This window comes from Camelus bactrianus, chromosome 30 (assembly GCF_048773025.1).
Source record: "Camelus bactrianus isolate YW-2024 breed Bactrian camel chromosome 30, ASM4877302v1, whole genome shotgun sequence".
In the NCBI taxonomy this organism is placed as follows: Eukaryota; Metazoa; Chordata; class Mammalia; order Artiodactyla; family Camelidae; genus Camelus; species Camelus bactrianus.
In genome coordinates this window covers 16,668,470-16,740,047 of record NC_133568.1, presented here as the reverse complement: position 1 = coordinate 16,740,047, position 71,578 = coordinate 16,668,470, and the positions used below count along the sequence as shown (strand labels likewise).

Here is a 71,578-nt window from a genome sequence, read left to right as displayed (position 1 = left end):
GAGGGTCTGAGATGAGGATCTGGAGGATCCCCATACAACTTTCGGCTTCACTATAGAAGAGGACACATTTCTTTCCTTATCTTTTAAAAAGAAGACACATTTTGTTTGCAAACTGAATCTTCATTTAAAAGGATAAGGCACTTTTATTTTTTTTCCTTCCCATGTTCTGGTCTCTGAACAGAACTTTGGCTCCTACAAAGTTGTTCTGCAAAGTTCTCAAGATCTGTTTCCCAGCATCAGCGTTTTGCCTGGCTAAGCTCGATACACACACGTAGGTGTTTATTTTTTTTACAGAAATAAAATCTCAGTAGTAATGAGCATGGGAGCCCCTCCTGTTCAGTGCCCTAACTATTTGAATCATATTTCTCAGCAATTCAGAAATTAGTCTGACCTTTGCTCAACGTCGTGTGTGCCAGGTATTCAGGGCTGTTTGGGACAATCTGTGTAGTGTGGGAGCTGACATTTGCGCTGCAGAATGTGACCTGCTTTGTGGGACCAACCTTTCATCTATCTGACAAGTCCTCGTCTTTCTTATTGGCGGTCAGCTCTACTGCCTCTTGGCCCGTTTCTGAGGGGGGTTCTGGTGGCCAAGGAGAAAGCCCTTGGCCTTTGATGGCCCTCACACATCTGTCCAGAGCAGGCTTCGCCACTGGGCAAACCTTTGGAAAGGAAAGTGCTTGATTTTCAATTGATGGTGGAGTGTTGACCGTCGTGCACGTGAGTGTGTGTGTGTGTGTGCACACGTGTGTGTGTGTTTGTATGGGGGCAAGAGGAGGGGGAGGAAGCCAATTTATAAATCACATGTTGCAAATCCTTTCACTCTGAGCCAGCTGTAAACTCATTTCTTTGCTCTTCTCAAGCTCTGATTTATGTGCTGGGATCGGGGGTTTGCGTCCCTCCTTCCGGCTCTAAGTTTGGATTTAGCCGGCTGCCCCATAAAAATGTTTGGTGATTTGCATGCCCTGGGCTGATGGAGGTGCATTCTTCATATGCCCATTTTTAGATGGATGGTCTCTGTGGGCCTCTGCCCTTTTGTTTTCTGGGGTTCAGAGGTTACATCAAAAACCTCCCTGCCTGCTGCCTGATGTGACCTTTGAACTCCAAAGGGCACAAGATCAGGAGGCCGTAAAATCAGGCACAAACACTAAAGGTGTCATTCTGATTGTCCTCTGAGGACAGGAGTGTAGGGCTGGGTCACGTGATTCTGGGTGGAGGGACGACTGAGAGAGCAAAAAAAGCAGGGAACGCTGAACATCTGAATCTCAATCCATGGGCAGGAAGGATGTAAAAGAGCCTCGGGGGATGGCGTTACGCAAATTGCTAAAAATGTCAGCTGCATCTTTCTCCGCCATTTCTGGTGGGACAGCCCCGAGACCATCCAGTGCGCCAAATCTGCAGCCTGCTGGGCGTAAGATGTTGGCTTTTAATTGTGACACCACAATCAGGCTCACTGTCCTGTACGCTGCCTGCCCGGCCGGCATGGAGGCAGCAGGAAGCTGTCGGGAGAGGGTCTGCGTGCTGGCATTTGGTGCTCAAACTCTCAGGAAGGACACAGCAAAGCGAGGCTGAAATCTGAGAGCTGCAGCCTGCACGGCTCGGAAGGAACAGTTCTATATTAGCTATTGGCTTTTTTTTTTTCCCCTCAAAGGGGAAGAAGCACTGGTCCAGTGTCAAACCTCCCAAGAGTCTATCATTAGAAAGTGGACAAATCTATTTGGAACAATGATGCAGATCTCCTGGTGGCTGGCTAGCACTGCGGGGCAAACCAAAACAAACAGGCAAGGGAAGGGCAGTGGGGCCCCGCAGAGTCCATGTTCCTGGACACCAAATACACTATCCAGAATACTCTAAAACCATAAACGGGCTTCTGCTTATTTTTGCAGAGGTGTCCAAGGTCTCTCAAAAAATGCATGTGAGGCTCATTTGCATCCCTGGTGGCAGGGAAACCTTCCACAGCAGCAGAAAGGAGCAGGAAGGTTCCGGGCCTGGCTCGAAACCTACAGCTGCAACTCAGCTGCCGTTGTGGGAAAAAGCCCCTAAAGGGGATGAGAAGTAGGGGAGGGAAGCCGGGGGACAGCGACCCCAGGACCAAGACACCCCGGGGGCATCTGTCCTCAAATGTTGTTCTCCTACCCAAACTGAGAGGAGGGAAGGGACATTTTTGAAAGGAGAAGAGAGGTATGGAAATCTGAGCTCTGCTCTTGAGGGCACAGAGAGGGACGCATCTGGCCGGAAACTCTGACCGGAGGCTGTGGGTTCCAAGGCCTTAGAGGGCCAGGAAGATGTCTGAGAATTTTAGGCTGAATACTTGAGAGTCAGGAATGAAGGGTCCAGGAGAGGGACATGGGGAGCCTGGGCCTGACAAGAGCCCCAGGGGGAGGATGGCTGTCACAAGGGCTGCTGGTTCATCTCAAGTTGGGGAGGGATTTGCAAATGTGGGGAAAGAATGCAGGAAGGACAATTTCTCTGGAATGACTAGGATTTATACTTACTCTAGGCCCTGGGCATTCAGGAATTAGCTCCTGGGAGGAGCTGAGCTGCTGGAACAAAACTCTTGTCTGTCTCTACCTCTTAGAGTGGATATTTTGAAGGTGGGGCACAGTTCCTGTGTGGATTGACTGAGTTTTGAGGGTTTGATGTACCAATGTCTCTGAAAGGTGGCATCTTCCCAGGTCTGAGACCCAGTCTCCTGTCTTGTCTGATCACCTGCCTCGTCTCTTGGCATCTGCTCTGTGAAAGGTCAGACCTGGGTTCTTGTCCTTTCTTGGATCTGGACCAGTGGCAGTTTAAGCCCCCAAGTGACTCTGGTTTGCTCATCGGAGAAGGAAGTCACCCTGGAGGGGGAAGGGTGTAAATCCCAAGACTATAGGGGAGTAATGAACAGAGGACAATTTAGATTGGGGAGAGCTGCGGGAGCAGGGTAAGTAGAGGGCTGAGGACAGCTTCTGGGGGGCCTGTTTTTCACAGTGGGGTAGGGGAAGATGCTCCTTCAAGTTGCCTTGGTCTGTGGGCCTGCCGTGTGCTACTTGCCTTCTCCACTTCTTTGAAGCCCACCTTTCCCCTAAAAGACCTGGTTAAATACCTCCACCTCCAGGAAGTCTTCCTGGACCAGCCAGCGCGGAGTGGGCTTTCGTTTCTGATCACTTGGAGTACCATTCATTCAGTATGTGTTATGCTGGGTTTCCTATTGTCAATTAAATAGACTGCACATGGGCATGTGTATTTCTGTGTGTTTATCTACATCGACATCGAAAGTCCTTCCGCAGCTTAATTAAAGTCTCCTCCAGAGCAGGACATTTGTCTTTCCTCTCATTCATCCCCCTCTCTAAAAATATTTCTTGGTTAATTGATGTATTGACTTCTCGGGTACACCACACATCTTCCTGTGATGGGCATTCCTATTATTAGAAGCTGAGCAGGAGAATGCTGACTGCAAATCCTCCCCAGGCTCCCTACCGCAATACTCCATGGACGTGCAGAATATCCACACAAACGACAGCAGTGCCACGTCGCTTCCACGCCGCGGTGCTTTTGGAGGGCCTAGGGCGTAAGAGTTCGGTTTTGGTGGGTGTAGAGGGTGAATCAGGCCGGACAGGTAAGGCTGTGACACCTGGGCCCCACCCTCAGAGATGCTGATGTAAGTGTCCTGACCTGAGAATCTGGCATTAAGTACGTCTTACAAGCTCCCCAGATGGCTCTACTTGTAGCCAGGGTTGGGGGCTGCTGCTCTGTGTGGTGAAGACCATCTCCTGGCCCCTGTGCTTACCCATCACAATTTGCACCTGCTCGGATCTGCAGTCTCTGAATCTCAATTCCAAATTAATGGCAGAGGACATTTGATTGGCCAAGCTTGGGACTAGGGTCCACTTTAGTCCAATGGGCCATGGTAGGGTGGGGTTGGGTTGCGAGGGATGAAGACACAAATTATCAACCTGGCTATTGCTACTCCTTTAAATTTGGAGTCTATTTCCAAAGAGTGGGAGGTTGTGAGCTGGACAGACATCCCCAGAGATGACTAATACAGCTCCTATGCCAATATGGTATCAAACTCTCCTGCAACTATTTTGAGGTCTGTGAGCTCTTCAAGGATGGAAACCCTATGTATTAATCAATTGGGGAAACCTTATGTATTAATCATGTTTTTAATTTTCTATATTGTATGATGCTTTGACATCTTAGGGCCTTACAGACCATGGAGAGACTGCCCCTTCCACAGCGAGCTAATTCCTGGAGCTAGCAAACAGCCGTCTTCAAGCATGCCTTTGATATGCACACCAACTGATCCCAGGTCCATCCACCCCATTCGCCTCCTTTCATCAGGTTTTGGAGGTCCAGGACATTATCCCCCTGTCCTAAATCACCCCAGGATTGGGCACCGGACAATGAGGGCAACCCAGATTCTGCAGTTCTTCAAACTATCCAATCCCAAGCTTCCTTAGCTTCTTACCTTGCCTCACCCATTCCTTCTCATGAAAACCACCAACAGAGACACTTGTCCTTTCTTTCCTCACTCCTTCTGCCTCCTGACCACCCCTGGTGTGCCCTGTACACTGTGGCATGGTGTGCACCGTCCTCTTGGGAAATTGTAAGTAAAAACTATCTTCTTGGTTTTTTTCCTTTTTTTTTTTTTTTTTGGTTTAACATTTGTATTCACTCATATGACAACCATGCAGAGCATCTTACATAATACTTTTGGCATCCCAAAAAATTCCTTTGTACTCCTTCAAAGTCAATACCCACATACCCAGAGGTAACCCCAATTCTGACTTGTATAAGTTTTACATATTCTTGAACCTCATATAAATGGAACTGTTTTGTCTCTGGCTTCCTATACTCAACATATGTCTGCAATTCATCCATGTTGCAAGTATTTGTTGCTTATTCCTTTTTTTATTGCTGTGTAGTGTTCCATCGCATCGGTATAAAATATATAGGACTGGCTTGATGAAAGACAAACTGTCTTTTCAGTAGTTATCTCCTGATCTCTTGGCCTCAATGTGTATGAATTAAAATCAAAATCTTTGGTACATTTTAAAACACCCCAACAACTGGCACAGTTCCTGCCACATAGAAGATGAATGAGAAATATTTGTTGAATTGAATGGATTAACTTGGATGGATGCATGGATAGATGAGAGACCCCTGAGAATTTCGTGGGGCACAGGTGTGACATTGTATGTCTGATCCAGCCCTGGTGATGGATGCCTGTGCCTCTTCTCTTGTGCTCCCTCCTCTGTCATAAGAAGAACCATAGGTTATTACAGTGGAAAAACAGAATGGAGGGACCAAGTGACTCCCTGGAAAACAGCAATCAGACTGAAGACCCAGGACAGAAGAAAAGGTGTGAGTTCAGAGTCCGTGAGCTTGTGGGAGTGCTTCTTGGTGTTTGCAAATAGAGATGATGAATGAGTTTGTTCTGACATTTGTCACCGTGCCAGCCTTTCTCTACCCTTCTCCTCACATTCTCTCTCCAAGATAGAAGATGCTTGGCACCAAAGAACTCTTTTCCCTTCCGGTCAAAACTGGGGAAACTGACAAACTCGATGCTGGTTCATTAGAGCCCTCGATGAATTATGGGACGTAGAGGGCAATCGTGACTGGAGCACAGTTAATGAACCCAGGACCTCCAGTGATGGATGGATGGATGGAAATGAACATTAATCTACTCTCACTCTCTCCGATGATGTCATTTTTAACCAACCGTGAACATCACCCAGAAGCCAACCCGGAGCCAGAGCAGTGACAATGGGGGTGGGGTTGCCGAGGAGAAATGTGCACCAGATTTCAGGATCCTGACAGTTGGGCCTGCGATGAGTTCATTTAAATGCTCCGTTTAGCTCTTGAATTAAAACAAGACAGGGCTAAAACTTTAATCAATCCAGTGCAGCCGCCACACTCAGGCATGAGCAGGGAATAGAATGAAGGTCACAGGAGAAGTCCAGGAGAGAGAATCTGACAGTCTGTGCAGATGAATGGGGTTATGCCAAGTGGCCTTTGAGATGAAAAGGAGGCCCAGGCCGGCAGTTCATTTAGAACAGGAGTGGCAATCTGTCTATAGCTGGTGCCAGATTCCTGATCCCTGTTTTTCTAGAGCATGCAGGGGGGGGTGTGTGTGTGTGTATGTGTGTGTGCGTGCGCGCACGTGTGTGTGTTCATTTACCTGAGTGGAAAAATACATAAGAAACTGCTAAAGAACCTAAACAAAATCCCTCTTCCATCATGTTCACCTAATTAGAGACTTATTTACAGTAGTTAGCAACTAATTTCTAGGGAAGGTTAAGTCATATTTTGATGTTCTTGATATTTCTTTGCATAATCTGATTGCTTTAATCTAAATTCCTGAGCTCAAGTGAGGGGTGGGGATTTTGAAGCCAGTGCTTATATGTGACAGGCAGGGCTGTGGCAGCGTGAATATAAATAGCTAATAAGTTGCAAAGCAGGGGACAAGGGTGCACTGGGACCCAAATACTAGCTTCTCCTCTGGACTTTGCTTGGCATCTTGCAGGCACACCTCCGCAAGGTGCAGGGGAGGCCAACTGTCTTCTGTGTGCTTACAAGAGGCCCAGGGATGGGGGAGGACAGTGGACATGGTAGGAAGCCAGGAGGATGCTGGGGAGACCTTGGGGACACATCTGCTGTCACTGCATGTCAGTCATATCTGGTGTGACTGCAGCCCAGACGTTCCCCCTTGTGACACCCCACCCTCATTGCCTTGGCCCTTCATAGCCTGGAACTTGGACACTACCCTGGGAAAAGGGGAGAGAAGCCTTGTATTAAGTATGGCTGCCTCCATCCTGTCTGCCCAGATAGCCTGATTGTGGCCTGTCTCCCTGCTACCTCTTTGACTTTGTCTCTCCTACCATCTCTCCATCTCTCTCTCTTTCTGCTGTAGCCACTCTGGCCTCCTTGTAGATCCATCTATGACAAGACATACTTCTGCCTCAGGGCCTTTGCACTTGCTGTTCTCACTTCCTAGCAAATACTATGCCCAAATATGCTCATGGTTTCTTCCCACATCACTGTGTAAATGCTTCCTTTTCAGAGAGGCCTTCCCTGACACCTTATTGAAAATAACACCCCCATCCATCATGCTCAGTCTTGTTTTATTTGTCTGCAGAGCACTCATCACCACTGACAATATATAATAAATGCCCCCCATATATATATACATGCATTTGTCTGTTTACTGTCTCCTTCCCACCGTTAGGATGTCGGCTCCATGAGAGCAATGACTAGGTCTATTTATAACCGTGGTGCTCAGAACTGTGCCTTCCTGAATGAATGGGCGAATCCACACAAGCTTCTGCCCTGCTGCTTGGGCACACGCAGAGCACGGGGACTGGGTGTCACCCTGCCCCTTGGGGCTTCTGTCCCACACCTCTGCCTTCCGGACTCGCCATTTAAGCCCTCCCTTCCTTCTTTATTTCTCAGCTCCCTCAGCCCGGAGAAACTTTATCTAGCCTGGGGCAGAGCTGTCTGGCTCTGACTGATCACGTATTCTTCCAAATCTATTATTTATGCCTGAGTCCTTCAGGCCTGAGGCTTCTTATGCTCAAAAGCCAGGCTTTGAAACACATAAAGCTTCCTTCCCCCCCTTAAAACTCTAGTCTCTGCTGTGAGTCTCCAAAAGCCTATTTTGTAACGTAGAAGTGAGAGCTTGATTCCTTTTACTGCATTTTGCAATGTCATCACTTTCCTAATGCAGGACTTGTGAATGTCCCTGTGGCTGCCTGTATCGGAGGGCAGGCCAAAGGGTAAGGAATAAGGTAAGCTTGGAAGAGCAAAATATTATCGGCCACAAACTGCAATAGAGGAGCTCCCACTGAGTGTTGCATGCGCAAAAGACCTCAGGAGCATCTCTTTAAAGCACTTTCTGCTTGGTGCTAAGGAATTAACAAACAGAACTAAAAACAGTAAAGCCCAGTGTTGCTGGGGATGTGGGGAAACAGGATGCATTGCTGATGCTGCACTCATTTTGCTCCAGGATTTCTAGAGAGCAGGCTGGCACGGGTGTAACAAGAGCTACGAAAGAGTTAAATCCCTGGTAATGCATCGGTATGACCCCTGGTCATCCCAGTTGGGGAATCATTCCATCTGGGGAAAATACTCAGTAAGTATAAGCCAGAAAGAACAAATGAAAAATATCATTTCTTCAAAGATAATCATGGTGTTATTTAGCAGCCATGTCAACACTCGGGATAGGACAGTGGTCAGACAGGCTACGATGTGCTGAGGTGATGGGATAGGAGCTCTGTCTTTGGGGTCAGGGCAGAAGAACTTTGCTTTCACCAACAACCCCAAGCCTTGATGGCTTCTCACAGTAGAAGTTTATTCCTTGCCCACATCACAGTCCAACGGGGGTCGGTTGGGGAGAGGAGTTTCTCTACTCCGTACAGACACCCAGGGACCCAGGGTGAGCCAGTCAGTGGCTCCACCGTTTCCCCTCTGCATCTCACAGGAGGATGAGGGAACAGAGGACAGCACGGCAGACATGGTGCACCAGATCTGGAGGGCTGGAGGCAACATTACTTCTTACCCACATCCCAGTGGCCAGAACTCAGTCAGCCGGCCGCACCTACATGCAAGGAGGGCTGCGGGATGTATCACTACATGCCCAGGCTGAAAGGGTTTGGCGAACACATAGCAATGACCGCCACGTTGTTAAAATGCTGTGCACATTGACTATGTGGACATGTGGGAATTTACGTGTTAGATAATATTACACAGAAAAAGCAGAACACAGAGGCACTAATTAGGACTAATGACTAATAACTACATAATTGCAACTAAGTATATTCACCAACTCAGGAGTGATTTTAGAGTATAGTGAGCTTTTTAGTTGTTGAGGGTCTTTTTTTTTTTCCTCCTGTGATAGGGTGGGGAGAACAGGGGACGTGGACTCATGTGACTGGAAGCTGAGTTCTGTTATGCTGTTTACCTTTGTGAGACTTTTACATTAAAACCACAGATGTTTTTCCCAATTTTTTTTTCTGGCTAGAAAATAAATGCCTTTCATTGGAGAAAATTAGAAATACATTTTTAAAAGTTTGTAATCACTTTTTAACTCACTGCCAACCACTGTGGACATTGCTTTCCAGTCTTTTCCCCATGCCATGTTTATATATTTGAGATCTTACACTGTATACCATTTTGCAGTCAGCATTTCTTCACCTAATGCTCTCTCATAAATATTTCCCCTGCTGCTAAAATGATTCAAAAACATTAATACCTTTATAATATTGCATTCTGTAGATACGCTGCAATTTAAACTACTCTCTTACTGGGGGATACTGTTTCCATATTTTATGGAAATTATAAATTACTCTGTAAAGAATGTCTTTTACGTGCATCTTGGCCCACATTTCTGATCACCTTTTAGGATAGAATCCTTCCTTAAAGAGGAATTACCAGGTCAGAGAACAGGATTATTTTCAAGGTTCTTGACACGTGTCGCCAAACTGCCTTCCAGAAAGGTCACAGAATTGGTATTCCTCTCACCTCGCCTCTGCAGCGTCTGGTGCTATCAATCTTTCTGTATTTTACTAATTTGATAAGCATGAAGCTGTATCTGATGACTTTGCGGTTAATTTCTTTGATTCCCTTTTGTGGCTGAGCAGCTTTTTGTATGTGTATTAGCAGGTGGATGTATTTTCTCTTTTGTAAATCATCCATTCATAACGTTCACCCACTTTTCTATTTCTTTTCCTTATTGATTTGTATGGATGCCTTATATAGTAAGAATATTAACCTTTTGCCTTGTCATGTATATGGCTAATATTTTTTCCAGTTTATTGTTGGCTTTGCTTTTATTCATTTTTTTTTAAACTAGATATTTAAAATTTTTGTGTGGTGTCATCTGTTACTCTTTTCCCTTGTGATTTCCCACATTGTTTTAGGCTTGGAGAACTCTTTCAATTTGGGGACCAGATAAATATTTACCTATATTTTCTTAGTCTTTTTTCTTTTGTAATTGGGGGGTGAGATAATGTTAACATATCTGCAGTTTATTTTATTTTGTGATGTGAAGTGAAATTTAGCTGTTTCCCACCACCAAGAGAGCCAATTTTTCTAAAATCACATTTGAATAATTTACTTCTTTTTCACTGATTTGTAATACCTCCTTTATTAGCCATGAGGCTCCTATCAAAGTGCAGATTTTAGAATCTGTACAGTGGAAATAATAATCTGTGACTCAGTACCCAGATTGTTGTGCAAACAGCAGAAACGTAGGGATGGGAATGGGTTTGAGAGGAGAAGGCTGGGGGAAGAAAAGGAGTAATAGAGAAACAGCTGAGCTTTTTTGCGGTAATTTATTTCATTGTAGATACTATTAGACAAAAGTGATTTTCAAATGATTACATGGTGCAAGTGTTTAATCAGCTCTGGGCTGGTACACTCCTGATCAACTTGGTCTGTGAGTTTTCTGGAACTTTTGTCTCCCTGGGTTTTGACAGACCCCCCATGAATGGACAATGACTTTCACTCTTACTTTCCTATGCATTCGCCCATGTCCAACCCAGTCACGCAAATCCCAGCCACCTTCCTGCACTCCGGACTTTTCTTCTATTTCAAAACAAAACAAAGCCATATGACTCTGTGTTCAGAAAGCTGTGAGTCCAGGCAGAGGATTATTAAGTGCATTTTCTTCTTCATGGAGAACAATGGTGAAAGATCTAATATCCACCGGCCATGGGTAATTTTTTTTCTGTCATCTTTAAGGATGATGCACAATGTGTGAATACGGCCCACAACGGAGGCCTAATTACGATTCTCCAGTGAGCGCGCTGCATTTTGGAGGAAGTCTTAAACGAGCACTTAAGCGGTAATGCCTCTGAGTACACCACTGTGGATCTGGAGGAGAGCTTTGATTCCTGCACCAGGAGCAGACGACTCCCGGCGCTGCTCCCACAAGCACTTTTATCACCAGGTTATTAGACCATTATGGTGTACGACTGTCTTTTACCGCCTCTGATTTTTTTCTGTTGTCAGACGTGAGGAAAGTGATGTGTAATATGATCTCAAATGCTTTTGTTTGTTTTAATCTGCTGTTTTAATATATTATGGCTTCCTGCCATTCCCCTTTTCCAGCAGGGCCCTAGGGCGCCTTGGAGACAGTGGGAACCTGGAACATGCCGAGCACTTTAGGACTTTGGTGCAAAGTGTGGGATGCGCGCTCCTGGCGGGTGGGGTCTTAGAGCCAGAACGGACCCTGGAGGTCACTGGGAAGCGGGGTGGTCTGTGGACTGGGCCAGTGGAAATGTCCCCCCCAACAGATTTCTTACAAGCTGCAAGTTCCAGCAGGTGCTTGCACAGATTTAGGATCCAAAGCCTTCCTGGGATTGAAGTTAAGGTCACTTTCAAGAACCCAGCTTGACAGTGTTAAAGCAGACACATCTCCAGGAAGCTCTTCACAATGAGACTTCCGTGGTTTGGGGTATATAGTATGTGATGGTGACACCCAAGCCTGAGACACTCTAGTCATGGCTCTGTCACTAACTGGGCAAGCTCCTTTCCCTCTCAGGGCCACTACACAGCCCTTAAAAAGGTTTCCACTTATGATCTTTGGAGAGGAAAATTGGGCTCTGTTTAAACTTCCACTGAGATAGATCATTATTGAACAGTGTTAAAAAAATATATATAATTTGGCCAATAGAAGGTCTGCCATGAAAATCAAATTCAAAAGTTAAACCTGTGTTCATTATTTCATGGGAAAAAATGGCTTTAGGAGAGGAGGAATATTTCCCTTAAAGATAAGTGGTCTTTTGGTTCAAGATGGCAGACGAACACAAAAATCCTGGTGAAATGACAGTGAGGAATAAGTCTATCACAGTATGAGAATGGAAGCGGTAAGGCCAGGTGTATCCACAGCCCAGAGATTCTAATTTCTGTAAGAGATTCAATGAATGAACCCAAACAGAGCCATACACAGGAAGGAACTGAGCTGTCTGGAGAAGACTAGGGCCCCTCCTGTGCACGCTGGTACCAAACAATACAACTCTTTAAAAATCTCGGCAGTGGGTTGGGGAGGGGGTATAAGGTGCTGCCAGGTCTCAAGAACCGAGTTCACCATCAGCCACCACCACTGCCCTGATTCAGGCAAGAGGCCAGGTGATGTGTGGAAAGGCACATCTTCTCAGAGGAAACCCATCATGGCTTCCAATACTAGTCAACCGAGCATTTCATTCATAAATATGAACAGACAATCCAAGCTCAGCAGACAATAAAGAAAACAAGCAGCACGCGAGGGAAGACTAACACAAACAGAACCCAAGGGAAAAAGATTCCTCGGCAACGGAGAGATTGTTTTAAAAATCTGATTAGAATCCCCAGAGAGATCCAAGACCTTACACCCAGAAAGCAGGAACAGGTTGCTATGAAAAGAGATCTCCAGAAAACCAAAAAGAAGGATTGGAAATTAAAGGTATGACTGCTAACATAGAAAATGTCATAAAATGACTGAAGATGAATTTGATGAAATCTCTTATGGCACAGAGCAAAATGATGAAAAGAGGAACAATACGAGAGGGGAATTAAGAGGCAAAATCATCAGTCCAGAAGATCCAGCATTCAAGTAACGAGAGGTGCAGAAAGAAGGGATGGAAGGGAGAAAAAATGATGACATAAATTGTAGTAGTGTTGGTCTACCGAAGAAAGAAAAACACAAATGTTTCTGAGCAGGAAAGTGAAAAAAATACCTGTATCTTTAGGTGAAGCAATACGCCACAAAAACAAAGAGATTACAGACCTGCGCTGTCCAACAGAGTAGCCAGCTGTCACTTTGGGCACCTGGAATGTAGCTAGTCCGGACTGAGATGTGTTATGAGTGTAAAATACACTCTAGATTTCAAAGATTTAGTATGAGAAAAACAATGTGAACGATCTAAATAATAACTTTTAAAATGTTGAAATTCTGTTTTGGATTTATTGAGTTAAATAAAAATACACTATAAAATTAATTTCACCTGTTTTTTACTTTTTACAGTGGCTGCCGGAAAATTTTAAAATTACATATGTAGCACATATTATATTTCTATTGTACAGTGCTGTTCAGGAGCACGCAGAGAGAATGAGGGAAAGATTACTAATAGAGTTTTATAGGCATAAGAGTTCTTATTGAAACATTGGACGACAGAAGATAACCGTCTTGAAATTTCTGAGGGTAGGGGAAAGACCTTAAATCTAGAATTTAATGTCCAGCCAAGTTAAGTATGAAGGTAAAAGGAACACTTTTCCAGACATGCTGGATTCGGAATGAATTCAGAATCTTTATCTAACAAGCGATCTTTCTTTTTAAAAAATCATTTGATGATATAGTCTATTAAGAGTACGGGAGAGAGAAACAGCTCATGGTCCAAGAAACAGTGGTGGATTTCTAGGTATGAAATGAAAGAACTCTTGAGATGACACCTCGGCAGTACACCGAAAAACAGCTCAAATTAAAACACCAAGTCAAAAGACTGTAAAAGCAATTTCTCCAAGAATAGAAAGAGGATCATTTAGGAGGCAGGACAATTCAGGGGCTGGGAGCTCTAAACCTAGTAAGAAGACTTTGTTTTTTTCTCCTCTCAACAAGAATAAAGAAGCCCAACTAGAAATGCCAAGAAAACCGCTGAAAAAGTAAAAGTTTTGGTTCAAATACGAAACCCGCAAAACTGTGGCCTGAGCAGTTGATGGAATATAAGAGAATCCATTTGACCTTCAGCCTTGGGATATTCCTCTTTGAGAGAATCAGTGGCAAATGACCGTATTTCATTTTCAACGGATCTAATCACCCTACTTCCGCAGTGACTAATAGCTGTATGTAATCACATTTACATAATGATAATTAAGTGGTTGCTAGTTTCAGTTTTTGTAATCAAAACAGAAAACCCAATTTTAGTTACAGAATAGAATGTGCATGTAACAAATGACGCTGTAAAATAAAGCTACAGCTGGCAGGATTCACTGTTGAGAGCGGGAGGGAAGGGCAAACGCAGGGCTGCAACGTTCCTCGTTTTGCTTTGCGATGAGATGAGAGATGTGCAAAGATGAAAAAACAGAGGATTAGGTATATCCTTTAAAAGTATGAAGGAAACTCACAGAAAAACAACCAACACTAATATAAGTAGCAAAACAAGAGAGAGAGAGGTGAGTGGGGATGTGAGTTAAATTCCTTCTTTATCAAAGAGAATGGAAGTCACTTGACATTTTCTACTGCAGGTAAATTTAGAAATTGAGATCTAAGCACATTGTTTACAATTATGGTGGTAACTTATCAGAAGGATTAAAAACATGTTTAAAAGAGGTTTCCTCTGAAGTGTGGGACTTGGGTAGAGGAGGTGATAACAGTTTTTATTTAATGCTCGGATATGCTGTTTGGATTTTTAAACTGTGTACACATCATTTTGTTTCTGAAAATATGTTTATACAGAATTGGTGTTAGTAGGTATAAAGAAAGCCCTAATTAAAGAGTCGTTCTTCCCTGCTGGTGACACTTGCTAGCTAGGGTCTTTAGCTAATGATGCGTCTACTTGTCCTTTGGGGGGTCCCTACTCTGCGGCTGAGTTCCTTTTCCTTGCGTTGACACACTCCATCATTCTAAATCAACATGTGCACTTAACAGTGCTATTTAAGCCTTAATAAATATTGTATCAACATTCACGGGAGATGGTATGAAGAGAGATGGGAGCTGAAGAGACAGGGATTTTTCTTATCAGGGCTGTTGTGTACAAATCTGTCAAAGAGATGCACATAAGAAGGAAAAATTTTTCACAGAGAATTTGGAAAACTGGATGGAGAAACCCACAGTGCCCTTACACACTTCCTCAGGAATAAGAGAAAAGCCCAGAGCTCTCTAGACGGTTCAGGGCTCACCCTCCTGGCCCCAGGTAAACCTGCCTTAATCCATCTCTTCCGCTTGGTTTGTAACCGCTGCATGGTCACTCCAGAGGCCATGGGGTCTGGGTGCTCCTCAGAGCCTTCCCACGGGAAGGAAAGCCCTGCCCTTCTACACCAGCTGGCGCTGGGACCTGCCCTAGCCAGGGAGCGACGTGCTCCACCAGAAGCTAGCTTTCCCCAGCTCAAACCGGGGATCTGGGTCCCCCTTCCCAACACTCCCACTCTGCTTTTGCCGATTTTCTGCCGACAAGAGGGCTGCTAACGCTTGACTCTTTCCTGACCTCGCTTCTCTTGCTTTGTCGGGTGGCTCCAGTCTCCAATCTCCCCCAGGCCTGACCCTTTCGATTCCCACTGTTTCCCATTTGCTTCGAAATCTCATGTCCCCCTGAGCGAAGACAAGAGGGTGATGCAAAGGGAAATGGGACTCAGCCCTGCTTCCGAGCAGCTCACAGGGCGGTGAGGAAGATGGGGAGTCGTGGGGTAGGACCTAGTCTGGTAGGGACAAGGGCTACAGGGACTTGCAGAGCAGAGACCTCTAACTCAGACGTGTCTTAAAAGGTACATAGGAGTTCATAGTGAAAAGGTGTTTCAGAAAGAGGAAAGAGCATGGACAGAGGGCAGTAGGCAAAAGAGTAGAAGGAGCCTTTTAGGTACCTGCGACTAGCGCTCTAAGATTAGGTTCTAAGGTGAGAAGCTAGATGGAAATGCCAGGTTCATTTTGCCTGACGCACAGCAAGCCAAAATGCTGAGGCCCCGAGATTTGCAGCCAACAGAGAGTTTACTTGCAAGGCAGCTAAGCAAAAAGACGAGAGAATAAGCCCCAGATCAGCGTCCCCGGAGCAAGAGGCTGGGGGCTATTTATAGGATAGCGAATAAAGAAGCAGGGCAGTCTGAGGCGTAGGGAGCAGCGGGGAAAGGTAACTGGAAAAAAGTGTGATAATCGGTGTTCTGCGCAGGTGTAACTCAGCTGTCAAAAGGGCAATGGGCGGATACTTGCGCATGCCCGGTGGGAGGGCTGGGGGTCCTATCCTGTCTCATCCAGCTCAGCTCTAACTGGACACAGCTGACTCCAAGTTCCTGGAAAACAGCTCAGTCAAACATCTTGCTGTTTAGGCTGCGTGCTGCTTGGAGGGCGTGCAAGTGAAGGTAGGTGAAATGGATTTGACTAATTATCTGTGGTTTCAGTAACAGGTGAGGCTGGAGACGTGGGTAGATTTCAGATGGAGAAAAGCCTTAAAAGACATGCTAAAGACTTCGGACTTCATCCTGTGTTGGAGAACCACTGACATTGTTTAAGTAAGGGGGGGACACAACCAGATGAATGACTTAGAAAAAGTGAGCTGGCTGCAATGTAGGCAATGAGCTGGAGGGAGACAGTCCTGGAGGCAAGAAGATTAGTCAAGACACGTTTTAAAGGTCCAGTAATGAAATGATGGGTGTGAGGCCTTGAAGCAGGGCAGTGAGACAGAGAAGGGGGCAGATCTGAGAGATGTTGAGCAAATGGAATTGTCACCAACTAGGTAAGGGAGAAAAGGGACCCAAGGATGACTACCAGTTTCCAGACTGGGCAACTGAGTGCCCATTCACTAGGATGGAGGACACGATGAGGGCTTAATTTGCAGGAAAATGAGGGGTCGAGTGTTTAGTAGATTTTCTTAGTTTCAGATGCCTATGGAATATCTAATATGCAATTAAATATGACACCCAGGAGAAAGACTTGGGCTGTAAGTAAAGTTTTGAGAGTCACCAGCATTTGGGTCAGATCGGCCAGGAAGACTCTTGAAGAAGATAGAACACTGGGGGCTTCTAATGGTTGGTCTGAGGAAGATGAGGTCTGGGAAGAGACTGAGCAGCAGTGGTCAGGGATGCAGGAAGGCCCAGGAGGGAGATGGTGTTTGGGGAGCCAAAGAGGAGAACGTTTCAAAAGGGAGAACATGGTTAAGTGTCAGGTGCTGCTTAAAGGAACAGAGGATTGAAGGGGTCCACTGGATCTACCAAGCAGGAAATCTTCAGATTTCTTGGCAGGGCATTTTTTCAGGAGGGTGGTCCAGGTGGACCTCAGATTGCAATGGGTAAAGGAGTGAATGAGTCTTAAGGCAGGGGTGACTGTGGAAGTAAACTTGTTTCAAATGTCTTGATATGCAGAGAAGGAGAGGAAGAGGGTGATAAAGGGAGGTACAGATAAACTGCATACTTTGTGTGTGCTTTTGGTCGCTAACATAGATGCTGGGCCCAAAAGAGAGTGCTGATAATTATTTGTGAAAGGAATAAGAAGATGGTCTACTTGTCTTGAGAATAAATACCCAGTAAATGCTGGGCTGGTGGACTTACACCAACAGGGAAGCTCCGGAGTGGGCATTTGTGATTCTCGCTATAGCAAATCATTGAACACAGTCATTGAAATTCAAGTGCGGTGCCAGCGCATTTGAAAGAGGTCTGATAAAAATGCAAAGTGTATGCTGTCTCCAGTGACTTCAGTTAAGTAAAACATAAGCCTAGAGGGGAAAATGAACTTTTTCCTAAAATTTCACACGGGGAGAAAGCAGAAAGTTTCCCGAGTTTCTGAGAAATGACTAATGTTTCCAAAATGAAGTTTGATTGGGAAGGCGAGAAGCCAAAGGAGGTTGTGAGAGATAGTGAGGCAGATGGGATACGCAGGTTACTTCATCAGGCTCGGAGGGAGCGATGGAAATGCAAATCTAAAGCCCAAGCTGGATCCCCTGGTTGAATAGAAACACCCGAAGGCAGAATCAATTTTACAGCTAGATGATGACTGCATCTTCTGCAGGTTGAAAGCACAGAGGGCTCACTTTCAAAGTTCTCAGGAAATGACAGGCACATGGATTAAAAATCATTGCTTTTGCCAACCCACCGACCCTGCTCTTTCCTCCCACCCTTCCTGCTCTGGATCCAGCTTTGCAAGCCCCGGCACTAAGTAGCTTGTGACTGTACCCTGGCTTAGGAGGTAGGAGAGGCCAAGAGGTCTAGGGCTAGTGGAGAGCAGGCCAGGATGGGGCTCTCAGCATGAGGGCATGGAGCAGGGGCCTCTGGAGAGGGCCTGAAGAGGCAAGAGAAAGGGCATCAAAGGTAAATTTCATCTGCTTCTGAATTTTGCTGAGGGCCTGCTCTGAGTACACACGTGAGAGTGCATGTGTGTGTTATTGATCTAATGACTGCTCGCCCCCCATCTATATTGAGGATTAAAGCATATTTCGGGAACAGTGTACCAAACTGCTAAGATTGGAACTTTCCTGGGAACACTGGGTCTGTTGTATCACGAGATGCAGAGAGACAGGTAACTTTTCACAAAGATACGGCTGCTTTTCCCGGGTCTATGCTCAGGAAGCCCTGAGGGTGGAAGGGAAGCAGGTTTGCAGCTTTGGGACCACAGACAGGCTCTTAGCCCTCAGTTTCGAATTGCGCTGAGCTGGAGATTCTGCAAAGATGGAAAACTAGGGACAGGGAATTGGGGACAGGGAAGGTACCCCACTCCTTAAGTGTGGGCTGCATGTAGGGTTTTCCTTCCGAAGAGTAACTTTGTAGTGGAGAAAACTGACAAACACTGACCTCAGCCAGGTGATGAACTTGTATAGTTCACGTCTTACGCTGAACCCAGGTGTGGTGGTTGGTGTATGTTCATTTTTCATTACTGAACATGGAACCCAGTACCTGTCAGAGAGCAGGTGGATTCCTGTGGGGCACCCAGTGGGGTCCCTGCACTCAGTTCAGTTGCCTAAGGACACCTGAGAGTAAAAACTGGGTAACCTAGTAGCTACCCCTAGTTTAGAGGGGAAAAGCTCACTAGAAAGTAATGTGGTGATTTTGCAAGATCCACCCCCCCCCACACCTATAATTTTTTTTAAATGGAAGTACTGGGAATTGAACCCAGGACCTCGTTCATGCTAAGTACGCACTCTACCACTGAACTATACCTACATCCCCCTGCTTTTTTTTTTTTTTTTTTAACCTGAAGGAGCTGTTCATTCTAAAGAAGATTTTGTCCCTACCCACCTCTGAGAATATTTAGCTCTCAAAAGCACTGCCATCGGGAGCATAATCCCCTCCCGGGGCTCTCTGCTGTCTGGCCAGTGCCTCAGACATCCCTACACAACCTTCGTGATGCTTAGTTCTGTCTGCTTAATAGGTGGGCTCATTGCGCACCACTTGCTAATGCTGAAGGAAGAGGGCATTGGAGACGACCTACTTCAGGGCCGAATGCCGTTGCATCTTCTTTAAACGTTGCTTTTAAACACTCATTGCTAATATCTCACGGATAGGCATGTGTTACTGTGTCTGTATCATGGCGCAGACCCTGTGTGAGCTGACTCCAGGGTGGCCGAATGACCAGAGAAGCATGAACAACACCACGGAGGGGCACCGACACCTCCCCGAAGAGCCTGGGCTCTGACGCGCTGCTGCTTCTCTAGGTCATTCCTCTTGATTTATGCTTGAAAATTCACGAGCAAAGGAAATTCTCCCAGGGCAGAAGTCTATCCCTGGGTCCTCCCATCTCCTCTGTCTATTTGCTTCCCCTACTTTAAGACATTTTATCCGAGGCCCACAGGCCTGGTAAATTACTTCCTGGTGAGGAAGATGGTCTGCTGCCATGAGTTCATCCCGAATGTGGTGGTGATTTAATATGCTAATCTTAGCACAGTTTAGGTACATTTTCAAAGAGGATATGCACATGAAAGAGGTAGGCCTTAAGGGAAAAGTAAATAAACACAGTGAGTCTTTTAGATTTCTTCCCCTTTCCTTCCTCCTTCCCCGAGTGAATGTCTGGTATTTTGGGGAGAATGGAGTGAGGGGAGGCCTCTAAGTCAGTGTCTTAGGCTAGGGTCCCTGGGAGGCAGACTCAGACGCCAAGATCCACATGCAGGTTCATTGGAAAGTGCTCTTGGGAGCAGCCCCTGAGCAGAGAGGAAATCAGGACTGAGCAGAGGGAAATGTTGGCTGGCAGTTTGGGGGGTAAATTCAACTCAGGAGGATTATATTAGGAAGCCCATTTGGTCACAAATCCAATTCATGTCCTCTAATTCAGTTCTACCCATAACGCAGATTTTAAAAAAAGACTTTAATTTTTGTCTTAATTAGTTCTGAACTCAAGAAGACAGGAGAGTTATTTATATGGCCTCCTGAAAATCCATCCCAAGTGCTGAAGGTGAAGGCGATAACGACAGTGACAATGATAATGAAGACATTGAGGACCACGTGAAGCTCAAATAAGGTTACTCAAAACTAATTCTGTTAGCAGATGTATTTGCAGCCACTAGATAGTATGGATACCAGCTACTTTCTTTGTGGTTTCAATTCTGCAGCTCTTAGTATCCTTTAAAAATTCATTTTTGTGGGCACTTTGAGGACGCGCAGCCAACAGTGAAATCTTACCTACACGTCTGCGTGCGCCTCTGTGGCCGGGGAAGTCCTCCGTCACAGGTTGCCAGCTCCATGGAGTTCCACGCACATGTCCTGGGTGGAGTGCAGCAAGACTTGCAGATGTGAGCAAATGCTGAGCCGTAACCTACAGCGTCACAGCTGGGAACGCACTCTGGAGATGCTGGAGGGACATTTGAGCTGTTTGTCTTCACTTCCACCCACCTATGCCGCTTAGCGATCAGGACTTCCTGTTGAAAGAACACAGGAGTCGGAGTCCCAAGCTGTGAGTACTAGTCTACGCTCTGCCATTAACCCAAGAAAGCTCTACGCTGATAAAAGCTTAACCCTGGAGTCTGCTGCCTCCTGCAGCAAGTTACTCGATCTCTCAACGCCAGGTCCTTTATCTGCAACGTGGAGATAAGTCTAGGACTTGCCTCATGAGGTAGTTGGGAGAACAAGATGAGATAAACCATGTAAAGCGTTTAGCACAATGCCTAGCACACGGTGAACATCCATCCATGCAAGCTGTTGTTACAGGATGAGCATGAAACTCTTTGTACTTAATTATTCAGTGGGAATAACAGTGATACCTGCACTCCTGGCTGCGGGAAAAGTGCGACGAATAAATAAATGAATAGGAAAGTATTTTTTAAATGGCCATGTTAAGTATCAGTATTTATATTGAGATTAACAAATGCTCTCCAACCTTTTCTAACATAGGATGTGGATGAAACATGAACTGTTGTTGTAATGACCATGACCTACTTTAACAGGCCCGAGCACAGACAGTGTGGGGTATTGTGTGTGTCGGTTTGTTGAAGCTTCAGTCTAGGGGCAGTAAGTTGTCCTCATTAAGAGAGTTCAGTCCAGGGTGGTCAGCGAACATCGTCTCTCTGTGAATCTGGGCTGGACCTGTTATGGTTTTCTTTGGTCAGCAGGGGACAGCAGAAGCAATTATGCCTGTTCCATGCCTTGGCCTCAAGGGTGGTCCGAACAAAGGCCATCCTATATCAGCCAATCCCCAGCCATCTAGGGAGCCAACTGCAGATGCATGACTGACCCCAGCCAAGACCGGAACCACCCAGCTGAGACGAGTGCAAACTGACAGCCAACAGAACTGGGAGCTACAACGTGGTCATTTCTTTTAAGTCACTATGTTTTAGAGTGGTTTGTTACACAGCAAAAGCAGATACATATGTGTCTGAGGACCACCCCTATCAAATCTGATTGCTCTGGGATGGACCTAAGTATCCATATATTTTAAAAAGCTCTCCGGGTAATTTTACTGTATATTCAGAATTGGACACCACTAGTCTGGATAAAGACACTTAGTGCTTTACAGACTGGGCAATAGGTGAGTTTTCGCTTAGACCAAAGCTTCACCTAATGGAATTCCTTTGAGCTTGGATATATTTAAGTTTAAAATGACTAAAAGAACTCTTTAACTTGCTAAGTTATAGAAAATAATAAGCCAAGATATGACCTATACTGCTCTGAACATTGGGGTGCATGTATCTTTCCGAATTAGACTTCCCTCTGGATCTATATGTGCCCAGGAGCGGGATTGCAGGATCACATGGTAAGTCTCTTTTTAGTTTTTTAAGGAATCTCCATACTGTTTTCCATAATGGCTGCACCAAACTACCAGGCATAAAAAAGAATAAAATAATACATTTGCAGCAACATGGATGGACCTGGAGATTGTCATTCTAAGTGAAGTAAGCCAGAAAGAGAAAGAAAAATACCATATGATATCACTTATACGTGTAATCTAAAAAAAAAAGACACAGATGAACTCATTTACAAAACAGAGAAAGACCCACAGACATAGAAAACAAACTCATAGTTACCAGGAGGAATGGGGGTGGGAAGGGATAAACTGGGAATTTGAGATTTGCAGATACTACTATATATAAAATACATAAACAACAATTTCATACTGTATAGCACAGGGAACTATATTCAATATCTTATAGTAACCTACAATGAAAAAGAATATTAGAAGCAATATATGCAGGTATACATATGACTGAAACATCATGTACACCAGAAATTGACATGACATTGTAAACTGATGATACTTCAATTAAAAAAAAAAAGAATCAGGCAGTTTTTACAGGGGTATCCCTGGCCTTTTGTGACTGAGCATGGATGACAGATTTGTTGATTATAATGTGCGCTTTGCATCCGGTCAGAGGTAAGAGGTTGCCGTCATACTAAGCAGAGCAACTTTGCTGTCCTTTATGAAACCACAATGGGATGCAGCAGGGAGGAAGGATGCTTCATCCTTTCCATGCAAAAAGAAGCGAACTGAGACATGGTCAGTGAGTGAAAGCAGTTTATTCGACATTAATTGCAGAATTTACAGCACTACCATTTAATGATAGGAATAAAAATACGAAGAATCCAGTGTAAGCAATGTTGCAGCCAAGACATCAGGGTGGGAGATGAGCAAAATGGAAAATGCAAGTAACATTCAAAGAAATCTGCCAAAGGACTGGGAGTTTTCCAGGGGTGAGCAGTCCCCTGAGAATGGTGTGTGGTCCTCACACTCACGAGGATTGTGGGCAGCCACTGAACATATACCCTGTTGAACATCCTTTCGAAAGCTTTCAGCAGAGTCTGACTTAACATGTCAGAGATGGGGCAAAAGCTGGGTTATAATATGCTTTGGGAATATAGCCCAGGGTGAGAAGAAAATAAGAATGAGGATTAACTAACGTGTGGGTTTTCTTTTCCAAAACAGAAGAGAGTGCAAATTTTAGGGGTGTGTTTTCCTGATTTTAAATATGAGAGGTTATGTCAAAGGGATTGACTACAAATAAAAGTTTGAACTTTTCCTTTATGACTTTCTTGGAGATAATATCTGTAAAAGCAATGAAACAGGAAAAGAGGTATGTGTGTGACTCTTGGATCTCTTGTCATCTTGGAATCTGGGTAAAGGCCTAGGAAAGGTACCTAGATTTCTACCGAAGAGCCGTGTTTCTGGAGGAGCTGACCTAGAAGCCACGTGGTAGAGCACGGACTCAAATTCTTCCCTCTTTCCCTATTTTTCCTTCTCTCATTTTAGTCACCTTTAAAACCATAAAGCAACCAACAGTTTGGAAAAAAGGATTCAAGCCCCACAGGCCAGCATGTGAAAGTTAAAAAGTGTTTTTAACACCCAAAATTAACACCTCTGAGGTCAGGGCTGAAAATGAGAAAATAGCCCAAACTGACATCCTGAGAACAAAAACCAATTGAGAGAAAAGATACTGGCACTTGTTCTTACTGACTTTGGGGGGAGGGTAGTTTCTCTAGTTAGAAGTCATTGACCAAGAAAGAACCTATAGTGCCTGCACCAATAAAATGTTAGTCTGGGTAGAAATATGAGAATAGGAAGGAGGAACAAAATGACCAGGCTCTTTCTCTGCAGCCCAGGAAACCTCCTTCTTGGAGAAAAGCAGAGGATGAAGGAGAGAACTAACTGGAATGCTGGGCAACCCCTAATCATCTTTGCCCAGGAAATTCTTTGGCATCTGAGACCAGGGAGAAGGGACTGAACTCCTCTAGGATTGAGGGGGAAAATAAGAGTTGGTGGTTGGAGATAAGGATTAAAAGAGAGACCAGCCCTGAGATTATGCCCGTATCATCTCAGTCCCAGCCTGCCAAACTTAGACGTTCTTTGTCATTTTTTGTCCGGGGGAAGGTTGTCTTCTTGTTTCAGGAATTCCAGTTTGCCAGGTGTCTTATAACCTTTCATGGGAAGAAGTTTGCTTGCCCCATGTAGACTTGTGTAACACAAAACCACATAGTGAAGAAAAGAAATAGTATTCTGGCTGCAAGGAAGTATCCGTTAATGGTATGAATACCTATTCAACAGCTAAATAGTCTTCGAATAGTTAACCTTGCTTCCCAGGCAGCAGGTTTCCTGTCATAATCTGAAAAAATCTTTCCTAGACAGAAACTGGACTCTTAAACTGAAGGCCAAATTCGGTCAAATCAAGGGAGATGGGGAGAACCCCCTCAAGTTGGACAGCTTTTTGAATAGGGCTTTCCAACAGAGAGAGAGTAGGCAATGATGTGCTATGTTCTTGGTTGGCTCAATAGCTGTGGTTCAGCCTGTCCTCTAAGAAGGATCAATGTGCATGGTCCCTGAGAGAGGAGCCAGGCACAGAGAGGCCCCGGGGTTTCCCTTTCTCTTCTATTGGCCAGATCAAAGAACTGGGAATAGCCAAAATCTAAACTAGGAACAAAACAACAGAAAAACCCATCCATACCTTTCTTCGTTTGCCAAATAATTGTTTGCAAAAGTTATAGATGGAATAGCTAAACCGGTATGCAGAGGGAGAGTGGTAAGGGGGATTCTGATTTGAAAGAGCCCCACCGGATTGGAGTCAAGATGGAGGCAGACACCCTGCAGTGATGGTGCAGGCAAAGCCAACCAGCTGGGCCACCACCACCTTGGCTGGCGGAGCCCAGCTTGAGGACAGGTGAGTGGCTGGTGAGTGACAGAAGATTCAGGATTGCTATTTTCTCTTCCTTGCCTCTCCTGTGAGAATCTGGGTCTGCCTTCATGCTGGCACGTGCTTTAGGCCAGGGATCTCAGAGACGTGTTGGGGCCAAGAGAGGGTGAGGCTAGAAAGTTTGGGCTCAGCTCTCTTCAAAGCTGATCATTACAGAGATCTCTTCCTAGAGTGAAGATCTGCCTTCTCGTCCATGACCTTCCATTTCCCAGGCCAGGCCCACGTTTCCCCGTGAGAGCAGGAGTGGAATCCAGGCCAAGCTAAGGGAATTCCATAGTTCTGTGTCTCCAAGGAAAAGGACATTCACTGGCACAAAGCATTGAGTAAAAACCCTTTAATAACAAAATAACATTCACGATGGAGCTACTTCAGTTGTCTGGAAAACTCAGCTTACACTTGATTCAACATATCACTTTCCACAAAGTTTAAAAAAAAAAAAAAGACATAAAATGGCATAACAAAATATACCTTGAGTTTCATAAGACAAGTCTTCTTGGCAAATCCTAGTGAGCCAGACCCATGCGTCTCTCGTAATAAAAAGTGTTGGGCACACTCATGTCTCAGACAATCCTCTGTTTACTCTGGATCGAAAATACATTGGAACTTTGCAGAGTTTACAATACCTGCACCAGGAGGAATAGTGTGTGGGTTTGTGAGTGTGAGGGGAACATTACTGAAACAAACATTGATTTGGTTTATGGCGGAAGAACACATAAAGCTTTCTGGAAGATTAAACACTATTACAATCATGAACTTTCTTACAAAAGCCGACTTAAAATTCTTGGATCCATTCCCATCTTTGGCAGATTAATAAGAGGAGAAATAAAAAAGACTATATATTACAAAGCTTTCATGATCACAATCTACTTTATAAGGCCAAATAAAAACATGTACCTTTGTATTATTAATGAAAGCATGTTCCCAATATATCCTTATTGACAAGGAACAGGAATGCTCTCCTCTGGGTGATTTCCAATATTTTGCAGAGCAGTCTGCAGCTTTCCCGCCACGGCTTCCTAAGCTGTACTCCCATGCAAAATAAAGAGTGCTTGGTCGCTGACTTGGCTTTATGTCAAACATGTTGATTTGGGAAATAGGTATGAAACTTGAGATTGGGTCTCAGAACCCAAAGTTCAGAAAGAACAAGTCTGTCCAATCCACTGCAAGTGAAAGATACTTTTTGAGATATAGAGGCTTCAGAGAATTAGGGGGTTTAAACAAAGATCGTTTTCCTAAACTGGGTTTCAAAACTTCTTATACCCTCTTTAGGACAGACGTAACATTGATGGGCAGGAAAGAGTAAGTGAGCATCATCTCTCACTCTGGGGAGGAAAAACCATGATATGGCTGCACAGCTGATGTTTTGGGGAATGGCCATCTACTTTTGCCCAAATCACTGGAATAGTTGGTGGAGTCGCCCAAGAGAATGCACCAAAAAACCCAGAGAATAATTATTGATGTTGATGCTGTTTGAGTTTCTACTGGGAGAGGCTAAAACTGGATGAATTTGCATCTCCATAGACACGGCTGAGGTCACGAACATAAAGCCAAAATGACTCTTTTTAGTGGAAATTAAAAATGCAACGTTGTTTCCCAACGCTTGTTTCCAAACCCCTCTTGCACGGAGTGATACAGCTGGGTTATGCGGGTCCCAGTAGTGGAATGCAGGTTGCTGAACCCCAACGTGGAAGGACCTTTCTCATCAAATTTGAACTCGATTTAAAACTGACTCATTTTGAAATCCCAACAGAGGTCAAGGTATTTTCGAGGTGCGGTATCTCCCAATAAAACCAATATTACCACTGTCTGAGGCTGAACTGTGTACATTTTCACAGTTTAATGTATACACAACTGTTCCACAACCGCTAACGAACAATTGGCACCCATGCATAAATCAAGTCCATTGAACCAAAGGAGAAGATCTAGTTCAAAATGAAAAATGTTGCTATTAAGACCACAATGCATCACACTGCTAAACTTTTAGCCTCATGCATAAAATTATAGCACTGATTGGCAGTTGCTAATTATAATACTACACTGTTAACACAGAACAATTAATTGTTCAGACCAAGTAGCACAAATGTAGAAAATAATCATTTTTTTTCAACAGAGCAAATGAACACAGATTGTTTCTTCAGCAAAATATGAAACTGTAAACTTTGGGCTCATTCTGCAACTTTCCCCAATCCAGAATAAATAAAATCCAAAGAGGGAAAAAAAAAAAAGAACATACATTTTTTTTTCAAGCGCACCTTTTCGTCTATTACAAAAGCACAACCTAAAACGTATAAAGCTTTTTTTTCTTTTTTCTTTTTTAAATCACAGTTACCAAAAGAAACAGTGAATAATTTATTACATACGCTATAATAACATTACTCTAAACACTATTATCTATGAGGTATATCTGAGAAAATTCGGTAAGGAATTGCGCGGTCTGCATTGCCAACATGCCCAGGTTCATATTAAAGCTTTGGAACCGTGAAGAACTAGAAAAGGGAGAAGAACAGGGGAGGCAGGAGGAGACATAGAGAAAGAACCTTTGGTATTAGTACAAATCTTGTTCTTTGCAGGGTTGCGTTGCAAAGCACCACAGTACAATAAGCCCACCAGTTTACTGTATGGAGGCCCAGTTGAAGCTGAGGTATTCACAGGAAGGATTAAAAAAAGCACAGAGAGGTCCAGACTGGCTAAATCGTTGCTTTGGTTCAAGCAAGGCACTCGTCCCGTGGTTACGTCACACTTTGCACGTGAAGCATGAGGCTGAGGGGGGATTGCTGAGGAAGGGGGGGTCTGCCAACCGGGGATGTTTTCTGTGTTCAGGCTGCCACCGATCTCTCTAGGCTCCCTCTTCTAGGGGTGGGTGCTCGGAAGGCTGCTGAAGGTGGTGTTTGCTTAGAGAGGAGCACCCCGCTGCTCAGTGACCAGATCTTCTTTGCTGTGTTTCCCAGGTATTCTGAGAATTCTATTTCCAATAGGAATTTGGGAAGAAAACCAAAGCAATTTGCTGTTTGGAAGGCTGGCCTTACACGTTTGCCTGGTGTAGAGGGAAGATGGAGCTCTGAGCCTGTTTGGATGGGAAAGGACTTTCACATGTCAGTGTGGTATGGAAACTACAGAGAGGGGATAAGTTTGTCCATTTATCTTCTAAATCCCTCTACTAGCTGCACTCTGTCTAGGCCCGGACCAGATGAGGTTTTTTTTTTTTTTCATGTTACTTTCATGTTTATTAATCCTTCCATGGAGGAATCACTATCCACTCTTTTTTTTTTCGGAGCAGATGAGTTGATTGGTCTTTTCCCTTCTTGGCTTCTTTGTCTAAATGGTCTCTTAAAAAAGCTCAAAGAGAACACATGTGAAATGCAAAATACTAGTACTTAGTAAAGAACTACGCAGACTAGAGGCTGATCTTTACATATGTCTGAATCCATTTGCTGAGAATGATTCATTGGCTAACAGACAAATCACTCTTGAAGAATGAATCTTAACAGTGATTTAATCATTTGATGGACTCAGGAGAAACTTAAAAAAAGACCAATTAATCTCACGAGTAAGAAGGGAAGAGAGAAGCAACTTATAAATAATCACTTCTTAAACTGGCGTTATCTATTCCTCTGAAATTTGGGGGACATCTTTTGTTTACAATGAATACTTTTTCAGCATCCAAGGCTTAGGTATCTCTTAGAGATACAGAATAGATATTGATACAGAGTTGATATAAAAACGATATATCAACGTGTGCAAGTCAAATGGAAAAGGAAAAAGCCAAACAGCTTAAATGTCACATGTGCAAGCGGTGATCAAATTCCCCTTCTCTCTTACTGACCTAAACGTATCCATAATAATTAAACTCAACAGACCAAGAATGAACTTTCTCTTCTAGCTGAATTAAAAGTTTATATAGACAACACTCTGGAGCGGGGAGGTTCAACAGTGATCACACTAGACCACTGTGTACTTCCATGGCGAAAACCCCTCCATGAGCCCTAACGTAGCAAGGCTGGCCACCTTTACAAGCAACTGATCATATGTGGCTTTTTGTTGGGGTTCTAACTAGGCAGGCACTGAAATGCCTGTGACTCTTTTTACAGAGTGGAAATGTTAAGTGACAAGCCCCAGGCCCTCCTCACTGCTAAAGGATTGCTACCTTCTTCTTTGCCAAACTGTGGCTCATCTCGGCAGCACTGAGCAATGGGTACAGCACTAGAGTGGAAGGCAGGAGGCTTGTCTGGGCTTTGTCTCTAGAGTTACTTGCCTTGTATAACTGTTTCACTCCTCCAGGCTTCCAGGGGTTGGACTGAAAGACTCCTAAGGTCCCTTCCAGCTCTGCTATTCAATGATTAGAATTTCTATGAGCCAATCATTGGAAATCTTGACTATGATAGCTCCAAAGCGGGGACAGAGGTCGGGGCGAGGACTGAAGGCCACTTCCAACCAGGCTTCTTCACCAATTTGGAATTGGAATTTAAGGAATCCAATTACGGCAGCATCTGAACATGCATCCTGAATGTGTGGAGGGGACAGCGAACAAATGAGAGAAACACAGAAAATATCCCTTTCCAATTAGCAGCCACCGTCACAGAGAGAACGATTTCTTTGGGGTATCTGAGCTGTGGCTGTACATACCGTATGTCAGAGAGAACAGTTAAAATTATAAAAGAGCACAAGCAAAATGCAGACCGCACAGAGAAAGAAATCTTTGGTATCTTTGGTGTCATCAACACGATTAAAATTACAAATGGAAAAAGTCAGTGAGGTAGCCTTCTTTGGTTCTCACTAGAAATAGAAAGTTTTTCCTTTTTTTTTTCTTTTTTCTGCTTTTTTTTTTTTTCCTTTTTTGTTTTGTTGTTTTACACACACACAGAGTTCATTCTTGGAAGCAGCTAGTGTCAGGGTTTCTCTCTTTTTGCTGTTCTGATTTTTTTTTAAATTTATTTTTCCAGTTTCTGTATAGAAGCCCCGAAATCCAGGCTGGTGAAGCAGGGTCTCGGCTTAACGTTTTCTGAATGCAGAAAGGTTCAGGTTGAATGGTCACTGCTTGTCCACAAACTTTGCTCTGTTGTTCTGACAGCAAACAAACTGTAGCGCTCTCTGTTGTTTTAAATAAAAAATATAAACTCTATAGTGCACCTTTAGCAGATGCTGAATAAGTTAAATAAATAAGTTACAATATGAAGGCTCTGAGGGCCCCATAATTAAAAGGTGAAACTCGCCTGGTACCAGGTGGGGCTGGGAACTTAAATAATTTAATAACTGTTATTTAAACTATTTTCAAAGTTAATTCAAGAAGGTAAAATATCTTGCTTTTTTTTTTTTTTTTTTGTAACCTGTATTTCTTCCCTGTCTGTAACAGAATTTCACTGCTTTATAAAGCAAACTAAGCCTCAAGGGAATGCTAAAAGGGACTTTGCATCTCTGATGCACCACTGGTCTAGATTTTGATAAATAAGGACAAAGAATTAAAATCAAAGGAAATATGATTAAATAATTACCAAAATCCTATACACTTGTGTGCTAAAAACTAATTTAAATAAGTTAATTACATACTTAGCTTGTTGGGTCATAACCCAAAGGGGTAAGAAAAAAAGAAAGTTTGACTGTCTTCATTTTCTGATGGACAAAATGTACAGCCTCTTTCAATAGTCAATGAAAATAAAGCAGGGAATTATAACCTCTAAACTTTCTCACGTTCATGGAGACCATTTAAATGTGACAAGCATGAAAGAAAATTACCACTTTCCCCCTCTAGCTAGCACAGCCCCACAATTCCATGTCACCATTGTCTTAACCCTGGAAACCAGAGCCCACTTATTCCTCACTAGTTTGCGCTTTGCTTTGCTATGTTTTCCTACTATTTCTTTTCTTTTCTTTTTTTTTTTTTTTTTTTTTGGTGTGTGTCCTTTTTCAGGTCTTTGGATTCAGCTTTAGTTATGACAGATCCAGAATAAAGCTATTCAACCGAAGTCCTCAAGCACATATGTCAATCTTACACGGATGATTAACTAATAGCCAAGGTTTCTTGAAAGTTGAGTTTATCTTGGATGTGCCCAAATGAAAATAATTCTGAATAGACAGAATGAGGATGCTGGGGTACTTTTTTCTTTTTCCTGCACTTTAGTTTTCAATGTTACAATAAATAATAAAAACAATGTACATTGTAGAAGTACCACATACATGCTAAAATGATTGTTTAAAATTTATTTATTGTAACAGATGACAGTATGTATGTATGTATGGAGGTGTCTGTGCACGTGTCTGTGCAGTCTAGACACTCACGGGTGATATGAGTTGCTTTGGGGACACCCATGAGAATACATGCTGAAAGATGTATCTACACCTCTACACATCCAAGCTGACAGACTGTATAAGATTCAGGCAAACTCATCTACCAAGGTTTCTGCTGTGTGGAACGCCTGCTGCTAAAGACAGAGCAGAGTGGAAGACTTCCACAGAATGGACAGACCTGTAGCGATGAATTTTTTTTTTTTTGCTATACACATTTTCCCCACTAAAAAGGGGTTAGCTGGTTAATTCCAGTCAACCAAGCTCAAAAACCTGTACGGAAAGCTTAGGCTCTAGCTTTAATTTGCCTCAGACTTTCAGAGACTTTTTGGTATCTGAGAACAATGAACACTTCTGGGTCCCATGGGATTCATGCAATAGCCCATCAGCCTCAATCGTAAGTTTCTTGTCTACCTGTGTGAGGCCTTCTGCTATTTTAATAATTATTTTTATATTTTATAACCCATTCTGAGACTTTCTAAAACAAATAAACAAACCCTCTCCCTTCCCCCTGCCCCTGGAAAGAAACACATTGCAGGTAGAAAATAGACATGGGACGTCCATATTTAAAGCCGTCGTTAACTTACGACATTGACACAGAAAAGTCGGGTGCACCTTCTTCCTCTAGCACGGATTTTGTGGCCTTATTTGAAAACAAGAATCTCCTGTTGTTTTAGAGGTGACCTGGTCTTAGCTAAATGTACAACATTATTAAGCTCTCCAGTCTTACAGGTAAACGTCGGAACATTACAGGCACACCAGCTCCACCCCTTCTCTGTCTACCATCTTCCACTCTCTCTTCCTGGTTAGGCTAACAAGTCTGGATCACGAGGCAGCAGCAGCAAAAACAACAACAAAAAGTCAGCTCTGATCTGTTAGGAGTCGTGACAGTTATTGTCACAGTCCTTGTGTCTGGGCTTTGGGGTCAACCTTGACCACATGCATCAGCCCTTTTTCTCTACTTTTTCATATACTCCATTGTTCTTCAACAACATTGGAACCCAGCAGATTCTTTTTCTATTTTGAAAGGTTCATACTATACAACCTCCTGAAAATCAAGAGTTCACCGCAAAGGTATACTGTCACGACACTTCGGTAACGGTGATCAGACAGACACTTCTGTAATTCTAAAAGCATTTTCAGAAGTGGGCAAGTGCCCCCCTGCGCCAGGTGGTGGTGATATTAAAAAAAAAAAAAATCAACTTTAATTTATGGGCATAAATTTAATTTATCTATGCTGGGTAAAATGGTTGATTATCTAAAAGGGATTTATGTTTGTCTTTGAAATACGTTGTCTGACTTACAAAAATGCGTGTGTGTGTGCGGTATCAGATTTACCTCCCTAATTCTGATTTTATTTTAGCTAGAAATAATGATTAGCTTGAATTTCCTAAGCCCACAATTGCCAAGCGCCTGTGGGGAAAGAGATGCTGTAGAGGAGACGCTTTGATTTCTCCAGACAAAAGCGTCAGGCTGGGGCCTTCTTGGCTCATCTCGCCTGCGCCGTTAAGGGGTTCAACCTACACACTATTTAACATTTTGGAAAAGCCTTTAAATACCATGGACAAGTTTTTATTGTTCTTGCTGTTTTCTTTTCCAAAAGAAATATATTGGCTCTTTTTTTTTTTAATAAAAACTTCCTAGAATGAACGAAGTATATTTCTAGTACCAAAATCACATTGAAAATAAAAATAAAGCAAGCCTATTTCCCTAAAGAAACAAAGAAAAGTATTTCCCACTCATTGGCCTTTGGATTTCTGTTGTCTCAAGAATGGGAATTTTGTGCAGCTTCCATTTTCATGTTTTATTTTAATTACTGTCACTCTGAAAATGAAATTGATTTCAGAGCAGCAGTATTTTGTTAAACAAAAAAGTAATACAACTCAAATTCTGAATAATTCTCAATGCTTGGCATTGAAACCAAAATAAAACCAAAAACTTTAAAAAAAAAATGTATGTTTTTAATCAAGGAAAAAAAAAAGAATGGGAATTTTGGTTTGGAACTGCCCCTGCACACTGCCCTTTTCATTGCTTGTGGCTGAGGCATGCCTGGAATTTTTTTTTTTTGGATTGAGAAAATGGATCCTGAATAATAACCAGTCCAAACAGTTATTTTTTTTTCCCCTGACATTATTAACTGAAAATAAGTTTTTAAAATGCTTGAAGGAAACTTACTGGGCCAAATTCCACTACCTTTCAGTTTGCAGGGTTTGTTTTTTGCTTCCCAATTTTTAACAAATTGAAATTCTGTAGAGCTTCACTTTTTGAAACAGAAAGATATAGGTACACACACGTATTTATATATGTATGTAGAGAATTTTTAAGAAACAAGCACTTCTCTCTAGTAGCGCATTACCTAGTATGAGACATTTATCAGAAGTCCTTGGAAGGAAGTTCTTGCCTTTCTACATTATGACATCTTCCTCTGGTCACCAGGAACCCTGAGGGCGTGTGTGTGACTATACCTGGTTTGACCAGTGTTGAAATCTCAGGCCACAAAGACAGCCTCTTTTGGTTTAGACATCTTCATAGGATGCCAGAGCCCGAAATGCTGAGATTAAGCTGCCAAAGAATCACCAACCAATATAATCTTGAGAAGAACAACCATTGGGCCACACGTCACAAGGATTCATTTAGAAAGAGACAAGATGAAATTCATTTTTATCAACCCAGAGGCATGTTCCCCTGCTGAAATATGCTCTTCTCTTAGTCATTTGACAGAGACAAAGGGACACAGGACAAAGCCAAGGAATATCCCCAAATAGTATGAATTACAAAAGCCATGGAAAATCACTTCCTTTCCTGGCTCCATGGCTGCTGCCCCTGCAAAGGGAGACCCCACGTGGTGGGAGCAAGGAGGTGGCACCATGGACAGTGGGGCTCCCAAAGGCAGGATGCTAGGATTCTCCCCAAACACTGCTTTATGTTTTCTCTCTAGGATTGAGACACCCCCACCCCCAACAGCACTACCTCACCCCAGTGCCAGCTGTGGATGCACACAGGCTTGTCTGAACAAATTGGTAATTACTACCCTGAGAAAACCTGATCAACTCATTGCAGCAGGAGTTGGACTTCCCCTCTGAGAAGTCCCTTTGGTGGATCTACTCAATGAGGGGGATCTGGGAACACCCCAATGGGACAGGGCAGTTCCTGGAGAACAGATTCTGGGCTGGCCTCATCTCTGTAACGGGTGGGAACAGACCACTGAGCTTTCCCAGCAGTTACAGAAGAGGAGCACCCCACTGACCATGGCCCAGGTCTGGTGGATGGACCTCACTCACCACCTAGATCATGCTTGAGGCATAGAATAGAGATGACTCAAAATACAAATAAAACTCATTTGTACCATGGATCCATTTATCAACAGGTTAAATGCTGAAAGGCTTGAACTTGACTTTCAACCATCTCCAGGGATTTTCACAGAAATCTGAATACTCCAAATCATCCGCAGCAGCAAACGTACTCTGGGATGGCATGAGAAATGAGCAGAATTCTGAACTGGGTACTTAATAGATGAAGCACTTGACAAAAACAAGACATGAATTTGGACAGCAATAATTTGGGGTTATCACCAATGTCAAGCTGAATCTATATATGTATTCATATATATTATATATATCTTTCTTTAGAAATGCAACTTTACAGCTGATTTTTAAAAAGCTAATAGAAAAGTAGAAACTGACAATTATTTTTACATGTTTCTCCCCACCCCCAAACGAAGCCCTGTTAGGATGTAGCAATCACATGAAGATGAGGCTGTCAATTCCTCTATAAATTCTTTGGTTCTGTGGCTCGGGAGAGGATGTGTCACCAAGACCCCTACCCCTGACCCTCAACCCCCCTTCCCTCCCCTGATGCTGAGACTTTGAACATAGAAGGAACCAAGACTAAGGGTTAAGCAAAGAACATTCAAGGGACAATATTATTCCCCACACTCTGCGGAGCAGAAAGAGAATGGTTCAGTTTCCCAACACCTTAAACTTGGAGTCCACGGAACCTTTTGAGAGATTCCATGTTGGGTAGAAAGCCATAAAACAAAATTAAAGGAAAACAATAAAATCAAATAAATGACCCTTTCCTTTCGTTGCTCAGAAACAAAATTGATTACCTTTACACAGATCAATGGCGCTATTAGTATTTAAGCCAGGCAAGAGGAGATAATGAACTGAAACAAAAGGTGTGAGAAATCCTCATCTTTGGTATTGTAGCTGTTGAGGTTTCTGTTGCTCTGTTCCGTGTTCTTTTGAAAAACTGCATAGGCACAAATTAAAGACAATCTTCAACTTTAAGATTACCGTGTGAGTTGTCAAATGAAGCAGCAGCCACGGAGGCTTTTCCTCATTCCTATTCCTGTCTCAACCCTTTCTTTAAAATCTGCTTCCAAAAAATGTCCCAGAGGTCTGTTTGAACACAGTGTGTTTCGCTGTTTTTCCGTTTCTGGTTTTTTTTTTTTCCTGGCGTGCTTCCTTCTTGTTGGTGGTGATTTTCATTGATTTATGTATTTACTTATTTACTCATTTTAATGGGACAGTTTTGTTTGTTGCAGAAGTAGGTGCAGAAAAAGTTTCTTTGGTTTCGATTAAGTAATTCATTAAAAAAAGTCAGTCTCAAGTGTCTGTAAAGAATCATTGCAGCGTTTGGCTTGCTTTGAACACCCCTGTGGTGCCCACCTGGGGCCATTCACTGGTAAATATGCACATGGTGACCCTTGCAATCTCCCAGGGTTCTGTGGGCGCTCTTCCGCTTGTTGTGGGAAGGTGACAGCCAGGAACTACTCGCTGGGTGGCTTGGCGAACGTCTTTGGCATAGCCGGTCCGCTCAGCCCAATGGTGAGCCAAATGCAAGAGCTGAATGCCATTTGGAGTTGCAGAGGCTTTCTGACTTCTAAAAGTAATCACAGTATTTTTAGGCTAGAAAATGGCAAGTAGTAAATGTCTTTGGTTTGCAGTATCCTGCTTCTTTGGTGTGCTGCGTTTTCTCCAGATTTAGTCAGCTGTTTTGCTAGGATGATTCAACAATGGAAGAGATTCAGGACTACATGACAGTGATGAGTAACATATATGGCGGTTTGAATGACTTCTTTCTTCCTTGCTAGGAAACACTGAAAACACCCCTACCAATGGGATGGACAAGGGAACAACCCAAATCTGAAAGAATGAGAATGTATTATGTGGTGGTCATAATGTACAGTAGGAGCGACCAGGTGATGGGTAACCAAGAAGGATACATTAATGATCTAAAATAATCTAGATCTTTTAAAATGCTGCATTTGCTCCATGTACCGTAACAGTTAAGTTGGCCTCCTGAGTGTGCGTCTGCATTATGTACAAACAGAATTTGTAGCAAACGGCAAAATGTGCTTGAAGCCATATTCCTAATGATTCCCTAATGACTTCCCAACTGGCGTCTTGAAAATCCAGATGCAGTGAATCCAGAACCTTCCTTACTTCTCTGTTTATCTTCGTTGTGCTTGATACTTTGAGCTCAAGTGAACTGATCTGTTGTTTTGTTTTTTTTTTTTTGATGGATCCAAGACATGTGAGATTTCCAGGAGGTAAGAAAAAGGAAATAGTAAATGAGATCAACTTAAAGCTTTCTAAACCATTCAATGAAAAAGATGCCTGAGTTGGAAAAACAGGTCCTTGGACTTTTTTTTTAACTTCCATATTTAAAACTTGTGCTCAGTAATTGTCCTTCTGATTTTTTTTTTTTTTAATGTTATGGCTGCGAATGTTGGTATACTATGGTATGATGAGGCTAAGCACTTGGAAAGCAAATGAGGTCATTCTTGTTGCTAGATTCTCCTCTTATTTGTAGCTTCTTGGGAGCCCAAACTCAAGAGTCCTTACACAGGCCAAAGTCCCACTATTACTCACAGGAACTCCGACTGCAAGAGGTTAACAGGACCCAAAGTGGGACTGTTGACGTTCTAAGCAATCTTAAGCTTGGCTGACACCACAATGAAATTCACTTGCTCCAGGAAGGCCCCATTTGGGTTTCTGGGGTACTTAGCATGCTCACTCAGAGGACAGTGTCCGGTTCCAAGAGACTAATTTTCAGCTTGCACTTGGACTCCATAGCCATTAAAAACAAACAAACAAAAAAGAACACCTGGTCTATGATTACAGCTAGAATAGAAGTTTTCTTTTCAAGAGAATTGTGCTTTCAAATCACCAGTGAAGGGCCCCAGCTAAGAATCCGGTGTCTTTTTCCTTTGTGTTTTCTTTTGGTATCTGTTGTCCTCATTTGGAGGTGACTTGTGCCCAACTGAGAGTCCTTCCCTCACGCTTTGGTACAAGTGCTGGAGGTGGACGAGGAGCCCCCTGTGCTCAGATCGTCCTGCCACTTCTCCAGGCTGCGGCGCCGGGCGTTCATGAAGAAGTTGCTGACAGTTGTGAGCTCCAGGCCCAGCTGCTGGGAAATGGTGATCTGCATCTCTTTGGACGGGCGTTTGTTCTCCTTGAAGATGGCAAAGAGTGTTCGGCGCTGGAGGTCGGTGAACACCAGGCGGGATTTCTTCTGGGAATTGTTCCTGTCTTTATTTGGTTCTTGCTCTTTGCGTTTGCACGCTGGAAAGGGAAGAGAAGAGAGAGTCAGTGCGAGTCTGAGGACCAGCACCCGGGAAGGTGAGCCATTGAGAACATTGACAGAGTCGTACCAGGGGATGTAAACCGTTAAACTTTATTGTGCAAATTGCCCAGCTGTCAATAACCAGCCTTCCCAGTTCATCTCAGGGTGATGGAAGGCGTCGTTAGTGGGGGAAGGGAGAGAGGAGGAAACAGCAGGGCTGTTTTACACAGTTTCGTTTTGAATCAAACGTGGTTGCTTTTTTTTCACCCCCGACCCCCCAGCACACCCTGAAAACGCTTTATCTCTGAAATCAGGTGCTGTGAAGGGAGCGATGACTTCCCCAGGGCAAGCCTGGTTAGGCAGTTCCTCTTTCATAGTCACCGTCTAGAATTGTTTACAGCTGAGCAGAAATTACTTTCTGGAGTCAAAGCTTGAAAGTGCATAATTTTTCAAAATCAAAGTTTCCACTCATGTGATTCAAATAATTGTTAACAGGATGAAATCAGAAGTGACAGAACAATGGTATCATCTCGACCCAAATCCCCATCTTCCAGACTTTTGAAAAATCAAAAAATAAAATCAAACAGAGAGGGAAAGACTATGAAAAAATTGGTTTAAACAATTCTAATTTGGCTGGAATTATACTAACTTATACTTAAGTGAAGCCAGGGCTGAGGGTCACCGGAAGAACCCAAATTTACAATGACAGGATCTTGAGGCCCTAGATATGTCAATCAGTAGATGCAGTCTCTGATTTCACAGGTGGGTGTCCACATCTGGGTTGACATATGCAGCCAGGACGTTAATTTATGTGTCACTACCTCTGTCATACCCCACAAGTTCCTAGAAGGCAGGGACCAGGTCTGTGTGACATCCCCAACCGGCTTCTTTTTGGAGACATGGACTTAAATGAATGCTTGGGATGCTGATGACAAGTGGTGCCTTGACTCTTTCAGGGAATCTGCATACTTCACAGACAGAGTGGGTCTCAGAAGAGTGACTTGTAAGGGTTAAATAATACAGTGCATACAAATCACGAATTTGAACATGAGAACACGTGTTCAAACCTCCAGAAAGAAATCCCAGCTCTTCCAGGGGTGTTGTGCAGCCTCGACAGAGCTGATCTGGGAAAGGCGAGGAGGGAGCAGAGGCCTGGCTTTGAGCATCCTTCCCTGAATCAAATCCTACTGGACGTTCTGGCTCCAGGTTGACAATCTCTTTGTACTCAACTGACACTCCCCCAAGACCAGCTGTCTGGGGTGCCACCCGGAAGCCTTTTCATACTTCTCAAAGCCCTGGTTTGTGAGTTTTGCTTCTGAGCTTTGGGTCAGGCCACTTTCTACTCTTTGCCTTTTGTAGGGAGCATCAGGTAGAGAGGGGCTGACACAGGTTGAGTATATGCATATGATTTAAGGGACAAATGTTAAAGGTTTAATGTTCAGCAACCTGCAGAGAAAGAACAGATCAATAGATCCTGTTTGTGCCTTCCCAACAGCTTTCCAAAGCCACCAGATTCTACACCAAGAAATGCAAAGCAGTAGCCTGTGGTCTGCAAATGTACGGTACGTCCCAAAGCCCAGAACAACGAGGCAGCAGGGATATAACCCACCCGGGGTCCTGACAGCTGGCAGTTGCCATCCCATGATTCTTACACACAATAGCGGGTTGGTCAGGAGCTGAAGGAAAATAAAAACAAGAGGGCAAACGCCTGCTGTGAAAGTCCAAGAAAAAAGAGACAGATTGGATGATGTCTGGAAGCTGGTATGAAGGTGTGAACCTCAGAATTGCTGTCAAGGTGCGAGGAAGCCAGCTATTCCCATAGGTGCGGAGTGTAAATGCTTTCAGTGTCAGAACATTACACGGCACAGTCAAATACCCATGTCAGAACAGCTGGGAAATGCCAAGGAGCTCCCTACCACCTGGGGATGCATGTTAGGTTTCTAACCCACCAGACAGCGTTCATCACTGGTGTGGGTGCAGGGAGATTCTGGCGGGTCCCAGCCACTCAAGGGAAGTTCTGCCCATGGAGGGTGTGAGGTCAGCCCGGGCTCCTGCAGGCTTCTTCTCCCCCCTCTTCTAGAAGAAAGCAGGGAGGGTGTGTAATGGGGCACAGGTGTGTTGCTGGATGGGAGGTTGGGGTGAGGACATGGAAAGCCCTCAGCCATTCTTGACCTTCCTTCCTCTCTTGGGAAGTGGTCCCTACGTGGGTCCCTACTTGGAGGGTGGAGAGCTCATTTCCATTTCAAAAACTAGGAGAAATCCTTTGTTTACCTACAGTGAGGCCACCTATTGAGCCTACCTGTGCCTTTTCCCAGTTTTGGGACAGGAACAATATCAACTCGGATGGAGAACGCTGCCTGTCTCCTGTGGACCACGACCAGGGACAAGCAGGTATACACAGACAGACGCATCTGTGATTAGCAACAGCGGTGACAGCCACTGCTTAAGACTAGCAAGGTCCTTTTTTCAACTCAAATTTTTCAAACCACCGGGTTCCCAGGGTGAAATAATAAGCTCTGGTTCAAGGCACAAGCGCCGGCGCCACCTGCCTTCCCCTCCCCGCCCCCTGAGATCATGAGACGCCAACTCACCTTCTCCCTGGTGGCCACTCTCAGAGGGTCAGAAACAGGACAAAGAAAGTGCCTCTCCGAGGATGTGCCACTTTCCTGGAGCTGATCTTTTTAAACCAGAAGAGAGAGAAGAATTTCTCTCCACCACTGGCCTTTCCCCCTGCTCCCTCCATGGCCAGGCTGCTCCCGGGTGTTCCCAGCAGCCCAGCTGCCCCCAGGCGCCCGGTAACCGGCCACAGCTCTGTCCAACGCCTGCCCACATGGAGACATGCAGTCAGGCGTGTGGTGAGGCTGTAAAGCCAGAAGTCATTCCCATCAGGAGGGCGTTCCAAGGGAGGTGAGACAGAGCAAGGGGCAGTACCAGGGACTTGGGGAAAATATTAATGAGGCCACGAAAAGCGCTGCATCATCTGGGGCTTTCCTTTCACACACAGCCTTGGTGCCAACCACAAAGGTCAGGGACTGTAGTTTCTCTGAAAAGAGTCACTTTTTCTCACCCCTAATTTTCCTTCCTGGGACAAACGTCTTTGGTATTTGCATGCCAAGGGGTGGAGGACTGTGCAGGCAGGAGGGGAAGGCAGGCAGTGTGGGAGGGAGCAGCAAGCGGGACAGGCACAGGGCCACCAGCTGCCAGCTGCCAGCTGCCAGCCCACGGGCCTTGCTTTTCTCCTCGGTCTTCCCTGGGAAGGCCCGTGCCTGGACACAGGTGGAGCGACCTCAGCTGTGAGCACCTGCAGGGTCAGGGCGACAGTAACCAGCTGGTTCTGTGAGGCAGATCCAGGTGGGGGGCCACCTGGAACCACACTTCACCTTGATGCTCAGTCCCACAGGTGCAGTGACTTCAGCCCTTCAAGGCACCTGCACATCTTCCACTGCCCATAACTTGACCCTCACCACTGAGTCACAGAAAGGCAGGGCTCCTGTTGGGTCTGGGGGCTGGAGGCCCAAAAGGCGAGCTTGAGAGGCAGCTGAGGTCTGCACCCCCGTCAGTGCCTTCCTTTCACAACCTCCTTGTGAGGAACGAGGGGCCGAGCTGTGGATTCCCATTTGACAGTCGGTGAAGGTCCAGTGACTTATTTAGGGTGACACAATGAGACGCAGACCTGGAAACCCCTTCTCAGCCTCTCTGGGTCCTGAGGAGCCCGGGAGGTAAGGGGCACCCAACACTGGGTCAGACTCCTCGGTCCTCCCTCCTCTGGGGCTGAAACTCCCACCTGTTGGGATTCTGCCCCACAAATTCAGGTCCCTCAGGAGCAACCTTTGCTGTAGTGGGCTGAAACGCTCCCACCTGTTTTTGGAGAATCTGGCTCCATCTCATGATTTGCTACAGAATTATGAGTACTGGAGGGGTCCTGCACACCTGCCTGAATTGACAGGAAAAGAAAACGTCTTGTGTAAATGAATTACAGGCCTCAGACTTGAAACAAAAGATTCTATAGTTTGTTTGTTTGTTTGTTTCTGAGGCAACTGATGAGGGAGAAGATGAAAATGGACGAGGGCAGGGCGGTTTCCATCGGGCCCGAGGTCAAACCCAGCTCTGCCACTCACCAGCCGCAAGGCCTGGGTCTGATCACCACGCCTCCCCCTCCCTCACGCTGACGGGACCAGAAACGATTGCCGGTCCGTTCCATCCTTCTCACCGATTTGCCTTCCTCTGCCTGGCACCATTTTACTGACTTTTCCAAACCAAAGGCAAATGCTGTCTTCTCAGTGACACCTCTCATTGCTCCTGAGAGGTCAGAAGAATGAAAGAAATTGCCAGCTGTTCCCTGCAAGCTGTTCTTGGATGCGACCCACACTCTGCCTCTCAAGTCCTGTGCTGGGCCGGCACCTCCTGGGGGATGATTGCCCCACCTGCCTAGTGGGACATGGAATTGGGGCTGCTCTTGCCTTCCAGACTAGAAGCTTCAGGGTTAGGGAGGGGTGTCTTTACCCTCCTGGACCGCCTCACAGGGGTCATCAATAATCTGCTGGTGAAGGTGGTCCGAGTAGGAGCCGGGCAGGGCAAGTGTGGGACGGTCTGGTCTCCGGCGTCTGGAAACCCCGGCCTCCTTTGGCTTGTCCTCTCATCTCTGACCTTTTAGATCTGATTTTTAAACTGCCATTTCTCGTTTCCTCTCAACTTGTTGTCTCTTTCTCATGACTCTGGGTCTGTCCCAGTCCTCCAGGAATCCGCAGCCCTTTCCGTTTCTGCCCCGAGGTCCCCTTCCTTTCCTCCCCAAGTGCCCACGCTGCCTCTCCCCCACAGCCCGACATCAGCTCCCGTGTCCTCCAGGGTAGCCCTGGGGTCCTGCGGAAGCAAACTCTTCCTTCCAACCCTCCTCCCCAGAAACCTCAGGCACACAGGCCAAAGGGAGGTCCTTGCAGAGGCCTGTGCGAGGGTGAGGGGCTGAGCCCCTGCAGAGGAGGGGAATTCTGGCTCCACCAGCACAGCCCGATGCCCGCAGATGCTGGCAGCTGGGCCGGGGGGGCCAACCCCAAAGAAGAAGAAGCACGGGTCTCAGGTGCAGGCAGAGAAGGACGCTTCTCGATGTGGTTTCTGAGAGCCCTGGAAGGCCAGCTCCACTCCCCACCCCCACCCGTTCCCCTCCTGTGCTGGTTGAGGCTGAGGGCCGCCTGCTTCAGTTTAATCAGGTCAGTGGAAGGCTTAACCCCTGCCAAACTGACTGCCTCCCTTCCCCTCGGGAAGAGGGCCTTTAAATCCTCCTCCAAGGTCATTCTGCACCTCAGTACAAATGAAAAACAGCTGTGAGCACAGGCTTGGAGAGGAGTGAGAGGAGGGAACTGAGGCTTCCAGGAAGCAGGTGCCCCCAAAAAAGCAGAGCGGCCCCACCAATGGGAAATGAGGCAGACTAACTGCAAAACTGGCCCCAATTCTTCCCCTCCTGCCACCTCCACCCCCTGCAACGACACTCCGCAGCTCCTCCCACAAGATGGAGTTTGTCTGCCTTCCCTGGATCTGGGCTAGTCTGGTGATCTGCTTTGGCCAGCTCAATGTGGCAAAGGTGACAGCTTATGCCTCAAGAAGCCGTGGGTTTCGTTCATGCTCTTGGAGCTCTGCCTGGCCACCTCCTGACAAGGCCAGGCCAGCCTGGCTCAGCCCGCCTCTGCCGCCCCGGCAGCCGACAGCAGCGAGCCTAGCCGAGACCCCTGGAGCGGGGCCAGGGTCAGCAGAACTGCCCGGCTGACCCACAGAGTCTTGAGCAAAAATGAATGTTTATATTTGCATATTCAAGAGCATTGAATGCCGCTGGTTTTGTGGTTCCAGGCACGTGGCATCTCTGTGGAGACAGAAAACCAAGAAAGACGCAAAGACCAACCAACCGTTGCCTTCCTGCCCCGGTGGTGAGTCAAATGTAGGGCAAGAAATCTTAGCGTGAAGTCAAAACCTGGTTTCAAATTCCATGTTGGCCACTCATCAGCTGCATGACCTTGAGCCTCAATTTCTTCATCTATAAAATGGGGATATGAAAGCAAAACAGCCCGGACACCAAGGTGCTAGCTGTAATTCTTGGCACACAGTAGGCGCTCAGTAAATGTAAATATCCTTCCTTCCTTCTTAGAAAGAGAAGAAAGAAGGTGGTGGATGAGAAAGTGAGGTTAAAGAATCCTTAGTTTGAAGTGATTTGCCAAGACTTACTCAACAGGAGAGGAGCTGCCCAGAGGGCTTATGGCAAATAAAAGGTTAAAGATTTTTGTTTTCTTTGTGAAGTTGTCTCAGAGCCAATTCCCAGCCTCACAGAAAAGGTAAGACTATGATGCGTTTTTACGTATGTGTCAGAGATCCTAATAGGTTTTGGACCACTGGTGTTTCCTAACATCACTAATTTATGTCCAAATACATTCTCCCTATGATGGGTATTGTTAGCCCCTCATAAATAATGCAGACGTGCTCTGTTCTCCTTGCGTTCAGTAAATACTTTCCCTGAATAGTTCAATGTGATCTTGCCAGGGCACCGGGTGGGGGCGGGGAAGGAAGTCATCGGGGTGTGCACTGTCAGCGTGGTCACTTAACCTCCAAGTACAAGGGTTTGAAAACAATGCTGAGGGAGAATCATTTCCATCCTTCGGCTCGAGAGCACGAAGCTGCCCTCTTCCCAGGGCTTGTGCAAAGAGGGAGAGTGACCCCTCCAGCAAGGAGGGCACCCACGCAGGGGCTGGAGTTGAATCCCCAGTACCTCAATAAAACAAAGAAACACATAAAAAAACACAAGAGTAAGTTCATATTTGTACCTCTAGTCTTTTTCCAAGAAGCCAGTGAGGTTTCGAGGTAAGAAGAAATCAACTCCCTTTTCTTCCCTGGTCTGAAGAGGTGGCCCTTTGTTACTGTCAGGATGGCAAGCCCCTGGGAGACGTGATCACGGTGTCCAGGAGGGCCCCCTTCCTCTGGAACTAATTTGCATATTCAAGAGCACTGAAAATAATCACAGCATCCCTTGCATTCAAATAGGGAAGCAAGAATAGAAGAGTAACATACTCTGATAGTACATATTCAGCGTTCAGGAAGCCATCAATACCAATAAATCCTAGCAATGCAGGCTTCTCCGGCCAGCAAAGAGATAGGTGCTGGCACATTGCTACAGGGACACGGAGATGAGGCGTCTGATACACAAGACTTGGGGCTTAGGCTCTAAGCATTGGCCACTAAGGGCCAGAGGGTGGCAGGGGCACTGCTCACTCACCTGGGAGGCGGGCGAGCTTGATGAAAGGGGAGGGGCTACAAAGGACAAGATCTTTTCATCATCATTTGATTATCTTGTGCTCTCTGCAATTTGGAAACGATACACAGTTTGCAGCTAGATGCTCTGCATTTTTCCCTGAGCCTATTATCAAAGACCACCTGGGTCCAGATGACCACAGAGCCAGGACAGCGACCTTCGCCCCAGAGAGCTAAACTCTAGCTTCCCTCTCATTTCTCCGAACATCCCTGACCTAAGTCAGATGAGAAACTTTAATGGCTTTGGATCCAGGTTGGGACATGGCTTTCCTCACGGACCAGATGCCAGTCCACTCAGGCAGCGGAGCCAGTGACATCCAGATCAACGTCCATTTGGGCAGCCAAGAGCGGAGACAGGGAGGCCGTGCTGCACAAATGGACTTGCAGTCATTCTCGGTCTGGGGTTTTATCCTTCCTTTCACCCCCTTCTCACCGGACTTCCCTGCCGAGAAAAGCCTCTAAACTACTTGGCAAATTATTCTGGACAGCCAAGGTGCTCTGGGCCGAACAACCCACGTGCCAGTGAGATAGCTCCTGCCTGGCTCGTTAGAGCAAATACTCCAGGCACAGAAAGCAGGAGCAGGAGCGAAAGAGGAGAGAGAGGGAGGAGAGAGGAGTGAGAAAAAAACTGAGCAAGGGACCTCGCTTGTGTGAGCACACACCCCTCATCCTGGAGACTCTGGAAGGGGTCATGTCTAAAGTGCAGAGAAGCCAGGAGCCCCAGGAAGCCTGGCGTTGCCTTCGAGCGCTCGAGCCCCGCCTGGGGCTTCACTTCCGACCGGGGGCATGGCTCTGCCCACCTGGGCATCCCTGCAGTGGTGCCGTCTTCCTTCCATTTGGGAAATAGGGCTGATAAGTGATGACTCTGCGCTTCCTCTATGCCCCGCCCCTGCCTTCACCTGGGCGTTGGGAGGGCTGTAAGCAGGTTGGTCGTGACAAATGTGACAGCAACTCCCCCACGTCTGCTCGTTGTCACGTGAAAGGCAGCCAGCCAGCCACCATTCCCCGTGCCTGAAAGACATTCTCTGAAGAAACAAGTTTCATTTCCTACCCCTATTTTTCTCTTCAATACAAAGTCACTGAAGGGGACTCAGGAAATGGGGTCCTTAAATGTCTGACAACTTGTTTATACAGAGGCCCCGTGTGGCCCCAGAGGGCGGACCTCCGGGGGGGGGGGGTGCCGGGCCTCTGCCCCCCTCTGCCCCTCGCTCCTCCAGCCATCCGGCCCAGCAGGCTCTGCCTGTGGCTGGGGCTCGCCCACCAAGCGTGGATGTACCTTCTCCTCTGCTTCCTGTTCTGCAGAAACTCTGGGAGTGAAAGGGGAGCCCCAAGGAATAGGTTTCTAACAGTAGATGTTCCAGGCCAGCAGGTAAAACCACTGAGTCCTAGAATGGCAGGACTTCAGCGACTGTTTAGTCCTCTCCTTTATTTTAGATACACAAGAGTCCAGACTCTTAGAGGTGGTGATTTGCACAACATCGACCACAGTGAGTCAGTGACAGAGCCCTGAGAACCCAGATTCCCTCACTTCTAGTCCAGTGGGTCTTTTATTTCCCTCTAGGCTATTAGAATAAATCTTCAGGGGGCACCCAGCCTTTGAAATCACAATTTCTGATCATCTATCCCCACTGTGAAGAAGCAGGGCAAAGAGAGATCCTTAGTTCTGCTGCATAGCTGCCTTCCTGCAAGCTATCCAAGAAGTCATGAGTTGCTAAAACAAATATTTAATTCTGGATAGAACCATTTTGTTTAAATTGGTTAGGAGGATCTAGTACAGCCTCTCCTAACTTCCCACTAAAATCATCTCAAAGACCCAGAATAAAAGATAAAACTCACCAAACAGCTAGGACTACACTCAACCTGCATGGGGGCATTTCTGAGGAATTCTCACCTAAGCACAAGGCCCATGGAACTGGATTGAAAACATAATACCTGAGTCCTCCAGCTGTTCAGAAATTCAAATTAAGCAGCTGTCATTCAATTTGATCGGTGATGCCTTGAAGTAGCCAGAGTGCCATCTACTCCCCTGTGCTTACTCACTGAGAACTTCAACTCTCAGAAAACAACTGGGCAAAAAAACTGAGGATGGGATGGGTAGATGACAGACAATAATGGTGGTAGATCACACCCTGTGAGGTGTAGTTTCCAAAGAGTGCTCCAAGGGAGTGTAAGGACAGGAGGCCGTGGCACGTGGCATTTGGGGGAACTGATGCCCAGCAGTGGGAATGCTGGCTCCCATGGTAATTCTATTTTTAATTTTTTAATAAACTGCCATATTCTTTTCATAGCAGCTATACCATTTTACATTCCCACCTAACAGTGCACAAGGTCTCCAATTTCTCCACATCCAACACTTCCTGGGTTTTTTGATAGCACCATCCCAATGGGTGTGAGGACAAATAAACTTTTAATGAAAAGATCTGGCCAGCAGAGGTCTGAGAGAGAACCAGACTTCCAGAGTCTAGCCAGTGCCCAGCCACATATCTGCTAAAACTGAAGAAAATTTGTTTTTCTTATTCCTTCCCAAGTACAAGTTCTCAGGGCAGATTTCTCATAGCGCTACCCTGTCCTTAACTCAGCTTCCAGAAGAGGCTAAAGTGATGTTCACCTCCCACCAGGAACTCCGCCCCCTCTGCTGCCCTGGACCCCTTCCAGAGGACCAGTCTTCAGTGCAGGCTTCCCTCTCTCCCTGCATCCAAAGGGCAGGGGCGAGGGTGCAGCTGTAACCAGACCCCATCAGAGCCGCTGGAGATGCGCCTGTGGATCAGAACTAATGGCATTAGGCGATCACTCAGGGAATAGAGCTGCAATTACCCCTTGGATGCTTTCTCCAAGATGACCACATGCAGAACACCAAGAGGGGAGAGAGTAATGAATCACCAAGTGAATTAACTGAAAGCCGCTCTAATTAGTGTTATAATTTTTCATGAAAACACTAATGAATATGAAATAATGTGGCCATGAAACCACTAGGACAATTAATGCCTCGGAGTAATTTGGGGTCAGGAAAGGATTCTAGAGACTGTTTAAATACGACTTGTGCGTTGAGAATTCAGAGGCCCACGGCTTCAAAATCTTACATTAGCAAATAAGTTGCCACTTCAGGAAAAGCAACAGTAGGGTGTCTGTAGGTTTTCTTCCTTTCTTTCTTTTCTGGTTAAGGCTTCTGGCTTTGGGAATAAAAATGATGGCATGAACCAAAACAGGAGCTCTTCAGGGACTAAGATGAGAACCAAAAGGACCTGGGAAATGAGAAAGAGGCAGGGGCCAGACATACTAAAACCAGAAAAGAGGAGACAGTACTCTGCACTTTTAGGCTCACGACCACCTGGATGTCTGAAAAAATAACTTGCTGATATGACTCCCAAACCTGCAGTTGTGATGGAGATACAAGACAAGCGGAGCCTTGTGGGCTGAGCTGCAATTTTTATGCGTAACATTGTACAATCCTATCAAATGGAGCATTTGTGCTCAACACAGACCACACTTACAAAATGGACTTCATCCCAACATAAGTCAGTAAGGATTCAGCAGTATCTGCTGCATACACAGCAGACTTAGCAAAATGCTCGTAATTGTTAAGAGAGCATTAAAGGACACAGGGGTCGGGGAGGCGGGTGGTGATGGTAGGAGGGAATAGCACTGCTGCATGTTTGGCCGGTTTGCAGGGGGAGGATCCAAAGACCATCGTGGTGTCTGGCAACCTCTCTCAGCACAAATTCCACTGGTGAAAATGACATCGATTATGCTGAAGAACAGATGTGTCCATGTGGAATGGGGTATGAAGGAAATAAGAGGTAAAAGTGGCAGGTGCCGTGCTAAACACTTCATGGTATCTCATTTAACCTGCACACCAACCAGATGATGTTAGCATCAGCCTTCTCCCCATTCTACAGAGGAGGCAGCGGAGGCTCTTTGAGGTTAATGACTTGCATTGAGGTCACATACCGAGTAACTGGTTGTAGCTGGGACCCAAACTGGATATATCCACCCCTGAAGCTCATGCTATCAATGACAACGCCAAGCAATACTCTTGATACTTAAAAATTATGGAAGAGTTGGTGACTCAGGCCAAATTCCTGCTTATGTACAGAGAAGTGACAGAGTTTTGGAACTATTTTCTTAAATATATATTAAAGCAGTGCTTATGAAATGCCAGCTTTCCAACTACAGCTCGAGTATCACAGGTTTCCCTCCCAGAACTGAACGAGATGGCTGTGCCAAGGAGACCCAGGATAAAAGATGAGGAGGGTCTGTTTTTCTTGTCTTCAGTGGCAGAGTGGGTGGAGCTGAGAGATAAGGCCTTTCTCCTGGGTCTTGCTTCCAAAGATACAAAACATCTGGAATCATATCTCTTCCCCTGGGAATGAATCCTTGGACAACTCAACCTATTTGCTTTCAAACTCAATCTGGAATTCCACCCGCCTCCGCTATGCAAATAAGACTTTTGTCTGTACAGGAAGCAAGCTGCCCTGAGCTGGACTGTGAACTTATAAATAAGAGTCCTAAGACCCCAGCTAATCTATGGAAGAAGTTACAGATTTTGTTCACTATGCTCAGAATCCGAATACATCAGCCTGCCAAACTGCAGGCACAAAAACACGAGGACTTTTTGGAATTACAGGGTGAACAAGTTCCGTCACCAAGAACAGCCTGTTATGAATAGCAGGAGTCCACGTTTTGCCTGCTAAGGGTGTCATTTCTTCACATCCATGGGAAGTATACGCACTGGCCACTGATTCATAGGATGCCGTTTCATATGTACGCAGAACGGATCCAGCTAAACAAAGTTATCTGCCCAATGGAACTCAAAAATATTTCTCAATTTAATTTTAAACAGACCTCGATGTGAAGGAAATTTAATTAGGTACGTAATATAGAACACAATGAAATGTCCATCAAAATTGCTTCCAAAGGTTTAAAATGTTTTCCCTTTCAGACAATGTAGTTAGAGCGGCTGAGATATCTATGTTAGTACAATGTCTTGAAAAGTGGGCCTGGGAAATCAATGTGATCACCTCTCTGAATTAAGTATGCGCAAATGAGAGCAACTGAGATCCATATAAATCAGCTCAAGTAGCCCTCTGTGTACCAGACCATTAGGGGACAAGCAGGGAAGAAGGAAGATGCAAATAAACACATTATCTGAGGCATACTCACTAATGGAAGGCATCTCTTAACACCCACATTAAGAACCAAGACAAAACCAGCAAGTATTTTTAACACTGCTTATGATTAAAAAAAAAAAAAAACAAAACCAGCTTGCCCCAGATGTAGAACCTAAGGTTAAACAAAACAAAACAAAACACCTCAACAAACCTTTGACATTGTTAGAGTCACAAATGAGTAAATCTCTTGGTCTTTTTGCTATCACCTCCAAATTGCTTCTATACTCATTGGCAAAATGAATGAAGTGCTCATATTGTTTGGACTTTGTTGGCACAGAGTAATGGAGATCTGGATTGGATGGCTTAACTTCTGTAGGCAACAGATTTGGACTTTTGTTTCTCAGGTGTTTGGTGATGATTTCAGTAGAAAAAAATAGAGAAGTTTAGAATGAAGTCTTTTTTTTTTTTTTTTTTTTGAGTAAAGGTAGACTTATTCAGAGAGATACATACTGCATAGAGTGTAGGCTGTTTCAAAAGGCAAGAGAAAGGCTACGAGGTGTGGGGGTTGAGTGCTCAGATTAGAGTGAAAGTAGGTACACACTCCATAGACAGGGTGCGGGCATCTCCGAAGATGATGGAGCAAGAGGTGGCCAGGCGTGGTGCTGCCAGTTTCTACGGGCTTGGTAGCTTCACACACCTACAGGTGGGACCACAGAACGAAGTCTTTTTCAAAAATACATGTAGAGCTACATGTGGTGGTCTGGTGGGGCTGGAAGGGACCTCCTGTTAGGATATCAGAGCCGGTGACCCTGGGCTTCACCTGCATTGACTGAGCGCCCACTACGTGTTAGGCACTGTGCGGGCACTAAAGGGACGATGAAGGAGAGCCTGCTGTCACCTAGAGGGCAGGTCAGGCATGTCCACAGATCTTCACGGCACAAAGAAACACTGCTCCTGACAAGCTGGGCATAGTCTGTTAGCTGTATAAAGTATGAAATAATAAAAGGTTTTGAAATACTTCCATATTTATTTTCTATTTGTTGCCGTATTTGTTTTCCTATCCTATCACAACCATAGGAATGGCTTCCTGCAAGAATGGAAGTGAGCTAAAATATGTGGTAGGAGGTAGATAGCCAAAGAACAAACCAGCCCCAACTCCCAACTCCAATTCACCCTTTCCTGGACCCAGGCTCCTTGCCATGGAACCTAGTAGTGCCTTCCCATTCTGTCCCTAGGCTCAGCCACGTGACTTGCTTTCACCAATGGAATGTTATAGTGCATTTTATTGCCTGTGCATCACCCCATGAGGACATATTCAGGCTACCCCTGGAGAGGATGAGAAACATGGAGCAGAGCTACCCACAGACACATGATCTAGCCAGCCAAACCACAGAGGCATGGGCAATTCCAGCTGGGACCAGCCTAGATCAGCTGAATCCCACAAACATGTGGGAAAAGAATGTTTATTGCTGAATGCCATGAGTTTTGGAGTGGTTTGTTACTTAGCATTATTATGGCAACAGGTAACTGATACATAGCACATAACAGAAGTTGAATAAAATCTATACTTTATTTTCTTTCTCTCTTTCTCCCCAATATCCAAGGCCATCTTGTCCCTCAGGTCACCACTCTAGGCAAGGGATTCTATGGGGAAGTCCTGAAGACAGTTCATCAGCCTGGTAACCTGACAGTGACTCTATACAGATCATCTCTAATATTTATATCATTCTCCAAGGTGGACATGTTATTCCCATTTTATAAAGGAGGAAACAGAGACTCAGAAATTAAATTAGAGCCAGTAAATGGCAGAGTTAGAATGAGTACTCAAAGCTATCTGACTCTAAAGCCAAAGACCATTCGTTCCACTGTGCTACCCTGCAACTGCTTCTGTAAGGTCAGCTCTGAGAGAGGTGGGGAGAAAGAAATGCTTGGTGCCTCCGACCCCTTCCCAGCTGCCTCAGAGAGACGGATCTAGGTCATGTAGACAGTGCTCCCAGGACCTGCTGTAGTCTCCCTCTCTTCTTAGTGTGCGGCTCCTCTGTCATCTCAGGTAGGGATGTTCATATCCTGGGGACTACTAGAGCTCTAAGGAGGCAGAACACTTGGGGTCCTGACTCACTGTGGCTTACAGTAGAAAAGCCCACCTATCTCTGCTGCGGATTTTTCTCCCCTCCCCCCAAATCCAATCACCTACCTATGTCCTATTTGGTCTTTAACCTGACTTCCCAGAATCTGTCTATGGAAGCCCAAGTCCCATTCTCTAGGTGGAGAACGGGTCAGGGATGGTGAACTCAGCAGTACTGACTCCTCCAGGTCCCATCTGATTCCTTTGGGAGGATGGCAGAGGAGGAAGATGAGGCACCAGGCAGAAAGGAAAAAAGGAGTGTGTGGTCTTTGGTGCCAGCCACCAACAGGCCATGGTACCCCAGGCAGAGAAGAGGGCAGCTTCTGACTGGGGGGGTCTCAGGATCTTCAGAGAGACCTCAGAGTTGCCTCCTGCTTTGCCCAACCCTGCCTCTCTCTACCTCCGTGTCAATGGAAACTTGGTTTAGCTAAGCAAGGCACACAAATGACAGTCACTTAAGTCAACTGCTTACCAACCATACTTAATTATCACGTAGCATTCATGCATGATAGCAATGCGTTCAATTAAAGGCATTAAAAAGTGGTCTGGAATGTTTTAACATTTTGTTCATATATGAATGGTCTTCCTAGTTTGTTACTCATGTGCCATGAATATCAAAACATAACTGTAAACAAAAATCTCCAGGCAATATATTATTTCCACATAAGACATACAACAAATTATCTCAGTGTCAGTTTCTCACTAAAGTTAAGATAATAGCAGAACCTCTTTTCACTCAATCTTATATAGATATTGTAAACATGTGGATTTATACACTCAAATCTTAAAACTCCAGTAAAATCAAAGGTAAAAAAAAGCTAGTTAATTTTTCCCATGCTTAATTACTTAGTTCAATACTGTGTAGGCAGAACTGTGTATATCCCTGAAAATTTTTGAACTACTGGGTTTCAAAGACCTCCAGTAACTTTATGTTCTCATTTGCGAAAAGACAAAGAAATGAGAAAGAAAAAGGATAAACTTATAAAAATGTTGACCTCTGGCTTTTTTCCTTACAGGTAAATCTAAGTCAACAACAATCTAAGAATTTTCAGTATATCAAGTAATTGCCATTTATATGCAAATTTGGTTTACTGATAATTAAGCTGACTTAAAACAGTCCCTGTGATTAGCTGATGTGTTTGCAGGCTCAAATGTCCCAAAATGGGTAACATTTTCAGCTGTATGTGGAAGCAGAACCACCTTTGTTATTTACCAAGCCATCATGAACATTGTTTTCACCATACTAAGCTTATATATCACTTCAGGTTAACATAGGAATCCATTTCTGTCAACAATCAAAGAATTTACAAAAAAGAATACATTCTGCTTTTTAAAGAGTAGAGGCTAGAAAAGGATGCCAGAAGTAAGGAAACATACATGATCTATTTCCCCCCAACCCAGAGTGAATGAAATTAGGAGAGTCCAGGAGTGCATCAAATGACTCAGTTGGAAAAAAAGCCCACTGTGGGTTCAGCCATGGACCAGCAGCTGTGGGAGGCACAAAGGATACAGTGTCTTCCCTCCAGAGCCACAGGAAAGGGATACAGAAGAGACCCAGAGAGTGGTGTAAGACCACAGCTAAAAAGCTGCTATGTAGTTTGAAATGGATGATTGCAACCACAGTTGAGAAAAGGAAAAAAAAAAGAATGGGCTAGAGTTTGCTGGGGACATTCAGAGAAGGAGGACCTGAGGTGGCCAGGAAGGATGGGGAGGAACTGAAGAGGGCCAGGTAAGACATTCCAGGTAGGAAGAAGAGAGTGTGCAGAGACACGGACATGGTGAGGAGGGCAACATATCAGCAGAATGCCAAGGAGAACTACCTGATTCGAGCAGGTTACCTTGAAGACTAGAGTCAACTGGTAAAACGGGTCAGTAGTCTGGTGTTCAGTGATCATCAGTTCACATCCTTTGCCTCATTGGCAATAATCTGAAACTTTGATTCGGACTTAACCCCACTTCAAGATTTCCTTTGAAACTCATAGATACTTGTAGTATCTTAGCTTAGGAAGAAAATGACATTAATGAGAACTTGATATTGTGAAATATGAAGTACTGCCCCAAAATGATGCACCAACACTGATGCTTGTTTTTCAACTGCCATCTACTAACCTGGGGGAGTAAAATGGGCAGAAACAGTGTCATATAAAAGTATTTATTAGTCTACTCACAGATATTTATTGGCTGCCATCATATGCTAAATCCAATCTTTGGTCTCATGGAATTTACAATCTGGCTGGCGGGGCATTGACAAGTAAGCACGTGATATCTATCTGTGTTCTATGTGAAATGGGAGCGGTAATCCAAGGAGATCCCAATTTAGCAGACCAGAGAAGACTTTCTAGAGGCAAAGACCTCTAAGCCAAGACCTGAAGTTAAGTTAAAGTTAGTGGAGTGAAGGACAAAGTGTTCCAGGCCAAAGGAATGGCCTGGTGTGTCTGAGGAGCTGGAAGAAGCACAGCGTGTCTGGAGCCCACAAAGAACGGGCGGACTGATGTGAGATGAGGCAAGAGGTGAGCAGGGGTTAGTCTACACAGTGGCTAGTACACCCTGCTCAAGGATCTGGACCTCCTCCAATGGTCAAAGGGAGCTTACAAAGAGTTTTTAAACAAGAGTATAATGGGTTCCAGAAAAATCACTCTGGCTTAAGGTTGGAAAATGGATGGGAGAAGGCAAGACTGAAAATGGGAAGACCAGTCAGGAGGCTGTTTCAATTGGTGATGCCCCCAAGGAGGGCAGCAGCAGAAGGGATGGAAGCAGATATATAGTAGGTATAATCCACATGGCTGGGATGGTTGACTCGTAGGGGAAAAGGAAAGAGTCTGAGTTGATTCCTGGTTTCTGGTTTGAGACTCTGTGTACAAGGTGATGTTATTGAAGGAGAGAGAGAATAAACAAAGAGACTCATATTTGGTGATGGTGGTGATGGGGGCTGTGGGATAAGGAAAATGAGATAACTTTAAGATAGACTGAGTTTGTGGACACTCAGGCAATGATGTCCAGATGCAGAAGGAAATAGGGACCTGGAACTCGGGAGAGATATCAGGGCTGGAGAGAGACCCAGAAGCCCTCAGCATAGAGAGATGACAACCAAATGTATGCACTCTTCCAGGGTGAGTATGTTGAGCGAATAAAAAAACAGCCTAGGCCTGAATGCTGAGTTGGATGGACAGAGCAAGAGAAGCCCAGAAAGGAGACTGAGTAGGAGTAGGCAGAATGCCAAAAAGAAAAATAAGAGAGTACAGTATTTCAGAAGTCAGGGGAAGAAAGGGAGTGGGGAGGGTGGTCAGTAGTGTGTCACATGCTGTGGAGAGGCCAAGCTAAGAGTGAGAAGAACCCACTGGATTTAGCTACAAAGATCTCAACAGTGTGACACTGGTAAGAGCAGGTTTAGTAAGCAGGAGTGGCTGGAACCAGACAGCAAAGGGCTGGGACTGAAGAGGGAGGCAAGAAACAGACACTGAGTTATAGCAACTCTTCCTAGAAGTGAAAGGAGGGAAGAGCTAAAGCTAGAACAGGTGTTGATGGAACATTAAAAAAAGAGAGTCTGGAGCACAAATTTTCTGATGGGAAAAAGCTAATGAAGAAAAGGAGGCTATAAGCACAGGAAAGGAAGGGGTCCTGAGAAGACAGGAGAGGCAAGGCCCAGAATGAGGTTGAGGAATCAGTTTCAACAGGAAGAATTCCTCTTCCCTTTCAGAAGAATGAAAAAAAAAAAAAAAGATGAGAAGAGTTAAACATTGAGAGTGACTAAAGAATTCATTCTTGTGCCTTGAATGTGAACTGATATGAACTCTGCTATATATTAGGAGGCATCTGAATCTAAGATTTAAAAAAAAAAAGATTAGATTTGGGAATCTGTTGCACTGTTTCAGAAAAGCAAAAAATTCTTTTACCCTACACTTTTTTTTTTTTTTTTAGTATTTATTGTCAAAGGAGACTATAAAAGAGGTCCTGTTTATAGTGCAGTTTTAACAAAATACCTTTGAAAGCCACTAGAAAGGACATGCATCATTTAGTGTAAGCCTTGCAGAATGGACTGCTTTATTTTAATAAGATGCAGTGATGCATATAAAGTAGGCTTTAAAAAAAAAAGGCTTTGCTTACTGTCAAATCCATGTTTTACTGGGAAAGGTTTTGATAGTGTAACCCAAAAACTACTAGGAAATACATGTCTGCAAATTGGAAGATCCTATGACTTGAGGAAACTGCTCTAATCAGTGTTTATCAAGTAGATTTAAAACCAGTTCTTAGATCTTATTCAAATATGTTTCTGCTCATTTAGAGAGCAAAATTTTAGATATTTAGACACAGAAAACAATTTTTTTTTTAACACTAAAAGTGAATGCTCTACCAGATTTAATTGTTTGAGGCTGGATTTTCTTTTCACCCAAGAGCCACTTGGAATTTAAAGATGAATTGTCACAGGGAAGAAAATCTCATTTATCATACCCTTGACTTTCTTTTTAAGGGGATACACTTGTCTGTTTCTATGCTTCACCTCCCTCAGAACCACTTTAGTAGTAAATTAGGCTTGAACTAAAGTTCCTTGATATAAAGCAAAAGTTTTACATTTTAATTAGCTTTGGGAAGTCAAGGACCATTTTACTAGAAACCTAAAGAGATGTAAGTTGTGCCCAACCACAGACCAAAAGGACCCACCTGCCTTCTCTCTCTCGAATAAAAACACAAATAAAGCAGAGCAACTGACTGAAAATGGCCAGAGTCAGGGGTCAGCGCCTAATGTCAGCTCTCACCCTGGCCAGGGTCATATGACTCTTTTGTGTGGCCTTGAGGAGGTGACTCAACCCTTGGCCCACAGAAGCTGTGAAGAGGTTCCTCTTAAAAAGATAACTCTCAAGAAATCAAACGCACTTTCTGGATTTATTGGCGGTAGTGATGGCTCTCCCAGCAATATTACTGCTAATATAATGTGGATCTTGCTTAATATAATGAAAACCATGTTATCAAAAATCATGAGCATATACATGGGGAGAAAAAAAACCTGTTTTTGGATATCTGTGTAGGACAACCAGACCACAAACCTTGAAAGGAAATCCTAAATCTAAAATACTGTGTTAAGAGTCTCAATTGGCGGCTGCAGAAGCCAGGAACATCAAGGAAAACAGTTCAACTCCTCCTCCCCTCAACAGAGGTAATGTTCTTCCTCTTTGAAAGGAAAGGGTCGTTGAGCATCTTTTGTCCTCTCACCGCCGTCGCCTCCTTTCCCTTTATTATCGCTGACCTCACACAGAGAACCGAAGCCACGCGCTGATAGTGGAAAATATGAGGCCCCTTTCTGTCTGGAACTCCGAGATTTAGAGAGCTGGAGCTACTGATCAGGGTCTTGCCCGGATTTAACCCGGTAGAGGACCCATCTCCCTTCTCTGGGTTGAGATGTAAACTCGCTCGGACCATAGCTAGGGCGCGCTGGCTCTTGGGGCGCTCCGTGGCGCTGTTCGTGGTGCTGAAGCCTGCGCCGGGGCGCGGAGGCAGCAACCCACCCACAGGCGCTCTGCTGCCAGGGGCTCCGGGGACCGGATAGATGTGAGGCGAGTCTGGAAACAGCTGCCACCCACAGAGCTACATCCAGCTTCACAGTTTGGCCCCAAGTGTAGCTCACTGGCTTACTTCTTTTCAACTGCAAAACGGCTGGTTCATTCTCTTCCCAGGAGATTTCACAGAGCCCACCTCTGGCTCACTGATCCAGCACATTTCTTTCCTAATGTCTTTCCTGCTCATACGAATTCTCTCCCACCCCCCTCTCTTTTGTACAGTATTTTGCCTTAGCAGAGCACCTTACACTTGGCACAGCCCTCACTGGCACCATCAACTGAGCCATTTCTCTTACACACAAAACCAATCCCCATCCCTTCCAAGGATTTTTTTTTTTTCTTTCTCTGCCCCTCCTCTCCCAAGCACTTTCCAACTAAGCAGGAGACTATTACCTCAATGTGCAGGGTGGATGAATAACCTTACCCATCATAGCAAAACTGCTGATTTCTCCTTGGCAACGAAATAGAAGAGGCAGAGGTTAGAGTCCCGAAGGACCAGGAAAAAGCCCCTTAAGAAATTTTTAGGAAAATGCACATAATGGTCAGGAGGGTGGGGAATGGAAACAAAGATACTAGGAACAAAGTGAAGGAAGGGGCTTGGAACTTAGAGGTGCAAGGCTTACTGCAGTTAGAAGACTCCCGGCAGGTGGCACTCTAGTTCAAGGTGCTCTTGATAGAAGCCTTGATTGTGCTCTTGGCTCCACCTCAAACCTTTTTTCTGCTAAACAATCCCTCCTCACCCCCCTTCCCCCCAGCCACGTTTGGAAGTCTGTCTTCCTCTTGATCTAAGCATGTATTCAGACTATATTCCTGCTAAAAAGCACCGTTTGCACAATTCTATTTACTGTAATACACAATGTTGAAGGGAACATAAATGGGAAAGAGAGGGTCAGTGGGAGAACTGTTTTTTTTCATGTGTGATTGATGTTGCTCAGATCAAAACTGTGTAATCATCAATAACATGATTCAGCAATTGGGAAATACAAACACGTTGTGCAAGGGCATGCTTTGGTCAAAGCCCTGGAGGAGCCCATGGGTCTGGGCCAAGCTTGGGGAGGGCGATGCCAGCAGGATGCTTTCTCCCACCCACCAGGGCAGAGCTGGCTGTGCCTACAGCCTGACTTGCGTGACCTTTGGCTTTTGCAACACACATGCGGATGGGCCAGGGTTAATGGCACTTCGCAGGGAGCTCCAATTGAGTAAACAAAAATGCCTTGCCCTGTTCTAATGGAGCACATTATTCTGAAGCCTAAGCCTTCATCCAGGCCCCTGCAGCTGCTCTGCAGGTCAGTGCTACCAATAAAGCAATTAGCCAATGAGAAAACCCTTCTTCCCCGAGGGGGACTCTGGGGTTTTGTTGCAGTTGCTGTACTTTGCTTTGGGTTTTTAAACAAGCAATCCAAGTTGATCTGAGCCTCTTACATCAGACTCTAGGATGAGGACAGTGAAATTGTGTGTTTGCTGAGTGTGATATTTTAAGGGACTGGTCCCTTGTTCAGCACAGACTGGCGAGCTCACTGCTTCCTGTTCAATTAACCTGAACCATAGCTGAACTCTGCCCTTTGAACTCACTCAGCAGATAAATACATTAGCTCACCTAAGGAATCATTAATATTTTTCAATCACATAAAACAAACATGAATGTCTGAACAAAACCCAAGAGACAGCCAATTAGGAATAGCACATGGAACATGTTGAAAAAAATCACAAATGAATGTTATTTACAGAACAAAAAGGGCCAAGAAAGAAAAAATGGATCATGCCAACAGTTCTGGAAACAAAGAGGACTTTCATGTTCATATCTGCAAACATGAGGGATATCGAACAATATTTAGCAATTCCTGTTTCATCTACACTGCTCTATAAGAAAAGTTGTACCTTACTCTTGGTCTAGTTTCTACCCACATCTGTCAGAACACATAACTCCAAGCCCCTCTCTCTTCTAAAGTAACTTCAGTGTCCTTGCTTATATACAGAGTCTAGACTATAGCGTTTCTGGGGACAATTCTATTCCTAATTTACTACAAATGAACTAAAATAATTTTTGTGGAAGTAGTACTGCTTTTAAGTGAACCAGCCTAAACGAACCAAGCCAGTGGCTTGATTTAAATAATTTTGCAGTAGAAAATGATATTCCTGAGATGTTGCTACTCTAGCATGTAAACAGATTTTGTTTTGTGGAGAGGGAGGGGAGGGAGGGAGGGAGGGAGAGAGAGAGAGAGAGAGAGAGAGAGAGAGAGAGAGAGAGAGAGAGAGATGCTAAATGCATCTATTTTGTCCTTATCTCCACATGTCATCTTTGAAGAATGAGAAAAACATCCCCAACTGAGTCATTACACATTTTAGTTTGATTCAATTTCACTTCCCACAATTCTGCCTCCTGACTCCTCCCCTCCTACCCCCTTTTCATTTTTGTTTGGTTTGGAGTGTGGGCTTAATGCCCAGCTATCCTAGATGAGAACACTTAAAGGAGTATCACAAGCACTGAGGGTAAATCTATTGAACGAGGGTCTTTAACTATGTGGTTTCCTTAAAGGGAAAGGTTGGATCAATAGGATCAATATGAAAGGTTTCCCTGGCCCTGCATAAAAGGGTAAGGGCTTCTCTTTTCACTGGTTTAACTTTACTCTCTGACAAATGCAAATCAATGGATCTGTGTTTACAACAGATTCCCTAACAGACCCAACTTGGGTAAAGCCCAGAGCCTCACCATGGGGGTGGGGAGTCCAAGCTTGTCTCGGGGGATGCTCTAGGGCAGAGCTTAGAGCTCAAGGTCCTGGAGGATGGAGTGGGCTTGCTGCCTCCCCCCATCTCCCGAGGATCCTGCTGCTGCTGCCTGTGGTCTCTCCAAAGAGGACTGAAATAAATGGAGTGCCAAACAGGTTCCTCCAAGGATGTCTCAACCCAACATAAATATAAAGCCCAAATTCCTAGGATCTGGTGAGCCAGTCAACCTTGTTTCCTACCAATATAGATTTGGGAGGTTGACTACACAGAGGATGCTGGAGTGGGATACCTACAATTGGAGCAGCCCAAGTGTTTGAGCTCTAGAATGCTCCTTCTGCCCTCTCTCAGGCAGTAACTTGCTCTCTTAGCTATTACCAGGGAAACCACTAAAACTGTGGGTTCTTTCCCCCTTAATTTTACCTTTCCCTTTAAAAATGTGATGCTTTCCAGAAATTACATGGCTTCAAGTCAATACCAGTTACAGAGAAATTATTTTTCTTCCTGCAGGAGAAAGTATATGTATATTTGATTACACGAGCCAAAGTCCAATGCTGATTAAATTACGTTGGAGGTGTGCTTCCAACCCAAACAAAGTCTGCTTTCTACAGAAGAGTAATGGATCTTCAAATGGCGAAAGAGGCGCCAAGGTGGAATGCAGAGCCTCCCTTCCCTCTGGGACAATTTGTGTGGGACAGTTTTTCAATAACAAATGTCCACAGCTTCTAGGAATCCTGCTCCTCCAGTGAGACTAGCTCTGTCTGCAGAGCCCCTAGCCTACCTCCCTGCCTCGCCCATCTGTACCTTGTCATGCATCAGATGGGCTGAGTTATCCAATCAAACTCCCTAGCTCCTCCCTCTCGGGCCCTACAAAGACCTATGCACATTTCTCAGCGTCATTGCCTGGAGTGAGTCTTGGAAATGAAAAAAGCCTTTCCTGAAAGCACTGGAGTGTGTTATAGGAGGATGGACTGGGTGACAAGCGGTGATGATGGGCCTGGCCCACCTTGAGCAGGCCCTGTACCTGATAGCATAAATGACTGCTGGGCTCTGACACAATGGTCTCCTCCTACCAAGAAAAGTATCCCCTTGGAGGAAGCAACTTTCCCTGGGTCAGGAAAAGCACAAGTTTCTGAGATGGTTGGGGATGAGGATAATCCAGAGTCTGTAGATGATGTTTAAGGCCCAGGGTTCTTCAATATTCACCCTTTTCCCCAGGGCCCTTTATCCAGACAATTATTTCTATTTATTCCCTCCTCATTTCCCTTCCTTTGGCAAGAACCCAGAAACTAAATCTCTCTGCTTCTCCTCGGAGGTTTTCATTCCTCCAGGGATACCCTGACATGATACCACTTTTCCTCAAGACAGTTTCTGCCAACACCAGCCACCAGCGTAGTGTGGTGGGGTCCAGGACTTTCTTCCTGAGAACTCTTCAACTCCCTTCCTCTGTTCTTCTTTAGAAACAGGTTCAAAAGGCCAGAAAACCAAGAGGTGACCCTAAAGTGAAGTTCTGGGTTGAAGACAGCAGGAGAGGCAGCCTCTTTTTCTCTCAGGGTTCAGGCCTGAGGCTCTGGAAGGTAAAGCCCCACCAGGGGCCCTCTTTATCTCTGGGCAGACCTGTGTCTCAAGAGGGAAGTGGGGCCTCTCTCCTTTTGGAAACACAGAGAATCCCAGGGAAGCCCATTTCCCCCTCTGCCCCACCCTCACCGCACCGTTCACCAGGAATCCAGCCCTGTTTGGGGATTTTAAGGTGGGGGTGGGGAAGAGTCTAAGACTCCACGCTCCAAAAGCCGACTCACCCCTCCCAGAACCTAAAGACCCTTCAAATGGGCATGTGAGAAGCGGCCAGCTGTCCTTCTCACCAGAAGGAAACCATTCACCCTTTTTAGTTTCTGTATCTGATCACCTGACCTAGTTCACTGCAGTTTTCAGGATGGGGTAGGGCTCGTTCTGACCAGCAATCAAGGAGCTGTATCAAACCTCCTTTCTTTAAGGAAACCCACTGGTGGGAAGATGACCCCCCTCTCCAGGGAGTGGGGAACAGAAAGAAATAACTGCTTACCCTTTGCCACAAGTCAAAGCAGAACAATGAAAGATATGATTTTCCCCCCTTTCACCTCTCCTTCCTCCTTTTTCTCATTTCGTTCTTGGGGGAGGAATTTTCCCTCCTGATTCAGAACTTCTCTTGAAGGAAAAGCTTAGTTTTCTCAAATTGGAGAATTTATAATTTTAAAAAACCCAAACAATTTAGTTCTCATCCTACCCCCATCACCGCCCCAGCTCTTTCATTCTTTCATTCATTCAGTGTTCCTTCTGGGAGAATAAGCCAGGTGGCAAAGGGAGCGGCTGGCAGAGTGTGGAGGTCTCCCTGCCGGCTGGCAGGAAGGAAAAGCTTTGAAGTTTCTTTTCCAGTCGATTCAGGTGTCTCAGAGAAAACCTCTCTGAGTCCTCGTTCTGAGGGGACGTTCTCTCCGCCTTGTGGGAAGAGGACGGTCCCCCCAGTCTGGTTTTCTTATCTTTCTGCCCCAGCTGGGGTAAGAAACAAAATTCTTCCCTGGTTGACCCAATTAGACCAGAGCAGAGCAGGCTACTCTGAGGGATGAAGCCCCAGCCATCATCACTTGGGCCTCATTTAATTGTCCAACTAATGCATCGCTGTAGAAAGTCTGCGAATGGGAACATTTAAAGCGATTGTTCTTTTTTAGCGAAAACAAATACGGATGGAGGGGATCCGCGGGTCCGAAAGCTGCGAGGTTAGTAGGCAGCTTTAGAAACATGGCTTCTATGTCATACCAAGAGAAGACCAAATTTCCTGGCTAGTTTCAGTGGAAGATGATGAGTTGCCCTGGGCCCTGTTAGACCAGACGCGGGCCACATGGGGAGCAGGTGAAGGCCCCTCGAGAACCAGAGGAATGGGAGGCCTCAGGCGCCGTCCCCCGCACCGCCTGCGCGATGCCAACCACCCTGAGAGTCCGCAGCGGGGGCGCAGAAAGCGGCCTGCGCGCGCGGGGATTGAGGGAGACGGCTGGCAGCCCTGCGACAGGAGAAAGCCTCGGGTGGGATGTAGCGGGCCCGGGCCGCGCGGGAGCGGCGCAGCGGCCCGACCCGAGAACCCACCTGGAGCTGGGGAAGCTGCGCGACAGAAGAGCCGCGGAGAGCAGCAGCTCTGCGGAGAGCAGCGCCGCGGAGAGCTGCGCGGCAAGAGCGCCGGGGAGGAGCTGGCGAGCGCTCTGCTGGGAAGAGGGCGCCATCGGGCTTACTGGAAACGCGCCGGATCAGGTTCCAGATCAATGAAATCTGGGTCCACACGTTTACGTTATTGTTGCCAGCATTAATGCTCTTTTAATCTTCTAAACATTATCAGCATCGATCTCCCTCCATATACACATTTGTTTGAGAAAGTGACATAACCACACGGTGGAAAGCCTGGAATAAAAATAAGTGCGCAGCCTCTCGCACCGAGGGCGCCCGCCGGCCTGGGCTACTTCTCGCGCTCAGGTTCACTACCCTCCCTCGCATCCAGCCTGCTCGGCCTCGCTCCCGCCCACTCTAATGCAAGTTAGGAAGGTGTTCTCAAGGCACCTGGGACTTGACTAAGCAGGGACTTGACTAAGCAAGGACTGTAGCGAGCTTTTCAATTCTTAATCCGACCTGCCAGCGGGCGGAAACACCGTGTGTTCTGTACCGGCGTGGGCTACAATCGTCTCTCCAGATCGGATCCCGAACTGTCGGGAGAGACTGGCTGAGCCGGGCCGGAAGCCAGACCAATGGAAGGGGAAAAGAGTGGTGGGCTCTACAGATGAGGCCCCGGCCCTCGGCACTCGGCCCTCGCCCTTAGGTTTAGCGCGGCCTGAGGATTTCCCCTGGCGCCAAAAGGAAATGCGCACGCACGTGGTGCCCCTGGCAGGGGCCGCTGCGTACTGCCCTGGCCACTCTCCGCCGCCGCGGACATCAGGTGGCCCAGACGACATCTCGTTGGGTTGGTTAAGGGCCCACCGCTGTCTCACAGTGTTGGCCCCAGATTGGCCGCTGAGAGCAGTTGTCTGGAGAAGGCCGGGCGTCTGTCTGTCAGGCTCACCGGAGGCAGAAACCTCGGCAGGGTATGTTGTCGGGGGCTCTGCTTTGTCTTGCGGGCGTAGGAGGAAACCACTCTCGCTATCGGGCCTGGATCTTCCTCCGCAAGACGCCCATCCAGTTTCTTGCCTGAGTTCTCTCCGTCCCTCCTAGTTCGTGTTTGTGCTTGGTTTAGAGTCTTCTTGGGCTCAAAGCCTTAGAGGGTTTGTGCTCCGACCAAGGGAGTTTGTCGTTGCCGCTTCCTGCCCTTCGAGAACCAGCCCTGGGGACCGACAAAGAGGCCCAACCCGGCGCGGTTGCAACCACTTGCTGCCCTCACCACCCTTTAGGAATGAAGTCGTGTACTTGGAGCCCATTTCTCCTAAATCTAATGTTGGAGCAATCTGAGTTTCCCCGACATCTTCTCCGTTACCCTTTGAAATGCTATCCGGGGCTGTGGATACGCCGAGGCGGTGGGCAAGGAAGAAAGCCGCGGAATGTGGCTGGGAGAGGAGACGAAGGACCACTTCTATTGTGACCGAGTGTACTTCTCCTAAGGGTGAGGTTGCCGATGCTGTCCCAAATCAGACATCTTAATTCTGCGGTGCCTCAAACTCCTATCTGCTTAGGCCTCTGGGGGCCCCGAAATGAGAAAGAGAAAGGGGGGGAAAAGGAGACAGAGATAGATAGAGGTAGATGGACCTGGTCTCGGTGAGATGAGGGGGCCAGCCGGTCTCTGCGAGGCGTGTACCTGGGAGTCAGGTACAGCAGTCCTGTGGGTTAAACTAGGCTTGTTTAACCCTGGGAGCCTAATGGCGTGCTCCCTCAGCAGCATCCGGCGGGATTCCGATCGATACTCCTAGAGGAGAAGGCCTCAGCTTTTCTTCTCCATTTGCTTCTGTCTCCTAGCGCTTCTGAGCACATAATACCTACTTACCAGTCCCAGCTTCTGCGTCAGTGTCTGAAGAGACTGATCTACTGACCCCAAACTGAAAAGACTCCTATGTAATAATAACCACTCAACACACTTGTAGTTGCTGATAAAATGGCCAGATAAAAAGGCTAAAGCTCTTGTCCCTTTTCAACTCGGGGTAATAAAACAGACACATATTTGAATACTTGAGCAAAGCAGGGTCCTTGGCAGGAAATTCCCACTTGCTGAAGGAGGCTTTCAGTCTCCCGCTGAGGGGGCTTTCGTGCTCCTGCTCTGAAAAGCCCCGGTGCTGCCCAAGGCCAGCCTCTGAGGAGTGACCCTGGGAGTCTCCCATGGTGGGTGGTGGGACCGGGGACCCCCTGCTCAGGTGATGCCACACTCTCCCTCACCCCAACAATGCTTGAGGCCATTGTAAAAGCTGTTGTAAAAGTGCATCAGACCAGCTAATAGGCAAAGCATTACTTTCCGCATCACTTTCAGACACACACAGGCAAAAGGCACCTGTTTTTAAAAAGCTCCGTCCTTTGCCCGGCAGGCGTGAGGGGGCGGCAGTGCTCTGAGATGGGCTGGAGTTGAATAGCTGTCATCCTGCCTTCAACTGTACTCCAGCCCCACTTCCCCAAGACCAACTGCTAAATTTCTTCAGGCTGCCTGTACCCAGAAATCCAGCTCTCGCTAGAACTCACCTGAGAGGAACCAAGAACGTTTTCCGGAGCCTAAGACAAAGGGGTACTACATTGTTCAGAATTGTCAGTAAGCTTCCAGTTTATTTTTCACTGCTCCTCTCTATTCACTGCTTAATCTTTGCTAGGAACCAAAAGCAATCAGAGAAAACTGCAGAAGATGAAGAGTAAGCTAAATTTGGAGAAAGATAAAGGTGGTTTCTAAATCCATGCAAAACTATCTGGAGCCCCAGATTTGGGGAAGCTCTGAGGGGAAAACTAGTTTTCTTTACCTTTTCAGATCAACACTGCGAGATTACTGACTCGAGATTGGAATCCTCCAACAGTGGGCAAAGGCGGAGTCTGTCAGAGTGGAAACGCCCCCTCCTCAAGCCTGGGCGAACACGCTGCCTGTCACAGCCCCAGCCCTGTCGGGCGTCGGTAGAATGCACCTCATAAGCCAGGCTCAGCGGTGCGAGGAAAGCCCCGGGGAACCAGAGAGGAAGCCTGAGCTCGCCTCTCCAGAAGCGCGTTGTGTGCCACAGGCTCGCAGCCGCGCGAGACCCCACTGTCCGCGCCAGTGTAAATCACTGCCACCACGACTTGTCCCCCAGATAACCTGACGATCTGAAGAGGTAGCCCCAGTCCAAAAGAAGCTGCCCATCCTGGCTTGCAGTTGGGCACGTGAGTCCTCCCCAGTGGGGCGCCTGGACACTTTGCCCTTCTCGGCCCGCGGCTGGGTCCTGGGGGCAGCGCAAATGCCACGCGCACCGCGCTGGGTCTGTGCGCAGAAAAGCGCCCAACTGTGTGCCAGTCACAGCCACGGCTGCGTCTTTCTCGCTCCCGCCGCCCACACAGGAGGTTTCTGCGCTCCTAGAACAATAGAGGGCTGTACCTCGCGGCTCGGCCGCTAGAGGAGGCACAAAGAGCCAAGCCCGCTCCAGAACAATATAGCCGGCGCGTCGCCCAGTCCCCTCCCGCCGGCCGCCGGCCCTCCCCGCCGCCTAGCTAAGCGCACGATCAACGTCCGCTTAACGCAAAGGCGGAGCCTGTAGCCCACGGCCAAGATGCGTTAACTAACCTGCATCTTAATTTGTCAGCACCGCTTCCCGCGAGCTCCTAGCCTCTCCCGGAGGCCAACCAAACCTCGGCAAATTCCAGCAAACGCTGGGAGCGGGGCAAGGGCGGCCGGCGAGTAAGGCAGGGAGCTCTCCACACTCGTTTCTCCTCTCTTGTCCTCCCAAAGAGGTAAATGTGGCATTCCCGACCTTCATCCTTGCACCTTCCCCTCACTGTGGGCAGTGACACGGGACTGGCCCAAGCCCGCTTTCCGTCAGAAAGTGCCCCCGCTAATGTCAAGGCCAGAGATGGGCTCGGAAGCGCTGTTGTAGCCTGGCTACACGTTCTCCGCCTGGGCGAGCTGTGACTCTTGTCAGTGACCAAAGAAGTTTGCCTCATATGGTGGGTCGGAGGAGAGCAGAAAGATCTTTTTCCCTTCTGTAGAGCAAAGCACCCCCCCCCCACCCCTCCACCGCAACTACCTCCACATAGGGAGACTAGGCAGCCTGGTAAACTGAAGTGTATTGTCTAAGCAAGAGTTCAAGAGCACAGGATTTTGAATAAGGGCAATCCCCCATCTCTGTGAATCCTGGAAAGAGAAGCTCCTAGCTGACACCGCATACCCCCATTTCGCCTCCCACAACTGGATACGCGGTTGGAAAGAGGGCAGAGTTGGCACGTCGAGCAGAGTGAGAGTGAAATGGGGGCGGGGGTCGGCCAATGAAGCTCGGGAGACAAGGAGGTAGGAAGGAAAAGAAGTAAAGAAAAAGGTGAAGGGGAAAAAAGGGAGAAAAGAAGAAAGACAAAGAGAAAAACGAAACGGAAGAAGAAATATAGTACAGAAAAAATAAGAACTGTGGAGGAGAGAGGAGCAGAGAACCAAGAGAAGTGGCTAGGCGCGCTCACCCGGGGCCACAGGCACCCCGGAGCCCTCTCCCTGCAACCTAACTCCAGGCGACCCTCTGAGCTTACCTGCCAGGCGTAAGGCAGACATGCGCTGGAACTCGGGCTCCTGCAGCCACTTCCACATCCTGCGGAAGGTCTCCCTGCCAGATTTGAGTTTACTCCACGGTTTCGGGTTCCGGAGCAGGTCGGAGAGAGTCCCCTGAGACCGGCACAACACCCTCTGCGCGAAGATCGCCTGTGGGATGCTGTAGCGCTTCAGCTCGGCGGTGATGCGCTGGGCCACCTCTTTGGTGTTGATCTCCTCCAGCTGGCCTGATGTGGCCACTTGCGATCCCGAAGAGGACGAGGGTGGCCTCTCGCGGCTGGGCGCCAGCACAGGCCCATGGGACTGAGCGTGGCCCGGGTGGTGGAGGCCGTTGAGGTGCGACATCATGGCCGCGGGCGGGGTGCCCAGGCCGCGGGACAGGTGTTGCTCACCGCGGGTCAGCATGGCAGTGTGGTGCGCGTCGAAGTTGGGGCTGAGCATTTTGTCGTGGCCAGGGGGCCCGTAGTTAGGCAGGCTCTGCTGCGCGTTGTGGAGGCCGCCCAGCCCATTGCCCAGCGGTGTGGCGGCCAGCGGGGACAGGCTCTGGCTCATGCCAGGCATCTCCTTGTAGGGACTGTAGAGGTTGTTCATGGCCGGAAGCCCGCGCTCGTCGCGCATGAGAGTGAAGCTGCCGCTGACGTTGCCTGACAGGCGCTGGTGGTGGTGGTGGTGGTGGTGGTGCGGGTGGTGGTGCGGGTGCGGGTGGTGGAACTTGTCCGAAACGGTGGAGATGGGCGGCAGTGGCTGGAGCGGTGTCAGCGTGGTGTAGGTGTTGCTCATGCCCATGCCGGGCGGGGACGAGTCGCAGGACATACTCATGGCGTGATGGAGCGGGATGGAGAGCTCGGGCCGGTAGTCGCCGCCGTCCAGGATCGAGGCCATGCTAGTGACCATGGCCGAGCGCGACGCCGCCGCCGCTGCCGCTGCCGCCGTGCCCAGCTCCTGGTGCGCCGTTGGCGGCGGCGGCGGCGGCGGCGGGCCCCGCAGCGAGCCTGCCGCGCCGCGGCCCGCGTGGTGGGGGCTAGGGCTGGCCAGCAGCTCCTGCTCATGGCCCGGGCCCCCGCCGCCGCCCCCGCCGCCCCCGCCGCCGCCCCCGCCGCTGCCGCCGCCGGCCGGCCCGTGCAAAGTGCCCAGACTTTCCATTGTCAGCTCCGGGTTCATGGCGCAGCCTTCTAGGTCTTTGGTGAGGCATCGATAGGCGTTGTAGGCAGCCTTCATTCAGTCCATCGGGGCCCGGGGGCGGCGGGGGCGGCGGGGGCGGCCGGCGGGCTGGCGAGGCGCGCGTGGCGGAGCTCGGCCGCGGGAGCGAGGGGGGGCGCGGGAGTGCGTGAGTGTGTGGAAGAGGAGCGTGAGTGGGGGTGTGCGCCCCAGGCTGCGAACGGGCGGGCGCGCCCGGGGTGGGGGCGGGGTGGGGGCGGACGGGGCGTGCGTGCGGGAGAGGGGAGGGGGCAGGGAAGGAGGAAGGGATCACCGGGCCCCGCCGCTCGGGCCGGCGCGCTGCCTCGCCATGTCCGAGCCCGCTCCGGCGCCGACGTCTTCTGTTTGGGTGAGCGGGAGCTGTCCAGAAGGGCTCTGCCGCTCGCCGGGGCAGCCAACCTACCCTCCCGTACCCGGGGCGGGGTAGTGCCCGATGGGCGCCGCGAGCAGCCACTCCGCGGCCGTGGCTTCCCTCGGGGGCGGGCCTCCTGCGCTCAACTGCCAATGGCTGGTGAGGGGGCGCGGCCGCACGTTTCATGTTTGGCTGACGGCTCTGTGCCTTTTTTTTTTTTATTCCTCCTTTGCTACAGGAATCAAACGTCAAGGAGAGGGAGGGAGGGGAAGAGTGGGTAGTGGGGAGAGAGGGGATAGTACGAGCGAGGGAGAGAAATTACATTAAAGATGCTGCTCTGTCTCTCCGGAGCTGCTGCGATCTGGGGAAAAGGGCATTTGCTTCAGTTCCCTTCGCTTCACCCCAAAGCTTTTCTGGAAGCTAGTAAGCCAGGAGGAAAAGACTCCAGCTACATGCTGGTATAAAAACAAACACAAATCTTCTAACAAGCCACTGCCCAAGGGTCCGTAGCTGGGAGCCAGTAGTTTAGCCTTTTAAAATACAGGCGCTAATGTATTCTAATGCAGGGTAAATTCCCGAGACTGGGGAGTGCATAATCCACAGAGCGAAGCGAACTCCAGCGCCCTCGCCGCCAGCGAGCTGCGGCCGGCAGACGCAAGCCCACCCGCGGTGCGGGCCGCGGTAATGCATGCAAAGTTAACACAATAACATCATTTAATTACCCAGCAAGCCCATAAATCTCTCAGTTATGAGCCTTCAGAAGGGCCCTGCTAGATTGCAAAACAAAATTAGAACTCCAAGAGCTGCGGTTTCAAGGTGACCAAGTGCTTGCCGCGCGAGCGAATTGGAAAGAAGAGGTGGGGTTGGAGGGGGGGCAGTGCACATCATGGTTGTTGCAGATGCCAGTAGTGAACAAACTTCTGGGGGCAGGGAGTATGTAAACCGTCCAGGTCGTTACCCGCGCGGATCTCCTCTCTCTCTCTCTCTCTCTCTCTCTCTCTCTCTCTCTCTCTCTCCTCCTCCTCCCTCCCTCCTGACCTCTCTCTCTCTTTCCCTTTCCCCCCTCGCCTACCCCCTTTCTAGAATCACCGGAGAGGAATGCCCCAGGTTAGACTGTGGGTAGATGACACGGAGCCGATATCTATACGTCCAAATCTTGTTTCCGAGAAGACCAGACCTCTGGCGAGTTTCAGAAACCGCAGCTTGCTTGAAAAGTGCACCTTCATCTACCCACGATTTGCGTTGTTTAGTAAACCGGGTCTGCGACTGGGAGTGGAACTGGGGTAGAGAGAAGGTGGGGATTTCTGCGGCCCGGGTAGGAGTGGAGAGGTCGTTGAAGAGAGCCACTCGGCATTGAAAGCCTTACAAGTAACAGATTCTGCCAAAGCAGGTTGCGCTCTGTTTGCCTCCGAAGATTCAAGCTAGCTGAGGTTGCGCAGATGTTGCCTTTGTTTAAAGAGACAGTAATTAAGGACAGGGTGGACATAAGTTTGAGAAGCGTGACCTATTTTCTTTTGATCAGCTGTCAAAAGAAGAGCAGGGGGTCTCCTTAAGATAGCCCCCTCCAACCACTTACAGCTGTTAGAGAAAACTTGATAAGAAAACAAGGACACAGTCTGGAATATGCCTTCCTGGCGCTAGAGAAAGATTTAATTTATTTGGAAAACAGTTCTTAGTCTCGGTGACCTTTTATGGCTGCCCTCCTCTCTTTTCTAGCTACAGAGCAAAAAAAAAAAAAAAAAAAAATCCACCTCTACTACCGCATCATCCTGCCACATGAATGTGCGGTGACACTATTTATAGATCAACTTTATTGAGCTCAGGCCAATACCTTGCCAATTATTCTTTCAAATAGCTTCTTCTCTATGATATCAAAGCCTGTATAAGAAAGTGGACGATCCCCTGCTTTGCTAGACATACTTTTCTA

The 71,578-nt window shown here is 46.5% G+C and overlaps 1 protein-coding gene across 1 annotated transcript; it reads right to left on the bottom strand.

Moving 5' to 3' along the window:
* Positions 1-25,077: 25,077 nt before the first annotated feature.
* ONECUT2 (one cut homeobox 2) lies at positions 25,078-69,684 on the bottom strand. Its single transcript, XM_010961319.3, has 2 exons — positions 68,084-69,684; positions 25,078-37,606 (listed from the first exon to the last, which is right to left on the bottom strand). The coding sequence occupies exons 1-2, from the start codon at positions 69,318-69,320 to the stop codon at positions 37,320-37,322; spliced, it is 1,524 nt and encodes a 507-aa protein (XP_010959621.2). The 5' UTR covers positions 69,321-69,684; the 3' UTR covers positions 25,078-37,319.
* Between the last annotated feature and the right edge of the window lie 1,894 nt (positions 69,685-71,578).

What these genes read in the sequence shown, in the direction of transcription:
- ONECUT2 (XM_010961319.3), bottom strand. Translation starts at nt 69,320, where the DNA reads ATGAAGGCTGCCTACAACGCCTATCGATGCCTCACCAAAGACCTAGAA. An exon ending in GTCTGCCTTACGCCTGGCAG is followed by an intron (nt 37,607 to 68,083) that starts GTAAGCTCAGAG and finishes TTCCCTTTCCAG; the next exon opens with CGTGCAAACGCAAAGAGCAA.